At 40.6% G+C, this 72,089-nt stretch overlaps 3 protein-coding genes and 1 long non-coding RNA gene across 4 annotated transcripts; 2 read left to right on the plus strand and 2 right to left on the minus strand.

Annotated features, from left to right (window-relative positions):
* Positions 1 to 1,275: 1,275 nt before the first annotated feature.
* Positions 1,276 to 12,227, minus strand: LOC111223362 (protein argonaute-2). Its single transcript, XM_022747469.1, has 20 exons — positions 12,223 to 12,227; positions 10,886 to 10,930; positions 9,329 to 9,509; positions 9,104 to 9,224; positions 8,781 to 8,962; positions 8,072 to 8,208; positions 7,851 to 7,985; positions 7,433 to 7,520; positions 6,916 to 7,063; positions 6,698 to 6,817; positions 5,637 to 5,759; positions 5,364 to 5,497; positions 4,382 to 4,566; positions 3,852 to 4,011; positions 3,615 to 3,705; positions 2,896 to 3,090; positions 2,528 to 2,662; positions 2,194 to 2,295; positions 1,873 to 2,072; positions 1,276 to 1,748 (listed from the first exon to the last, which is right to left on the minus strand). The coding sequence occupies exons 2-20, from the start codon at positions 10,923 to 10,925 to the stop codon at positions 1,640 to 1,642; spliced, it is 2,586 nt and encodes an 861-aa protein (XP_022603190.1). The 5' UTR covers positions 10,926 to 10,930; positions 12,223 to 12,227; the 3' UTR covers positions 1,276 to 1,639.
* Positions 12,228 to 15,620: 3,393 nt separating this feature from the next.
* dlx5 (distal-less homeobox 5) lies at positions 15,621 to 17,411 on the plus strand. The gene is made up of 3 exons (XM_022747464.1): positions 15,621 to 16,111; positions 16,530 to 16,714; positions 16,935 to 17,411. The coding sequence occupies exons 1-3, from the start codon at positions 15,754 to 15,756 to the stop codon at positions 17,241 to 17,243; spliced, it is 852 nt and encodes a 283-aa protein (XP_022603185.1). The 5' UTR covers positions 15,621 to 15,753; the 3' UTR covers positions 17,244 to 17,411.
* A 4,406-nt stretch (positions 17,412 to 21,817) lies between these two features.
* On the minus strand, positions 21,818 to 23,535 carry dlx6 (distal-less homeobox 6). The gene is made up of 3 exons (XM_022747582.1): positions 23,229 to 23,535; positions 22,317 to 22,510; positions 21,818 to 22,086 (listed from the first exon to the last, which is right to left on the minus strand). Exons 1-3 carry the CDS (start codon positions 23,533 to 23,535, stop codon positions 21,847 to 21,849), a joined length of 741 nt encoding a protein of 246 aa, XP_022603303.1. The 3' UTR covers positions 21,818 to 21,846.
* Positions 23,536 to 61,310: 37,775 nt separating this feature from the next.
* Positions 61,311 to 63,873, plus strand: LOC111223525. The gene is made up of 3 exons (XR_002665177.1): positions 61,311 to 61,446; positions 61,963 to 62,056; positions 63,583 to 63,873. It is a non-coding gene; the product is annotated as an uncharacterized LOC111223525 (long non-coding RNA).
* Positions 63,874 to 72,089: the final 8,216 nt, after the last annotated feature.

Here is a 72,089-nt window from a genome sequence, read left to right on the forward strand (position 1 = left end):
AGAATATTTGCATTTAAAATCTGTATACAAATAGACAGTGTTAATTTAGACTACATTTGGGCCGGTCATTTAAAAAAATTCTTTATAATATTTTCAGCAGCCTCCACTGAAAGCTTATTCAAAATATACCTTATTACCAACATTACTATATATAGTATAAAGACTCACAAAAAGTCATTTGCATAAAACCCAAGCTTTTGTGCGACGACTGCTCCCAGTTCCTGGAGCAAACACTATAATTCAAGAGGTTTTTGTTTAAGGGAATTTCAATCAGTTCAACTCTAAAATGTTGCAGCTTTCACTCCACTGTACCGAATGCCTGAATATCGAGACGCCACACAAATATCGCTGTGACAAAGACACTGCAGAAAACACTATTCTGCTGCTATATACATTAAAAAATAGAAGTAGGATTAATGTGTATAGAGGGAGAAATGAACAATTATCACAAATGCCTAAATGTCTAAAACATGAGTCAGCTACATGCATATTCATTACAAAAAAAAAAAAAAAAATGATTGAAATTAAAATAGACTATAAAAACAGAAGGGAACCAAAGTGATTTCATCAAGTTCCCTTCTATGTTGATTTCTACATCATGTGTCTTTTATCAACACGGCTCAGAGTACATTAGAAAGGAGTCCTTGTTGGGAACCAGTCCCAATATGCTATTTCTCTGCATGGGAATTAGGTTACTGGTGCAACTTTGTCAGTTCAGACTAAAAAGTGAGGCAGAGGAGGATAAAATTGCTGTTTTTAAATTGGAACACTAAAAAGCCCTCATCTGTTGGTTCAAGGGTTGATAACAAATCTGACGCAAAGAATCCTTTAGTAAGTTGTCACCAGATTTGGCATAAAATGGTCACCAATGTAAATCGAGGACAAATACTGAAAACCCAGCCAATGTGGGCCAAATAGTTCATAGTTTTACATAGAAATGACGACAGAAAGGTGGTCTCGAATGGCACTTATCACATAGTGCCCTATGTGAAAATCACACACAACCCCCAATATATTAAGTACTTTTGTCCTTGTTAAAGTACCCATTCTGGTCAGTGCACTTGCTTTGATTGGCTGATAAATAATGTTTGTCAGAGGAGCAAATCATCAGGCATATAAACAGTGAACGGGCCCCCTTGTATTTTTGATGTCTCCTTCTCCCTTCAAGCACCAAGACCATAACAAATAATAAAAACAGGAGAAGGAGGGTGAACAGCTTCTTCTAAATTATAACCCCCCCCCCCCCCCCATGTAAAATGTTACTGTCCACTAGTTTAGAAATGGTAGATTTCATCTATCAGTGTACAAACTTTTCCTTTTCCTCTCATACTTTGCAACATGTTTCCCTACAACAAATACAAATACACACAAATACACAACATGTAAATAAAACCTCTTCTAACTCAATCCCCATGAATGAGGGATTCTTTTGCATCTTAGTCTAATAGCTGGCTTGGTTTGGGGTGGGTTAGGGGCTGAAGTACAATTGTAGACATATGGGTAACTGACAGGTTTGTTAAGTAGGGAGATCACGATGTGAAACCACTGTGATGCTATCTACCGCTGACAGCGAGACAGCGGGGGGGTAGTGTGTTCCATCAGTGCGGTCTCACCCACGCCAACCTGGGGTTGTGTGCTCTCAGGCAAAGTACATGGTACGCAGCGTGTCCTGGTGGATCTGAACAGCCTTGGCCAAGGCCTGGTGGTCACGCCCGTTGCTCTGGCCTGATGTATGACTTCCTTCAGCACTGAAATTACACATTAAAAAAAAAAAAAAAAATGACTTTCACATTAAAAACATTTCAGGGGTTTTTTACCAGAATACATGTAGACGCAAGGTGGCAAACACAGCAAACGGCTTTGAGTGCTTACCTGTCATGCTCTTTGTCCACCAAGTGATAGCGAGCCCGGAAAGCCACCAAATGAGCGTAGTAGGCTGGTGCAGGGATGGAAACTGACCGGGTGCAGCGCACATAGGTGTGGCAAAGCTGGTAGGTGAGAACCTGCAGTTCATCTGAAGAGAAGTGGTTGTCGTCCCAGAGCACATGGTAGTGAGATGGCCTGCTGGTGCCCTGCAAGGAGACATAACGAATGTATTGCTTGTGTTCTCACTATATCTGCAAAATACTTGCAGACATGTGGCCTGTTTAACTTCTTGGTTCAATTACAGTTAATCCTAATCCAACTTTTTACCTGAATTCCAGCGTGACTGCAAAGGTAGAAGTCAAACTCTGATGGGTGAGTGATTTTGGTGTCCACTGTGGTGCCTGCAGGGATGTTGCCGCTCTTCCCAACCTAAAGAAATCCCCACAAAAATAAATGAATAATACATTAACACCTGTAGCAGCTGGCTTGGTATCATCTGTATAGCTCTGGTGCATGCCAAACATTCCTTGAACTGGGTGTTTTAGTTCAGTACCAAGAAAATTACATCAATCTGGCATGAACTCTCTCTCATTTTAAGAGTTAAGTTGGTTATAAAACAAACAAAATTCTAATTCATATCAATGATGAATGCAATACTGACCCTCTCATTTCTGTCCATACAGAACAGTCTTGTGTGGTGTCTCTTTTGCACGACAACGAAGGTGATACCAGGCTGGTAGTCCTTCTCTAGTTTGATGCAGGCCTCACGGATTGCCAGCAGTTCATGCTGAAGAACCTGCATGTATTCAAGTCAAAAATTATTTTACTTTTTTAAAATTATAAATCAAGATTAACAGGTGAAAGGATGCAGAGATGACAAGCATGTACAATTACAAGGACAAAGAAAGCTTCAATAACCCTTACCTCTGCTGGTCCCATCATTTTTTCAAATTAGAATACAGCCTTAAGATAATTTGTCAACATTTTTAGAAGCTTTATATTCTGCACCAGCTGTGATATATGCATCACCTGGTTGAACTGGCCCTCAGAGATGCCATCGCGGTAGTAGATGATCCTTGTGGGCTTGAAGCGGGTGGACTTGTAGAACTGGATGAGAAGCTCCCTCACCATGGTGGCCAAGTCCTGGATGATGTCCTGACGGTGCTGCTGGACCCGGACTGTGGCACAGTATCTGCTGGGATGGGCATCCATACTACCAACAACCTGCAGAGGAGAAGCAAATATCATTTAGTGATAGCTGGAAGGAATGACTCTGGGACTTTATGCAGGTCCTGTGCTTATGAGGTTATATGGCTAATGTGTTAGCAAAAGTTGCCTACTCTCAAATCCAGCAGACTGAGTGGAAACAAATTGACTTTAATTCGACAACAGTGCTTCTGGCCACCTGTCAAATGTCTATTAGTTCAACTTTCAGTATCCTTGTAGCTCTCTGTTGGTCTCCATCAACAGTTAGGACCTCTGCCTGTGTATCTTTGTGCTGGGTAAGTAGCATTGTGTGGATTTTTACTGGAAACTGCTGCCTACAGGGACTGATGGGAGCAGCTGAGACTCAACCACACAGTAAATGTGCAGGCCATTTGACAAACTCAAAGAGCTGCAAGAAGCTGAAGAGTTGCAGAGAGATGTGTAGTCACTCTCCATGATTTTAGGACCATGAGTGACCGCTAACATTAAACCTCATTAAATTATTTTGTTCATGTTGTGTTGTGTGTTGTGATGCTACTTACAGCAGCGATGGAAGGCTTTTTTCCATCTCCTGCAGGCGGATGAGTCACATCTGCACCGAGGAAGATCACTGGCTGCTGGAACACCATCGGCCTGGAACAAATGCACAGACACGGATGACATAAAAAACATATTCTACAGTTTTCAAATGTTCTGCTTAGGGGACATGTACTGTGGGCTTTGGCTTCATCTTTTTACTGTCAGGATTTCAACTAGGGGGTAGTAGTTTCTCCACTAACCTGCCCTGTGGGAGGAGGATGTTATTGACACCGCCCAGCTTCACATTGATCTTCAGACAGAGGTTGGAAAGAGTCTGAGGTGTTGTCTTTTGAACGTTCTTCACCTGTACACACTGTGTGGCCATGCCGAGCACTGTGTCCCCGACACGTTTCACCTCAGCTGCACACATCAGGACAATAAGAACATATCATTTAATGAAACACAGGTACACTGAACAATCACAGCAATTAAGGACTAGAAGGATCTATCGGTGGCAACCTGAAGATGGGTTAATATGGCTGTGTATGTATGGCACAGGATTACAGATGTTTAATTGACAGAGTGAGTTGGGAAGACAATGGGAGAGTAGATTTATCTGGTCCTTATTTCCTTGTGGTTATTTCCTAAAATAGAAGCAGTCACTGAAGCAGCAGCCATGTTCATATTCCGCAAACCAACTGCGAGAGTTTGTGATGTCAATTAGCATGACACTTCTGTTTAAACTGCTTTTTTTAGTTTGTTAAACAAAATGTATGAGAAGACCCCTCACCGTAGACAGGCGTCTTCCCCGGTAGGATGACCACCACCAACTGGAGGCCCTGGTAGGTGTACTTGAGGTGCCTAAACATGGGCTCCACGCTGTCTGCTCCCTGGGCGTACTTACAGAAGCAAGGCTGACCTTGGATGGGCATTCCTGCATCTCTAGAGATCTTCCTCAGCTGATCTGTGAATGCTCTGAGACACATAAGGAACTTCGTTATTCCCAGTTTCATAGATGTTTGGCAGTTCGATTTACATGAGACTCATGTTACAACTGATAATTGAGATCTGAATGAAAAGAAATTAAGGTAAAGGACCCAAATTAAAGAAAAATTAAAAGGAGGTCAAGAACTCAAACAAGTAAAGCAGACACCCAATCCAATACTGTGCCTGCACTACCTTAGGTACCATGTCTCAAGGATTCAATTCTACCAATTAAATGCATCTTTATCTAAATAATTATTTAGAAAATGTTATGAAGAACATAATATTTGGTCTGAGTTGCAGTAAATCTGAAGAGAAAATATAAGACATAGACAAACCAGAGCCCGCCAGTTTTTCTTTGCACTGTACTTGTTAAAGGCAATATGACAAAGCTTATAACAACATACAGTAAAGTACATAAATGCAAATTACAAAGCCTGGCTTATGCATTGCAAGTGCATGGCACAGCTGTACACACTTAACATGCGCTCTTACACCCTTGTACAGCGAAAGACAGAAGACACAAATCAAATAAGACAGCTTCATACTGTTGCTGCGCTGCTGGCTGCAACATCTGAAACTCAAGCTAATACGTGCATTCAGTTAGTAATTTACAAAATCCAATAAGCTCAATGTATCCTTGTGTTTGTGGACTTCTAAAAAAGGTATGCTTCAGGCCCTACACTATGCTCACAACTGTTCTCCACCAGCCCTTAATTATACACTGACTGCCATCAAACCCAACAATATGCTGGAACAGATGCACTCTATATATGTATCTCACTTACTTGAGCAGGAGTTCAGTGCACTGTCTCTGTGGTGCAAAGCAGGCGATGGCCCACACTTTGATCTCAATGCCGGTGTGGAACTGCTTGTTCCTCATGTCCCATACTCCCTGGATAGGTGTGGCTATTGCTTTGTTCTGAAAATTGGAATGACAGCAGCCTTATTAGTGTTAATCAGTGTACAAAAGAGTTATGCAACCGTGTTGCAGTTACATGCATGAAAAGTATATTGACTCCAAGACACCATCAACACATCGGAACCGGTGATCAACATACCCGGCCTCCATACAGAATGGAAGGTGCCTGTAGGACGCGGCCGTTCACTTCCGTCATCTCATCTCTCACCATCACTCCAAATTCACGAACATAAGGGTCAGTGTTGAAGTTGGCACTTCTCATCTGAGAAAGAAAAAAAAAAAACCCCGTGAATTTTGTGTTTCTCAACCTGTCATGTAATCAAAATGCCTGCAAACTGTACAAATATTTCACTTGAGATTTTTTCTCTTGTACATATTTGTACAATTAAATGTTTATAGTTTCTAGAAAAAAATCATTAACTTAAAAACCACCAAGGAATATCACAAATCCTTATTTCAAATTCGTCCTACTTTCTCAGCGTCTTGCAGTGGCAGCGTGTGTGAATCTACATATAGTATATACAGTTCAGCATGATGGACAACTATGGTAGGACTGGAAGGTAGCAGCTCATTTTGACCAGCATCATGAACCCTCTACTCAAGTACCCGATCAGCAAACACCACTGAGCCTGTGCTAAGTGTCAAACTGAAGAACTTGGTAGCACAGGCAGAAACTTTCTTCCAATTTAATTTTTCTTGAATCTCAAGTCCTAAATGATATTGGACCACTGTGTATGCAACAGTTTCAGGAAAGTCAACAAGACTACCAGCAACTGGTTGGTAAGAGTATTTGTTGGCAGTAGCAGCTGTCACGTGTGCATCTTACAGAGTTCTCCAGTGTGGGGAATCATGTGCCAGGGGCCGGCTACAACCATCGATGTGACAAGCTTTTGTTGTTTGGTTTTTTGGTTGGAGTTTCCAGCTCTGGCCTGAACGGGGCAGTGAGCTCTCGACTTCACCGTTATGACACGGTTTGCTACTGGCCCCAGACCATCGGACAAATATTACTGATGAATCCTGGCATGTAGCAGCACAATGTAAATACCTTTGGTGTTTACTGTCTCACATTGTTGCAGAAACAGAGTCAAACTTGTGGAAGTCTTCACAACTAAGGGCCTTTAAAGATTGAGATCCTGATAGTTTTCAGACACACTAACATTTGTGCACCATTCAGTAAACTTTTATCTCACAATGACTCACCAATTTGCTAATCTCGTCCTGACGGTCTGGTGCTGATCGGGCTGTGGCACGGATCATAGTGGATGTTTGATTGTCTGTCAGCTTTTTGATGCAGCGCTGTCCTGCCACTATGTTACACACCTGGAGTGGACACACAAAACAAAACATGTTTTGAAGAAAACCAACTGGGTCACTAGGTAATTGGTAACTGGTAAGGACAAGACGTTGGTGATTATTACCTCCAGAGGTAGGTAGGTGTGCTTCTGCTCCTGTCCCACCTGTAGACATGGGAGGTGGGGGTATCTCAGGATGAGCTTGTACTTGTCTTTGAAGTACTGTGCTACTGTGCATTCAATAGTTTGGCCGTTCTCCTGCTGCAGGGGGAACCTGAGGGAATCAATAAATGCAACCTTCAGTATGCCTGTTAAACATTTTCAGAGAGAATTTTCACACCAGCTTGTCCCAATTTTTAGTGTCACCAAACATCATCAAGTCCAGTCATCTGGAGCAAAAAGTATTTTTTTTAAAACATTAGATAGTACATCTATGATTATTGAAGGATTATCATCCCTTCCTACCCCTGTATTTATTACAATATATGTATTTTACATTTTAAGTAACAACACCTTTCTTGTTGCTGGAGCACAAATATTTTTTCATCCATTTTAAACTGTACGTTTTAGCTTGGTACTTCAACATCAGTAAACCCCACATTCAAATACTGTGACTACAGTAGTGACAGGAGAGCACTCTTACGTTTGGTGGCTGGCGGGTCTTCGGGTCACATTGCACACTCTGTACTTCCTCTTCATCTGCCCGCAGTGAGTGATCTCCACCTTCAGACCTGAACAGAGGAATCACAAAGATTTCAAAAATATCCAGAAACTAAAGGAAAATAAAGCCCAAATTTTGGATGGCTATGTGTTTAAATACTTGGTTTATAACTCCTGATTTGATAAAAAATAAAAACAGAAAGGAAAGGAATAATAAATCTGTAGTTCAAGTGTAAAACTCAATAGACTTCAGAAACTTTAAACTGACCAGTTGAATTGAGAATCAAATTTAAAATCGAAAGATAATTCCCAGCTCTTTTTAACGAATACAATTTACCAAGAAAAACACAACAAATAAAAACAGTCTGAAAATGTATATGTGGCTCCTGAGCTTTACTTACCTTTGATTTCCTTTGTAAATTTCACTCGTTGAGAGTCTGTTAAGGGCTTCTGTTGTTCTTCAATGCTTTTGAAATCAAGGACCTCGCACATGAACTCAATTACAGGCTGGGCTTTGTAGAATGCAGTGGCTGAAACTGCAAACAGAAAAGCCATACGGTGATGAGATTCATAGACACAACTTCATTTCAACAACCTTTCTCCAAAGCAACATGACAATTACCATCAATGTTGAGCATCATTTTCCAGAGGGAAGGCCTGACAGACTGGTGAAAGCCAAACCACACCTCTCTGCCACCACCGAGGGGGTTCGAACATCCCTCTGAGGGAGTGAAGAACGAGCGGCCCACCGGGGTATATCTTTAACAGAATACATGAAACCTGATTAACATGTTCAGAGAAACACAAGCTGTTCAACGAACCGGTTAAAAGAAAAGACACTTACAAAGCATACGATCTGTGATACACGGCACATCACATGCTATGCGAACAAACAATCTCTTCCTATAGTTAGGTAATCATAGTGCGCTCAGAAAATGAATTAAATAAACAACAAGTTGTACAACACTTTTCTATTATGCTGTGTTTATTCCTTTCGGCTAGATTGCCTTTATCAGGGAAGAAGATGAATTTGGCTCCTGTTTATTGGGATGCAACTGGGTAATCACTCATTTTGTGTAACCAGATTTTCACTTAGTTCAGTGAATATGTATCACTTGTGACTCTGTAAGTCTGCACCTCGCATCATGTTGACCGCTTAAGAACAATGGTCAACAATAATGTGAAATATATGCAATTTGTAATTTGTGCTAAGACACGTCATTTGACACATCTACAACAATTATTTGAATTGCAAATGTGGCAGAAATAATAACCCATCAAGACAACGCATCACCCATAAGTGAAACAATGTTTAACAATCAAAGACTCACCTCATAGAGGGCAAATGTCTCATGACCACATCCAAAGCTTGGATGGTCTCAAAAGGGACGCTGGGTAGCCGTCCTGATAGTGCCTCGTGCAGAGCTTGCAGACTAACGCAGGACACCCACTTGATGGATACTTTGAAGCTGCGGTCCTTGCCTTCACCAGGAATGGTCACCTCAAGCTCCACCTGTGTGGAAGACAGGCAAGAAAATAAAAAGACAGAGGCAATGCTGTGATATTTCCAGACTAACATTTTTTAACTGATTTTTATGCATTTTGTCCCAAAGTGGAGATTTCATTGTTGCAGGTCTTCCTATAAAATACATACTTTGTCTCTGCCTATAGGCAAGGGCATGGCAGTATAGAGATTCTTCCTCCCATCATACACTGGTTTTCGATCACCAAAGATCTGTGTTTTAAAGTGCTGGACCATGTGCTCCACAATTTCACTGGAAACAAAAATGAAAAATAAATTACCACAATGCCCAGAACACACCAACCACTGATCTACCATGTGCCAGGGGCTGCTGATCAATAATACGTGTGTGCGTACCGATTGACTCTCCTGGGGCATTTCTCAGGCTTGATGTCGATGTCATAATGGTAGACCTCCAGTTTGGGGATTTCCATCTCAAAGAAGTTGGCCTGGAGCTTGATTGTCCTGCCCATGGTGCCAAAGTCTGGCCGTGAAGGTGGCTTGAACACATATTCTGGCACTGGAGAAGATGGTGGTTCTAAAATGTCGGGAGAAGTTGACGGAAAATGACAACGTGCATAATAAGTATCAGTTTACAGACAGATGACATTTCCCGAGATATTAAAGTCCCAGTAGAATATTTCTAAATCTCATAAATAAGAGGTATGTTCACATCTATAACTGAACAGTGTCACTTTGAGATGAAAAAAAGTATTGTGTGTTTTCAACTCATCACAAAAGACAATAAAAATTTGTCTAGAGTTAACTTTTTTTACATTATCAAGTTTAACAGTGTCAAAAACATTACAAACCATTAACAAAAGAATGAGTAAGGAATTTTGTAATTGGTGCATTCTATGCCAAATCAAAGAGGTAAAAATTGTTTATTTTCTTCTTCTTCTTTTTTTTTTTTTTTAAAAGGTTATATTTAGCACAGATTCTCCAAGATTATCCAACTGTACAATCATTTTGTTGCATGCAGGTTGTGGTGCTGTTGAACTGTACTGTATTATACAGAGAGGTGTTTCTGTTATTTAGGCTCACTGATAAAAATGAGGTGGTGAAAATGGTTGAAACATCTGTCCCCATAAAGCAATACATTTCAACAATACCAGTAACTGCAGCCTCCAAAATGACCATCAAGTTTAATCCACACCTCTCTAAAACTCTTTCAACAAAAACTGAACATTTTATCATCATTAATGTTGTAGTAGACTACATTAGTTAAGCTAGGTGGACCTAATAAACTGCTAACTCAGTATATGTTCCAGATGAATATCTTTTAGTGAGTAATTCCAAAACTCAAACTGTCAGTTAATAAGATATGAGTATTTTCTTAAATCAGAACCAGTCTGTTCTTCCTCATACACCCTGAAGGACTTTTTGAGGTGTCATTCCTTTTTTTTGGATTATCCTGTAGAAGATGTAATAAGCTTTCATCATAGGTCAACATGTTGAACCGAGAAGCTCCATATCTGCATCTTCAGATATTACAGTCAGACTGAAAGAGCACTCTCTCAATTCCCCTCAGTGCCTTATCTTTGTGCCCCAGCCTCTGCTTCATTCAAGCAGAATAACACCCATAAAACCTAATAATATATGGTAGGTATTATTGAATGGCCTTTGGTGTTTATACGTCCACCGCTATTCAGAGCACAAAATGAGGTGCATTTAGAGGAAACTGACTATCCAGAATTACTGTATCTTCTTCAGAATGTCACCTATAGCACCAAATCACCTCTGTCCTATTTTCTGGATGATTTCAGTCATACAGTTAAAATGCACTATGAATGAGTAAATACTGCGATGCCTGAAGGATGTAAAAAACACTCTTTTACATCATGTTGCCATTTACACCGGTCCACTGCTATGACCAGTTTAAAGCTTTATAGCCCAAATAAGGGAAATGCTTACCAGAGCTTAATGACCCAGAGGAACGGGGTCCCTCAAGCATCTCAGCTGCTACAGAGGACAAAAATGACATGTTATGAATGCTCAAAAATCCACTCGCCTGATGTACACTGCATTTAAACATATAAAGTGGTGAAAATATACATCTGAGTCACTTAACAAAAGGACAGAAGTCTAGAATTACAGATTAACAAGTTAACATTACAATTTCTTTGTGTAGCTAGCAGCAAGAAGTGTCAAAGTACACAGTGCTACCATCGTTACTTATACATTTCTATTGCAAACACTTGTTTCATGTCAGTAAGTCTTGCTCTCTTATCACTTCCACAACGCCATCTTCCACAATCAAGGGCGACTTTTTCAAAACTCTTATCAATATGCACACAGAAGCAATCGCGCAAGCTGGCAATCTTACTGTGCTGAAGCCACCCTTTCTCCTGGGAATAGGATAATGCTACTTGTCAATTCATATTTCAGTTCTACAACAACAAAAATGCCTCTTGTAACACATAAAACAACCCCTAACACAATTACTAGATTTGAGAGGAATACAATACAGTGTTGATGTTGTCTATTCTGTTCGTTACTCAGGGCAAAAAGTCAATGATTAAGACAAAATCGAATATGAACAGCAAATGCTACAATATTCCAACATTACCTTCTTATTCAATGAAAGTCAGCTGTTTACACTGTAACTGTACTTAACCTCAGCCAAACTTCGTAGGCATACTTATCTTCAATGTCATTAAGTCCGTATTACATTAAGAGAGCCATTTAGGTTGTCAGGAAATGTATATCGTGGGCAAAAACGATGTAACGTAACCAAATTACCTCATTTAAGTTGGATACTGTTAGCTAAGCATAGCTAAGATTGGTGATTAGATTAGATAGCATGGTCGGCCGCTAAATATTGCTTTAACTCTGTGTTTGTTGTTACACTGCGAGGCACTAAAAACAACGATCTGTTTTTATAATCGTGTGGTTTGTTAAGATAATGTTCGCCAATCGATCCCGCCTCATGAAATTACTTCGGGAAGCTAACTAACAACAAGTTCGGGAAACGAGGTACCGCTGAAGCTAACTTGGCTAATAGCAGCTCGTTGTTGTTGCACGCTAGCTAAGCTTACCTCTTCTACTAATGCCTTCACCTAAGACTGGGACGAGATTGTCTCGATCAAAAGGATTTGTTGACTTTTTGTTGACTAGCTAAACGAAACGGGAGTGGGGTCAGTCTTTCAGCAACGACTTGCTGCAATGTGGCAGTAAAATGCTGCAACTAGTGAGTTCATTTTTGCTAGCTGCATCAATTAGCCGATGCTAATGTTAGCTACAGCACTTACCTCCAGCAGAGGAATACATTTTGTCGACTTTTTAAGCGTGTCGTGGACGTACAGATACTCCACTTTATTTTGGCCAAATTCCACCCAAACTCATACGTGGTCGAAAAGTATTAATATATACAAGAGCGAAGGAGGAAGCCCAGTTCGGAAATAAAGATATTTAGTAAGCCAAGTGGTAAATATTTGGAGTCTCTCATCCTCGGCACGGCCCCATCCCCCCAACACACAAAACAGGAGCAGAGAGAAAAGATAGCACAGAAAAGACCCATGCAGGGCGAGAGGGTTTCCTCCCATTTACTTCCGTCTTTGGTCACCTCCCCAAAAAGCTCGACACTTACGTAAAAGAAGAAATGACAGACACTACATGTAGCCTACAGTTTCTTGTACAAAGTTTTTACATTATAAATAAACTTTTCTGATGTGTTAAATATATAAACCTGTACGCTAGTGTTCTGATTTCAAAATGTTGCACATGAGTTAAACATTGTTGTTTCGCTTCAAAAGACACCAGTGAATTCTTCTATGCACGTGAATAAGAGGGGAACTATCTTGCTGTTTGAACTCTTTAGTGACGTCAGACGCACGCTGCGCGCTTTCAGCTTTGACCCCGATTCAAATCGGTTAACAGCAGTAACGCTAGTTTGTTCGGTTAAATATATTTAAAAATGTGTATATATTGCGCTGTATCATGTGGACAACAATACTGCTCTGGTTTAAGAAAATATGAGCCGTATACGGAGTCGGTAAAAACTTGTCAACAAGCGAGACATCACAGGAAGAAATTTGTGGAGGCGGCGAGGGAAGCATTTCCGGGGCGGCGACAAAGGTAAGCTAACACCTGGGACTAGTTGCTAGTTCAGTTGTTGTTATAAGAAAAGCACAATAATGTGTACATGAGGTAGTTTATTTTTATTTTTATTAATTTTAGTTAATGCACTGTTACTTTTCCTTTCATGAACTTAATAAAGATTTTTTAAAAATAAAATAAAATAAACAGTAATAGTGGCATATGCAAAAGTTTAGGTCAGTACTTAGCAACCCTTTGGCAGATATCACATCCTGCAAACACATTTGTATCAGCTAAGTCTTTCTGTTCTTCAGTTTTCACCCTCTCTTACTGCGAATCACTTCAAGTTCTTAGATGTTTTAGGCTGTCTTGCATGCACATATTTTCAATGATGTTCGACTCAGGCAACTGTGAGGGTCATTCCAAAAGCTTCACCTTGTGTTTCTTGAAGTAACCTACTTCATGGTGGATTTTGAGGCCTGATTTGGATCACTGTCCTGTTGTAGAGCCCAGACTCTTTTCACTTCCACTTTCTTGACTGATTGCAGGACAGAATTAGCCCAGAATTAATCCAGAATTAGTGGAATCTATTCTTTTGTCTATCTGTGCAATGTTTCCAGAGGCACTGACTGACACACAACCCCAACGAATAACATTTCCACCCCAATGCTTAACAGTTGGTAAGATGTTCTTTTCATTGATTGCTGCACTTGTTTTTGCTCCAAACACACCCTTGATGATTGCATCCAAGGGTTTAGTTTCAACTTCATCTGTCCACAGCACTTTTTTCTAAAATGACTCTGGCTTATCCAGATGTTGACTTGCAGACGTCAAACATAAACTGTTGTGCACTCCTTGACTCCTTGGTGCACGGTGGGGATTTTGCTTTGCTTTTCGGCCCAGCAGACATGAAGTTTTATCTCAAGGTTTTCTTGGTCTTACAGAGCTTGTCTTGGTTCCAATTTACATTTATTACCTGCCTTACAAGTCCTAATGCGTCAATTAAGGCCTAACAACTTTGTTTTTTATACAGTTAGAGGGGCGACCAAAGTTGTGCACATGCCACACAACTGTTTTTTTCCATCATTTTTAAGTTAATGACATAAAAAGCATGAGTGGATTAACATTTGAAGAAAGGCTCCTTTTTAGTTGACTGCAGGACATGTATTGATAATTTGTTTTGATTTTTGATTTGAAATGAAGTCAATTTACTTCCTATCACATCAGAATTTAACAAAATATTTAATTTCCTTAGGGGTGCCTAAATTTTTGCATACAACAGTATAATTCTGTGTTTTTATTTTCTAGCTATCTAGTTGTAGTTGTAATATTAGTGTATGGACTGGACAATGAAAGCTTGTGGCTTATTGCAAATGTGTAAATGTAAACTGACTGCAGCTCAGAGAGCATAGGCTGGTCTCCTGCAGTCTTATACTGTACCTTCTTTCCCTGTTCACTGTGAATATAACACTGGATAGTGGATACAGTGTATCCATAATGCAAGATACTGCCAATATGTGATGCATGATATAATGAAATACTGAATACAATGTATCCAGTATTGGTGATTTCTATCCTCACACCCGTTGCCTTAAATCCCTATGGACAGTTTGGTTTGTTCGTTTTATTTATGTTTCATTTGCTTTTGATTTAAATATTTATATTTTAACACTGAGCTCGGATTCATCATCCATTTCTCTTTGTCAAAATACAATATGTCTTTGTGGGTTTGCCCCTGGTGTCGTGAGTTTTAGTATGCAGCTCCTCAGTTTGTCCACTGGTCGGAGCTGTTCACCACTGAATGTGTGGTGGTGAGCATTGATTTTGCACAGCAGCAGGTTTTAAGATAAGATGAATCTTTTAATGACCCTAATGGGAGAGGCTGGTCAATATTGGCATTATTAAACATTACCAATCATAGACGAATTGGCACGTATTGGAAAGTTGTTTTTGTGGGAGGGTGTTGTTAGTTGCTGAATATATTAGGCTATATATGGCACATTAAATATATTGATATGCTGATAATATTTTGCATATACTTGATATGCAACATTCTGTTGGATTTAAGACTATATTTTAAGGAATGGGATGTATCGAATATTTCATCCGGTTTAGCCTTTGTGCCAATTCTAAATAACAACCAATGAGCTCAATGGTCGACCGAAGGTAATTGGGTTTTATGCTTTATTTCTCTTTGAAGTGAAATGATTGTAACATTGAACTTCATGCTAACATTTTCAGGTTATTTTGCCATAAAAGAGTAACGTTGAGTCTGCTTTAATAAAATGCATAAATAAAGAATAATGAAGACAATCGTAATAATCGGTCTTACAGGAGGCCTTGGTAATGAGGTTTTGTCCCTCTAATTCATCCTTCTGAAAATGTCGACTGGCGACACGGCCAACACTTTAATTGCTCCCATTGATTGATAGAATAAAAACACAACAATGCAGCCACATAGCCCGGGTGGTTTCCCCCCTATAAGAAAGCTGGCTGAGTGAATTGGGTGTAGCTGTGTCTGTGTGCGCCTTGGCCAATGGAACCAGATCCTCCCTGCAGTGCGTAAGAGCGCGATTTAGGATTTAACCAAGTCTTTGCTGCGAGGCTGGCTGCAGTCTTCACCAGAGCCCGACGGCCTGAGAGCCTTTCAACAATGCCAGTGTAGTTTTCACACCGCTTTGGAGTCAGACTGCCTCATTCTTTGCTAATTAAATAAAACAAACCCACGCGTTCGCTCTCGAAGTATGACTGGAGTATTCGACCGGAGGATCCCGAGTGTGAAACCCGCAGACTTCCAGAGCTCCTTTCAACTCTCCGCCATGCACCATCCGTCTCAGGAATCTCCTACTTTACCCGAGTCCACCGCCACGGATTCTGGCTACTACAGTCCCGCCGGTGGAGTCTCTCACGGCTACTGCTCGCCCAGCTCCACCTCATATGGGAAGCCTCTCAATGCTTACCAGTACCAGTACCCGGGGGTAAATGCGTCCGCTGGAAATTACTCGACAAAATCCTACACTGATTACAGCTCGTACACGACCCCCGCCTACCACCAGTATGCTGGGACTTACAGCAGAGTGCAAGCCCAGCCGAGTCCACAAGGTACGGGCCCGCAGATTTTTATTATGTTAAGAGCAGATTATTATTTTGTAATCGTGTAAGGTACCTTGTTAAATTAAAAAAAACGTATAGTGTAAATTTTATCCAATTTCATAATTTATCAGTTTTTTACTGAGTCTTCTTCTGCATAAAAAATCCAGTAATGTGGAATCTGACGCTAAAGGAATAAATAAGGACTTTATTGTTATTTGAAACTATGTGATTTAAGGTGATTTTAAACTTGTATACAGAATACATGTGTTTTGCTTTTTTTGCCGGTCTGGAATGAATTTGTTTCATGAAAATGGATTTACTTGGGTTTTAAGGGATATAGATGACCACCTACAAAAAAGATCTTTAAAAGACACTGTAATTTATAATGGGAGCACATACTTATTCTTGTTCTGATTATTTTTGGCAGAAAAAGAGATAAGTGAGCCTGAGGTGAGGATGGTGAACGGCAAGCCGAAGAAAGTGAGAAAGCCCCGGACAATCTACTCCAGCTTCCAGCTGGCCGCCCTGCAGAGGCGGTTTCAGAACACACAGTACCTGGCGCTGCCGGAGAGAGCCGAGCTGGCTGCCTCGCTGGGACTCACGCAAACACAGGTGGGATTTTAGATAGAATTCATTTCCTAATCTGGTTTATCTTTAAAATGCAGGAAACATCGCGTTTAAAATGGTTTAAATGCTTTCTAAACATCCATTTTGGCGAGCATTGGTTTTTGTGCGTCTTTACGCAGCATGCGTCTTTGTTTTTGTTTTGTTTTTTCCTATTGTTTTCGAGTTTGTATATGAGACATTGATAGTCGTGTTTTTTCTTTTCCAGGTCAAAATTTGGTTCCAGAACAGGAGATCAAAAATGAAGAAAATCATGAAAAACGGCGAGCTTCCACCGGAGCACAGCCCCAGCTCCAGCGACCCCATGGCGTGCAACTCTCCACAGTCCCCGGCCGTCTGGGACACACAGGGCCCCTCCAGGCCGCACAGCCTACAGCCACAAAACATCAACACGACGGCTACTAACTTTTTGGAAAACTCGGGGTCATGGTACACCGGCAGCTCCATGACTTCCCACCTGCAGACCCCTAACTCGATACAGCACTCATTGGCTCTTGGAGCGGGGACGTTATATTGAAAAACCCTGTTGTTCATTTCAAACTTTTTTTTCTCCTTCTATGGGACTCGTGTTCAAATTTCAGAGGAATATGCAATGTATTTGATGACAGTCATAGAAGAAAACGTGTAAAATGTGTAAATGTGTGCATGTAATTTATTGCATTTTGGAAGAATATTAAACGTTTAAATGGACAATGGAACTTTGAAACTTCCGGCCTCAGTACAGTCTCTTGTCATTTTAACCCTGTTATTTACACTGAAAATCACGACTCAGACTCACAGACATAAATAACGTTTGTGAATCTCAGGTGACATTTTCAACACAAGGTTGTAAATCACAGCTGCTCAGTGATGACGTGAACTATCTATAGAAAATGTAAATCTAATCTTGGTGGTTTTCATTTGCAATAACAGCCACGATCTCTATTTATTCTGTGATTTTTATTTTTTATTTTTTTTATTAAAGACTTTGTTATTTTAAATCTGCAGATGTTACGCAGACAAACTTAATAGGCCTATTTGTCTTGGGAGATGGGAATGAAAAATATCTTCATGAGCAGACTCAGTTTAATTTACATTTAAATAGTAATGGAGGAAAAGAATAAGAATTTTAGTGCAAACAGACATTAAGCAAAAGAAAATGTTATTGTAAATACAATTCTGAGAAAACATGGCTACTATCACGGTAAGCCTATCATAATAATGACACTTGCTTTAATTGAATTTCGGTGCTCCTTAATTGAACTGTATTGATTTGTGATATAATATTACTATTGTGATATCTTCATTATATCGTTATAGAGACTATTACTGTTTTTGTGAAAGTCAGTAGAGGAACCTTTTCTTGATTTTTTTTTTCTTTTTTTTTTTCTTTTTTTTTTAAATACGATCACATTTTTGGTAATATCATAGGAGTTGAATGATATTATTATAACAATTCATATTTTAAATTAACTCAAATTGTAATTAAAATCCCCCAGTATTTTGCAACCTATTTACTCTGATATTTACCAGTTTGAAATCCTTAAATAATAGGGAATGGCAATAACTATTATTATTGTTGTATTCTCTATTGCCTCTGGTCACCTTTTTATCATTCATATTGTATTTTAGTGGAGAACCTGACTGAGCCTCTCGGTTGCTTCCAGCTGGTCTGGAAAGAAAATGCCTGCGTCTTGCTTCTTGCTTCTTGCAGCAGACAGTCTGCAGTCGCTCTCGCTTTGTGTCCCCTACAATTAGCTGCTTTGAATGGCAGAGAGGAGGCGAGGGGGGCGGCACGGAGATCTGAGACAATCCGCATTCCTGTGGGGGTAGACCGGCTCCAGAGCTCTGCCAGTCCCGGCCGCAGCCCACCTTCCGGGTAAAATAAAAAAAAGAAGAAGAAGAGAAGAAAGAAAGAGAAAGAAAATCCTCCACAGTTTCACCATGTTATTAGCAGGCAGTAATACCAGCGATGCCGCTGCAAACCGCTGAACAAACCGCGCCACTGTGAGAAACATTGGGGGTTTGAAAATTGATCTAATTGAATTTGCCCGGCCATATGCACAAAAATCATATAAGTGAGTTTTTACAAACGAACATGTTGCACTCCCCCCCCCCCCTCCCCCCCGGGTGCCTCCCCCTGTTTCATACATATACACACAAACATACACACACACTAACACACTAAACAATACTGCATCTGACCCACACACTGACCCATGCATGTTACCATTTCCACCTGACACAGAATCCTCTTCCTTTCCTGATTGCAGCCTACTGAATACACTTTACACACACACACACACACACACTGGAGCAAAACACTATAAAAAATGGTCTTCTTGATCTAAAACTCAACACTGCTTGTTGTTGTTTTCAGTCTAATTTCTGCTGGAGACTGAACGTAATTACAATGCGAGCAGGTCATTTGAGAAATTTAGATTTTCACATTGCACGTGCACGCACCCAAGGCGCGGGCACAGTTGCACACATAGACCTCTATATCTCTTTCATACACACACACACCACTACTGTATGTCTCTATCCATCCATCTCTCTCCCTCTCTCTCTCTCTCTCTCTCTCTCTCACACACACACACACACACACGCACTCTCTCTCTCTCTCTCTCTCTCTCACTCACTCACACACACACACACACACACACACACACACACTAGTGGTGCCATTATATCGAGAGCCCCCGTTTATTTCCAACCGAACATTTTCCACTCAGCTAGTTTCCCCCCGTTTTGCAAATCGAGTCTAAATAATGACAGTTAGCTTTACTGGACAGCTTCAACTGTAACACTCCACAATAATTATTCTCCAGGATTAGAGCCTCCATTATCATAATCTGGACATTGACAATTACCTATAATTTGCAAAGATGCGCTTGGTTCTTGATTGCAGAGGGCTTTTTTTTCAAGCTCGCCATCACTAAACAGTGACAGTAATAACAGCTAATTTTGCAGGCAATATATAAGAGCTTACCGGGGTGTGCAAACACTTTCCCACCTGGATTTGCTTATTCAACCACCAGCAGTAAAACCGTGCAGCGCTTTTTTGGTTAGTCTGTGTTAGAGAAGCAGAGCAAGGTAAGGATGAGTCTTATATCTTCTGTCCTGTGACTGTTCCTGGTCTTAGAGGAGGCTGCGACACTCTTGACTGAAAAATAGTCTTCACTAAGTTCTGAGCTTAAGTCAGGGCTGTCAACAGAGAAGTGGAAACATTCTTGCGTTTCCCTAACATCTGATTTCTTTTTTTATTTGTTGGAGAGAATAATGGATGTCTTTACGAGATTTGTTCCGGTTGATGTTTTGGTAATGTGTGAAATCTTGTCAGGTGCTACGGGAGCTTTTTATGTGAGAAGTCTGCTGTAGTGAATCAGCTATAGTGACACATCCCTCCCTCCCTGCATCCCCCCACCCCCATATCTGTCTCTGTCACCCTGTTGCACTTTATCACCATTACATCTATCTATCTATCTATCTATCTATCTATCTATCTATCTATCTATCTATCTATCTATCTATCTATCTATCTATCTATCTATCTATCTATCTATCTATCTATCTCAAACTCATCAGATTTTGCTCATTTTCCATTTGCACAACCTCATGAAACCCGTCAGCTTCTGGAGCTGAATGTGTACAGCATGTGCATTTATGAGCTCTGCTGATGTTTGCTCGACCTGCTGCTGTCGGGCTCCCTGCAGCCCGCAGATCAGGGTGCACATGGCCCAGGAGCAGATAGGCCCCCAGCCTTGGGGGCCCAGGTAGGGCTGAATGCGCCCCAGTGGGACATCCGCGACTTGACAGCTGCATGGAGCTTTTCAGCGTTGTAATTTCAGATAATATCCCGAGCGCTCACTCTCCTCAGCAATTTGTATATGAATAACCGAATAATTTTCCCTTTTGTTCCATCTGTGCTACCTCAAATCCAAATAAAGATGCCTTTTAGTATTAAAAGTGGTAGAAAATTACAGGTAATTATCTTTGACGGTAAAAACGCTGTAATCAGCGGGCTACATCAAAAATTACCCTAATTATGCCTGCATTTATGAGAATGGAAAAAAAGCCTCACTTGGATAAAAACCCACAAATTGTCCCAAATATCTCCTTCATATTGAACGCCACTGCAGCTGGCTGCTTTGTTCAACATCGATCCCGTGGAGCTTGGCATTTAACGCCCTGCATTAGGACGGAGAGACGGGAGAAAACATTTTGTCAATACTTCTAATAATTGAGGGTGAAATGACAAGATAAGCTGGACCTGGAGCAAATGTCTTTCGAGGTGAATGTAGACAGCAGCGGTGCAGGGTAAGTTCATTTCCTCTGGTGTTGAGCGCATTTGATAAATCTATATACTACTGTGGCGTTCTCCATCAGCCACTAAGCGCTGTGGATTTATTTAAGATGTTTACTCTGGTGAAATGGGCTTTTCACTTGAGCACTGTCAGTAACTGATGTTCAGATTGTCTGTTATAAGCTTGTGCACACCAGGGAGACGGGAAATAGGCCTGTTATAATGTGATGTTGGCCCAATATGGAGCATAAAAAGGCCTCGTTTGAAATAATTTTCATATTTGGAAATCATGCAACAGCAGGCGTCTGTTTTGAGTCACGGTTTACTCAATCTGACAAAACATAAAAAGTGTATGTACAACTAAAATCGCAGATTATATTTACAGACAGACAATTTGCTTGGTTTTGCATGTTGAAGAAACAACCAAAAAAAAAAAAGCAGTCAGGAGTCAACCATGGCGACAGGTTCTGGGCGCCACAGCCCACGGAGAGTGTAAGCAGTCTTTGCCCAAAGTGGCTAAAATGTCACTGATAATATTTGGTATATTGACGTTCAGATGTTGACATGAATGAAAGCATAACAGAGATGCGAGCCCACTGAACAGCCATGTACGCTGACAAAAATGGTTAGTTCCCTTGTTGGTGTCATCACGCCGAGGCATGGCTGCGTGTTATCCTTCAGCAGAGAGGTATCGGAAGGGTTTTATGTTTTTTTTTACCTCCTCTCCAGCATCCAGTCTCTGCGCTGACACAAATTGTAGGCTACGTTGGAAACTGCATGGCGGAGATCCGGAGGCCTCCAGACAGCTCACTGACCCTTTTCCTGCCTCATCAGTCTATCTCTGCATTGAATCTTGATGTGGGGAGGAATACCAGTGAGAGTAGCCGGGCATGTAGCTGTTCGCCGGCATGTTTACTCCTTTGGAAGAGGCCGAGACGTCCCATATTGGAGGGATGGTCGGGGAGCGCGGGGATAGGGACATGGAGCCCGGTATAGGGTCGCTCTCGTGCGGGTTGCTGCCTTGCTTGAGCAGCTTCTTGAACTTTGACCTCTTATTCTGGAACCAAATCTTTACCTGTACGGGAGAGGAGAGGGGTGCATGCAGTTAGACACATGCATAATGAGCCTGCATGTAGATGTAGAAAATTGAAGTAGGCTATTAAATCTTTAATACTAGAAATACATTATTATTATAATAATGTTAATAATAATATTTAAAACTGCATTATAATTGATAGAAGAATATAGATGATAAATTCCAGGAAGTGGTGTGAAACTGTAAAGCAGTGCATATTCCTTGCATACCTGGGTTTGTGTCAGTCCTAGAGAGGCAGCCAGCTCGGCGCGCTCCGGTAAAGCGAGGTACTGTGTTTGCTGGAAACGGTGGTTCAGTGCTTGAAGCTGCAAACTGGAATAAATTGTCCGAGGTTTGCGAATCTTTTTGCCTTTCCCATTAAAACGAATTTCCCCATTTTCAATCACCGTCGTTTTCTGCTGCTCTGCAACAAAAACAAGCAATGTTATTATTCAAAACCACAACAGCGAGATTGTGTTCATTTTTTTCTGTGTGTGTGTGTGTGTGTGTGTGTGTGTGTGTGCAAGGGAGACACCGATGTATCAAACAGCTTGAAATATCTGTGAAAGGTGAGGATAAATTCAGAGGCGCCGAATGAAAGTGTCTTAAAAATAAAAATAAAAAAGCTGATAAATGTTGACATCTGACTTTGCCTTCACGCGCCGTGGCAGCCACAATCCTCGTACGCTGTCATATTTAGGATATTGCTGGTAATGACATGTCAATTAAATGCTAATTACAACATTCAAGGCGTGCGGGCTGCCTAATTTCCACGAGTAGTTGGTGAGGATTGCACGGTCGTGATGATCACACCCCGGGCATTAAAACAGGTTTTGTGGGAACCGAGGGGAGTGCTAAACGGGACAGCAATACAGGCTACAGGCTGAGAAGGTAAAAGGCTGGATGTCGAATTATCCGGTGCCATTTACGCACGATTTTTCTTCGATGTAATCGCCCACCTACGTCTGAAAGATCATTCGTCCGAATTTGGAGTGGCCGACTTGGGCATGATACCAACACCGGCAGGAGAGACAGGTTTGATCCCCACTGTGGGCCACTCGCACTAAAAGAAGGTATGCGCTGATGGTGCTGTCATGACGCGGTGCATTTTCCACTCGGCTGGTGAAAAGGGGGTCTCTTACCTGTGCCGTCTAACCTTGTCTGTCCTCCCGTGTTGTTGTGATAGGATGGCAGGTACGGGCTGTGGTGCGGATGGCTCACGTAGGGGTAGGGTAACGACCTGTTGTAGGTGTTGGTCCCGGGGTACGGGGTGTTGTCGTGCTGGTGGTGAGCGTGTGAGCCGGAGTGGAGACAGTGCAGCGGGTAGTGGCCGCTGGCCATCGACGGGGAGCTCTGCTGTGAGTGCGACTGCTGCCCAAACTCCATGAAAGCAGACTTGGACGAGTCCTGAGCGTCCAGACCGTCAGCCATCGTAGTCATGGTCATCATCGAATTTTCTGCCTTGAGAGCACTCACCCCCCTCTCTCTCAAGACCAAATCGTTTTTCTCTCTCTCGCTGTGTTGTTGTCTCTCTCCCCTCTCTCCACCGCGAACAGATATTGTCCTATTAACACCCGAAATTTCCAGAGGCGTCTTTATTTCCCCCCTTGTCCTGTGATATTCTCACTCAAAGTGGCGGAAGGTAGGCATAAGTTAAGGGAGAGATTTTAAGGTGGATTCTGTTAAAATTGAGCCCTTGCTTCCAGACTTGATGCAGACACTACAAGTAAAATGGTTTGTCTCCAAAGGGCAGCGCCTCCCGATTGGTCATCCAACCCAACGTCATCAGTGCTTTGCGCTTCACGGAGACTTGAGCTGGAGTTAACCCACCTTACCAGCTCCCACCACAACTATGGGGGAAATAATATATGGTGGGAAAGACGCCTAATTCCTACAGACAAGCTTCACACGTAAAACCAGCTCTTTTGGAATTGCCGAGTCGATTTTGTTTTGTACCCAAACCCCCAAATTACGCACGACGCGCAACATATAGTGCGCACTTTGATTTAGCCTGATGAGCCAGCAGTGTATATGTCCCTCTTTTTCTCCTCAGCTTTTAACTCCTCCTTTCCTCTGGAATTAATTACATATAGGCTAGGAAAGCATCACACAAACACCCTATTTAAGAATATTAATATCCTATTTAATATTAAATTGATTTCTAAAACAAATACCACCAAATTATTTACAAATTAGCCCCTTTCTACAAAAAGAATCATCTTTACAAGTCGTCTATCGTTGTTTAGGAAGATTAAATATTTTTTCTACAAATGCATAAACATTTACGAATGCTTGTGGAATAATCCCATCCGTATTAAATGTACATTGAAAGACTTTTCTACATTTAGTGGCACTATAAGTATTTACACTAGTGGTGTGATCTGTTTTATGTCAAGGAAACTCCTGAAACAGGTGGCATTGCTTTGGAAATAAGAGAAAATAGGCCCCTAACTCTACAGATTTTTATGTGGAGAAGAGAACTTTTGCATTTATTTTGTACAAAGATTTAAATAACAATTTTTTTTGCAGTGTAGTATTTGCTTTGTTGGCGCCTAATGAGCAGTCCCTCTTCAAGCCCCCCTCTGCTCTGAAAGTAATATATATTATAACTGTTTTTTTCTGGGGCTACTGACCATATGATTAAGGATCCTCAGACAATTCAAAATACAGTACATGTGACACATCAAATAACAATATGCCTGAGGTACAATAGGTTATTTTGCAGAAAGAAGGGTGGATACCGAGATAAACTGACAGTGTCTTTTATCCCTGTTGTAATATGAGGCCTGATAGGGTCCTCAATATATGTAAATTATACAGTTTGCCTCTGAGGGCTGCGATCTTCGATTTGCAAATAAGAATAAAATCTTATTTCCGCTTATAACCACTAATGCAATAGGTATTCAAATCATGTTTTGCACCACTTTCAACACATTTTTTGCCGCAATGTAGCATTCAGTGATTTCACACAAAAAAAGGCGATGAAAAATAATTATGGTTGCAATCAAGTTACTACGAAAACCTATTTGATTAGCGGCCACACTTTACTCAAATTGCAGCTATAAAATTAAGAACAATTCGCCTGTAATGATTATGGACTGGATTTATTTTGGGAGGGTGGAATAAAAGTGGATATAGCATAAATTATCCCCTAATTATACGCCAGTGTCGCCTCAATTATCCTCTTATCAAAAATGGTTGTCTAAATGCAGCGTTTAGTTTCAATTTTCTCCTTTTCTGTAACAAGAACTTGGTACCTTGCTATTATCGTCAGCTACGGTTGTTATTTACTTTGTGGGATTTAAAAAGTGCACAACCCAGCCGGATAATCATTTTACAGCAGCGGACCAAGAGAGGAGCACAGACGCTGGGATGTGAGCCGCAAGACACCCAGACGGATTTGTTGTATTCTTCCAGACTCTCTTAGATTAATCCATTTTTAAGAAAAACCAGAGCACTTCTGTTTCTTCAGGAGGGGGTTCAGGTAAGAGCTTCTTTTGAATCCTCTTTTCTGCTCACTGACATTGTGAAATGATTTTTATGGCCTCTGATAAGTCTGTATATTAGGCGCACAGTGGCCTCGGAGACCTCAGCACACCTTGGTCACCCCTCAGTGATTTAACATAGTGGCCAATTCCCCCTGTCCGTGTTCCACTTGGACACGCAGAAGAGAAACCAGATCCCTACACCTTTTCTAATCGCCTTTGAGTGCTACTACAAAGACATGCATGCTTTGCAGCGATGCTATAGCTGCGTCCCCCCCTCGGGCTGAAACCTCTGGGCTCGATTGAATGAGACATCTTCATTCTTCAGGTTTTGCAGCATCATGTGCGCGCGCGCGTGTGTGTGTGTGTGTGTGTGCCACCGCAGGATTATTAAATTGCGGGATGGCTGCGCGGGTAATGTCACAGGCTTGGTGTCCCGCAGGCGAGTTGGGAGGCTTTTCTAGGCACAATGAGATTAAGTGAAGTGGTGAAAGGACGGATTTGTTTGAACAGAGAGAAAGTGACATACTCGACCTTGCTGCTTTGGAAATGTTTAAGATGTGGCCTATTGCATGCATGCTGACAACCTTGTATAATTGCAAGACACATTAAGCAACAGGGGCCTATATCGGATGTTATCAGGGGACAGAATTTAGAAAATATCATTTTGTTTTTTTTAAAAAGCAAAAACATCAATTTGCATTTGTGCAAAATGTTTTAGAAAATGAGACATTAAACCTTTAGCGCACGTGTCACCTGCTGTGGTTTGGCTCCTGTTGTACTTTGCCCCATTGATCTTGGATTATAGGAGTTCATAGCCTTATTCTGGAGTGAAATTATTTTATATTTCAGTTCGTGGAAATGTCAGTCACAAAATGAACACCGTTCAGCTGCAAATCTAGAAATCACTTTGTCCCTAAGTAGATGATTGACCTTCAGCACAATCAATGGCCGTGGTGGTTTAACAGAAGTGGTCTTTATTTCCAGCTGTCTTATAAACGCTGATGAATGACTCTCTAAAATCACTCCAATACCCAACCGCTGCGGATGTATCAGACCTGGGATTTCCCTGACATCTATTGTCTGGGATGGGGTGCATGAAAACTGAGAATGTTTTACACTACGGCAACCTGGCGTTATTTTATAATTAACACGGTCAGTAGCAGTTTATATGTCTTTAAAGCACCTCCAAGTGAATTGGAAATATCTGTACACACATGGATAGACGGTAGATTTACGCACACATTCTCAGGAGGCCAGTTTAAAAAAATATAACTAGTTCCCTCTCTCCTCCTCTCTCTGAATGTGTGTCACTGGCTATTTTAACACCGCGCGTCTCTTCTTGTCTATCTGGCCACATGTGTTAATCATCCCTGAGCGTTAACACGAAGTTCCAGCAAGGCACACATCATAATTGTAGCGAGAGGCTGTGGCGTTTGCGGTCGGTCCCTCTAACAGCTATTGACTGGCTCGCATGGAAAGCCACCTCCTTGGCTCCTCTAGGGACCCGGTCGGTTGGGGACGCTGAGGCTTGTCACTGCAGACAGAGACCGGGAGGCACTTAAACAACATGTCTCCCTTCTCCACAGCGCAAAAGCCACTGGCGCGTCACAGACAGCCAGGCGTCAACGATTCTCCATCTCTGCCGTGCGAGGGGCGGGAAGTGGCGAAGGGAAGCGCAGATGCATACCACACAGCTGTCAGTGTAACACGGTTCACTGTAACTGGATTCAGAGGGAGCAACCCCCCGCCCCCCTCACACACACACACACACACACACTCACACACACACACACACACACACACCCACACACACACACACACACACACACACACACACACCAACATCAGCCCAAAATGATTACCGATCAGCCTCTAATGCTCCAGTAGAATGTATCTGTGCCCAAATGGTGGCGCGCCGCTTTTACGCACATAAATTGCGCACATCGCACTAATGCAAACCCACTTATGCGAAGCTTTGATGTGTTTTGTAAAAGCCTGCAACTACACCAAGAAAAATTAGTGTGGTTTTTTTCAGAAAGAAAACCATGCGCTCCCAGGCAGGCGACTGTTTACAATAAGTTTTGCATCATAAATTAGGATTGCATTATCTCTCGAGTAAATAGCAAAATTGGCATATGCATGGCCCCAGGTGCAGGGCCTTCAGATAGACCCGGTGTAGCTTGTTGGTAGTGGAGCTAAATGACCACAAATAAGCAAAGGCCTGCACCACTGAGCCTTCACAGCCTCTCAAAGACTAATGGATTTAATTTGGCACGGCTGAAGCTGCACTGGTCGCACTCAGGGCCTGTGTCCCTAATTAAGACTGCTTGTTTCTCTTGTCGCCTTCTCTCTCTACATGTTTAGGTCCACCTGAGTGATTGCATCGCTCGGTTTCCTGCAGTAGCCATGTGGTTTTTATATTTCATCATTTATCTCTGAAATGAAAAGGGGAAACGAAGGGCAGTAATCGTTGAATTTAGTCATTTGGTGAAGTGTAACAGTAGAATATGCATGAAATCCTCCTCAGCAAAATGGCACGGGAATGGGCGCACTCTCCTTGGGTTTTATTATCAATATTGTTAAGACAATGAAGGGAGGACATATTTAGAGAAGGAGATATTTTGTTGGTTATGCTCATATAGGCTACGACCTAGCAAACACAAGTCCGTCTATGATTCTGCATGCTAGGTCAATAAAAAAAAGGAGCTATATCCAAAAAGTTGATGTGAACTTTATGTTAGTGACTAGTGAGTACCAGGGCGAGCATTGGTCCCCCACTTTTTTTTTCTCTCTCGACTTAATACGCGACATTATTAGGTCTGACAGCACAGTGGTCGGTCTTGAAGGAGAGGATTTGGTCGCTAGATGACAGACAGGAAGGCCAGCAATCATGGGCTCTTTTTTTATCAGAATGTACTGTTCGATGCCGTTTATCCCTGATGATAGAAAATTGCTCTGTTGCCAGGACGCTGCCGCCGAAATAGAGGGCAGGAGCAACATTTCCATTTTCCAGTTTGAAAGCCATTGAAATGAATTAGTAAAAATGAAAAAAAGGGGGGAAAATGAGAAAGAATCCCCCGGTAAACAAAGGGGAGCAAACAAAGATACCATTTTCTTTTGCCGAGAATCCACCCTCCTCGTTTTTCCGTTTTTTTTCCCCTTTCTGCAGCAGAGTGAAGGTTTTACTTCAACAGTTGCAAATCACATGCTTGGCTTCTAATGTAGTCCAAGGCTCGGGCCTACTTCAAAGACAATCATTTAGTTCCCAACCTCCTGGAATAATTACAGCGCCTTTTCATCTGTCGTGACAGAGAAAAAGAGAGAGAGACAGAGAAATTAAGAAAGAATACATGGCAATGAGGAGCATGAAGAAAACTCCTGAAATGTTGAACCATTAGGCACAAATGAACAGTAACATGTCAGTGGGGAAGAGATGCATATTGAAGGACAAATTTTAGTTTTATTAGAATTTAGAAAACCTGTAGTGTAAAGGGTTAAATATTTTTTATATGTGTGTAAAATATACTAGTCGTCAAATATTGGACTGTATTTGCTTTTAATATTTGTTATTCTCAAGCATTTTACACCTAAATCATCATTATTATCATAATCATCATTAGCTATTATTGTTATTATTATTATTATTATTATAATTATTATTATTATTATTGGGCTGTTATTCTTGATGTTTGTGTTTCAGCCGTTGTTGCTATAATCATCATCACAATCATCACATTAATCGCATCTCCGGTTCCTTTAAAGAGTTTAAATCCTGTATTTTGTATTATACTGCGATTGGTCTTCAAATAAATCCAGTAAAAACACCATGTTGTTAAATATGAAGAATGAGAACATTATTTAAAAACTATATTAGAGAAATATTACTGTAGGTTTAAAAACAAGCCTAATCTCGGGAAGGAGGAGATTTTAGGCCTCAGCTCTTGCTTTTTCGTTAATTAACAGTGATTTTGGGATTATTTATCAGTGGCACAGATAGATCCTGTGGCGAGGCCATCGTCAGTTACGGGGAGGTGGGTGGGGGGGGGGGGGGTTACTGTCTGTGTCCGAGCAGGCAGGTGGTTTCAAACCTCCCCAGGATCTGAGCGCGCCTCTAGTGCGCGCCACACGCTGCATGGAGCCTGGTAGATAGATGGAGAAATGACACCCGAAGCACTGGATTATGGTCAACCCTTAAGAAAGGATCTCATAAATTGTGGAGGGATATTAAATGTCTCACCACAATTGTGTCAGTCTCTTGTAGGAGCATAATAATAGGTTGTTAGAGTGGCAGCATTAGTAGAAGAATATTACAGGAATAATAATAATTTCGTTTGGAAATTAATTAAAAATGGCTAGATTCTCAATGAGGTCTGGCATCAGTCCAAGCAACCTAAAATTAGCTAATCTTGATTACAGATGCAAGGGACGAAAATGATTATTATTATTATTATTATTATTATTCTAATAAGGAATTGAGAAAGACATTTTCATATAATTTTGTTATTTTTCATATAAAAGCCATAAGAACCAGGCCTGAGTAAACATGTCAGGCACAATCTTAAAGACAATGCTGACAGGGAGACTTAATTGGAGCATATGCAAGGTAAATAAACTAACTCCTAAGCTATTAAAACCTCACTTAGACCTGAGACTGAGGTTCATCTGCAAATACAACCAGATGAACCTCACTAAAGAGAAAAAACACCAGGAAAGAGTACTAAACTCTTTATAAAGTCCTTAAAATGGCACTAGAGAAAATATAGATTGCTGTAGACATAAATGTTTGATCTTGCACAGGATTAAGCTTTGCAGTTCATATGAAAATCAGTGAAATCATACTGAAAAAATCCTGTTGGAGAGAATATTTTGTAGATACATCTCTCATAGGAAAAGACCTACACACACAAAATAAAATCTTGAATGCACACAACAGTACAAACTAATAAAAAAATGTGTGTGTGTGTGCTCCAATGGGAAAGTCCTGGCTCTCATGTAGGAATGAATGCTCCAGTGGAGGAAGTGCTGCACACAATAGCTAACACTGACTGCAAAATAAAAGAGCTTGAAATTTAAGAGCACAGTGTGAACTGAAGTGGAAAAAAGGTGAAGAGAAAGAGAGTCACACCTGGTGAAATATAGCGAGGTGGATGAGCACGTCCTTTTCTCAGACGCTGCTCGGGTTCTCATGAGCTGTGGGTTGCAGGAGGTTGTCAGGTGAGAGCTGTGGACCTTTGTCTGCCGCACCTTAAGACACTCCTACCTGAAACTGCATTTCAGACCGGGCTGGGTTTTGGTTTGGTCTTGTGCTGTGTTAAGTCATTGTCTCGCTCACAGAAAGTTTGAGTAACTGAGTGAATGATGTTTATGGAAGCCCTGATGTTTAACGATGAGTAGGTCTGCCATAAAAAAGTTCACATTCTGAGTCTCCCTGTATTCCTGCTTATTTTGCATCGGAGAAAAAAGAGGAAAGAGATGGTCCTCTTCAGACTGACATTGTCTATTTATAGTAAGGTGCAAGTCTTAGCAAATTACCTGTTTTTGAGAAATGTCTTCTTCAGGGACACATCAGATCACATAGTAAAAAGGTATTATCTGTTTGCCTTGTATGGTAATATTAAAACCCAATGTTGTTGTATTTAGAAAACATATTTTACAAATATTTAACAAGTATATTGTCCTCAAAAACAGTCAAATAATCTATTAGCATTATTTTTATTAGCTGCTTCTGCTTTTGCTGTTGCTGCTATTATCATAATCATCATCATCATCATCATCATCATATTAATTACGTTTCCATCCTTTATTTGGTTTTATACTGCAGCTAATCTTTAAAACAATCCCATACATATACACCAAAACATAGTACAGGCAAAACAAATATATTAGGAAAAGTGAATATGACAGAAATTGTATTATAGGAGTTAAAAAAAAACAAAAAAAACAAGCATACTTTCAGAATGCCCTCATTGCTGAGCACCACAGGCAAATTTAAAATCCCTCAAATAACGTCACAAGACTATACTGTATATAAGCTGCACTGAAAGTATAGGTTGGGTCCACCGTACTGCACGTATAATACAGAGCGAGGGCTTTTAAATTACTTATTTTTAAAATCAGGAAGTCTGTTGTGTAGTCTTACAACTAAAACTGATTATAAAATGATCATCCTTCTTTCAAATGTTCAAAATAACAAAAGCTAACAATTGAAAAGCAAAAGACAAAATCTCATCAATTCAATGGCCTTTCAGATTTTGTGACCTGCAGCATTATGACAAATGTTTATATGAAATGAAAAAGGCTGCATTTATGAATCAACCAACACTCGACCATATTAACGTCACTTGGGCCTTAACGGTTAGCATATTGTGAAATGCTTATAAGCAGCACAGTCCAGGGTGCTCTGAGTTAACAAACCACAGATCACAGATCAGCTTAATGATTTGGCCAGGAGATCATGTCTATAACAAGCCCCATAATATCATAGTTATTAATATGTTGGCTGGAAAGCCCTCCGAGCCTTTATTTTCATTTGCTCTGAACTGTCAAATTCAAGTGGAGAGATTTTTAGGACTTTGTCCATTTTGGTGAATTGAAGGTAGCCAATTATTGTCATCATTGCCCCTGAAAATGCATTACGCCTCACCTGAGGGCTCACTCAATCAAAGAGACTGAAGGGGCGATTAACAGATGACTTCTGACCTTAATCCATCACAAAGTCACCCAAAAGGGCCAGACAGCAATCAGCATCTCTCATTCAGCTTCATGTTGCAAACTTTCTTATTGCTGACATCTAACCTTGGGCATCATAATGGCAATTCTAGGTTTGAGGCCTTGAAGATTGTCTTTCATCATTAGTGTTTGAACATGGATTTGCCACATTTGTTCTAAGTTTGCTCACCCTTGAATATTTTTACTGAGTAAAACAAAGCAATTTCAGGTTGTGAATCTCTTTGCTTGATTTTTTTCATGAAAAAATGTCAATTTCATGATTTAAGTGGTAACACTACAAATCCCCATATTTAGAATTTATTAGCATTATATCAACATTTAACACATTTTTATAACAACTGACAGATATTAGGACAGCTTTAAGTGCTCATTAATGTACAGTATTTGCTAACAATTATAACATCTCCTATGAAGACATATTTTAGATTATAACAACTGTGTTTTACTATATTGTCATTCATTATCTGCTTATACAGCAGCACCCACTGACAGGTGTTTACCAGTACACAGATAAATACTTATATATGCTTACAACTACATTATAATGTAATAATGTGTAATAAACCATTTATTCAATGTTTATAAACTGATCATAATTGCTAAACAGGGGTACTTAGTAACGTATTATTGTTTAAGGATAGTTCAGATGATTTCAAATGGGTTTAATTCAAGAAAATTTAAGAAATTATGAAAACTAGGCACAATATGGCATTTAAAATCAAACCATTACAATATTTCTAGTAAAACTGTTGATATAGCCTACCTGAAACTACTGTATGGCCTGCAGCTTTATTCATTGTGTCTTCTGTGTAGTTTTTTTCATGGCCAGCATTAGCATGAGTGCAGCTTCCTCAGCTGCTCTCATAAATATGAGTCTGGCATCATGTCCTGGTCATTTCCTTTTTTTTTTTTTTTTTTTTTTTTAATTAAAATTGAAATCATAATGTTTTTAATTCCGACAATCAGTAAAAGGCGATTTCTTTTTTTTTTTTTAGAAATTAAATCTAACTGAATAACTTTTTCTCTCTTTGTTTCCCTGTTTTCCCCTCTCTAATATCTCCCCCTGGCTTTTCCATCACACCCACCTTCCTCTCATGCTCTCCATCCCCCCTCCCTGTGCATCATGTCCAGCCAGTGGTCTCCATCCTGTCCCCTTCTCTCCTCTCCATCTCCCTCTTCATACCCACTCTACCCCTCTCTCTCATTCCCCTCAACCTCGCTCCTTTCTCCCTAACCCCACACCTCTCTCCCCCTTTTCCTTCACCCCCCCCAAAATAGGTACGCCTCCACCCCCTCTTGGCAGCTCCATCTCCTCCTCGCCTCCCCCTTGTCTCTCCTGGGTTGGTTTCCACAGCTGTGGTGAGTGAGGGGCAGATGACCGGAGAATTGGCCCCTGGGAGAGCGCTGAGCCATCCTGGTGCTATTAGGCTCGTGGCTAATAATAGGTGTTTCAGACCGGGGGAAGATCAATCAGGGGGAATCATGGGGAATGTTCGGAGCAGCGCTTTTTACACATCGGCCCAGATGGATGAAATTACACTTGTCAGTTTTTAGTTGCATTACTCCCAAATTGGTTGTCTACTCTTTTTTTTTCTCTCTCTCTCTCTCTCCCTCCCCTCCCTCCCTCATGCTCTCTCTCTCCCTCTCACTCTTCTCTCTTTTCTCTCTCTTTGCCCTCATTCATGTGTCAGTGGCCTGCTAAAAGGATTCGGTGGTGAAATCCCTGTCATTTTTGTCTTTTCCTTGTTTAGCCCTCAGCCAGCAACTCTGTTGCCTGCATATATGCACTTAGAAGAAATCAGTGTAAGATCTTGTTTTGTGCCTCAGGCAATTTCCATAACTGACATTCTGTATGTGTTCTGCATGTATAATAAAACTATTTGATGGACTCATTCAGAATAGAGTCGAAACAATAAGTCTATTAATTGTTTTTTTCAAGCTAAAATTCCTTTTGCTTGTTGCCTGATGTGAAGACTTGCAGTTTTTTCTGTTTATATCTTTGTAAATTGAATATCTTTGAGTTGTGGATTGTTGGTCAAACAAAACAAGACATTTATAGATATCACCTTGGACTCTGTGATGGACATTTTTTCACCTTTTTTTCTAATTTCTTGGACTTAAAAGGATTCATAAAGAAAATAATCGGCATAGCCCTAATTCAGAGTGTGAAATAAAGGCTTTCAATTATAATGTGTTGCTAATAATATGTTGATTTACAAAAACCTGCAATGTAACCAAACTGATAAATGTGTTAAGTGCAATAATTATATTGTAAGTGCAGGGAATTCTTGTCTAACTGTAATGTAATTAAATCTGTCAGGTGGAAATGAAACCTTACGGCTGTTTCAAAGCTAAATAAAATCTACCACAAAACACTGTGTCTTTGCTGTTTATTTTAAACATACATTGATTTTTTTTAAAGTGACAGCCTGTGTTTGAACTTGTTACGATTTTTTTTAAAGGAATAAACCTTTTCAGGAGGACAAGAAAACAATGAAATAATGCTAGAGTTTTACATCAAGTATAAATCGAGGCTTTGAGCAGCAGCACAATGCCTCTTTGCTATTTCTACCCTAATACTTGGAACGCCTCTTGTGATTGATCGATTTAGACTAAAAAATTTGAAAATGTTTTACCAACAAGGCAGCTGAGAATATGATAGCGGAGCCAGAGATGTGGTAATTGAATGACCTGAGCTGCAGCGTTTGTGTGCAATTGCAGGGAGAGAGCAAGCTCAGTAACGTGAATGGGGTTTATGCCTGGCAGTGCATGCAAGCCATACAGCATATCATCTAAACCCCCTTAAGCTCCTGATGTGTTACATGATAACTAGCACAGCGTGTCAGTCGGAAAGGTGACTATGGAGGCTGAGAGGGATCATTTTGAGGCAGCCACACAACAGCTATTTGTGTCAGTGATTTCCACTTCTGACTAGGCGCTGACAGACTAAAATGTTTAGTGTTTACAATGCTTTCCTTGCAGCTTGTCCTCACATTAGCAATTTCCCCTTGATATGGCTACCAGCTAAGTCTCCGGCTCAAAGGGGGGTATGGTATTGATATATTAAAGTGCTTGCTTGTGTTACTCCTGTGTAAGACAAGCGCTTACTACACCCTGCCATCAAAACACTAGCGTGACAATCACAGCAGAAGATTGGCTGTGTGCTAAAGTAGCTGCTCTGAATAGCTCACTAGGGAGACATTTCCCCCCACTGGAAATCAATAAAGCCCCCAGATGTTGGGGTCTCCCGGTCCATGGAGCAGCCTGATGCAGAGATGTTCCTCAATGTCTGATTGCACAGGGAAGAAGACTGGAAACAGAAAGGCTTCTTTGACTGAAAGCACGGTGACCATGGGGGAGGGAACCAGGGCCTCTGTGAGAGAGAGTCTCCTTAGCAACGGGAAGAAAATTATCATTGACATCCTGACTTCCCAGCAAAACTCGTCTCAGGGCTTCTGCTGGATATTTCCATGGGCAAGCAAAAAAAAAAAAAAAAGATGTTCAAAAGCTGATATAAAGACACACACTCCCTGCTTGTCTTCCATTTATATTGAAATGAGTTTTTTCTACCTCAGCTCGGCTTGTGTGTAGTGAATACAGAGAGTCCTAATGTATGTATTTTGCTCATTTTACTGTGTCTGGCGTTTCCGCGCCTCTCCTCTGTGACTCTGTGTTTGCCTCCTGCTGTGGTAAACACAACATTGCTATGATAGCACATGCATTTCAGAAAGCTCAAAACACCGCCAAGGAGCCGAAACATTCACTCTCTCTCTCTCGCTCTCTCTCTCGCTCAATCTCTTTCCCCTCTCCCTCTGCCTCCGTCAGTCCTCTCCCTCACTTCCAGCCAAGGTATTCAGCTCCCATGATTGCAAACACGCATAATGACAGCATCTCCCGGGGGCCAGCGGAGGTACCCCACTGATGCTGAGAGACTCTATCCTGTCGTCACATTGCAGGAAATTTGTCGGCAGTGCACATTGGAGCCTGGTGAGCTTTGGCAAGGCACCGCCAGAAGCTGGGCTGGCTGTTTTTTGTTAATAAAATGAAGTGCAAATTGTGCCGGGCTCGTATGCATTGGAACAGCTCACTGCTTCCTCCCATTACGAGGCCAGGGCGAGCGCCATGGAAGCATAAGCGTGAATACATTATAAAGTAATGAGGAAACATCCAGGAGAGGGTCACGGGGGGCGTCAAGCGGCTCCAGAGGCCTTACCAAGAGCTTTCAGTGTGCTCCGTGATGGATTAGTCATTCGCGTTTGAAGAGCGAGCGAGAGGTGGAGTTCAACAATGTTACACATAGCAACAGTTGCTAAGAGTTGCAGCGAGTGAGGCCTATTCAGTTTGTGAATATGTACAGTTGCTGCTGAACAGGAATATAGGTGAATAGAGATAGAGCTGTTTTGTGTATCAATGATGATGATGGTGACATTTCTAACAATACCACATAATATTCATGGGCATGGAAACACTGCTAGGAACCATGGGTAGTGAAGAGGATAATAATGTAAACCATTCATACCATAACAGCATGAGAGCGGTTAAGACAAAATGTCACTGATATTTGGAATTTGAGGCAAATCATGCTTTGTGGATGTCAAAATGACATCCCAGTTCCTGCTACGGCTGCAGCTGGAGCATATCGTTCTGAAGAATCCCTCCAAAAAACAAACCCACACAGCCTGGTACTTGGAAAGCCTAGGGTTGTATACAAAAAAAAATCATGCACATCACTCCGCTCACCAGCAAATCATCCGCCTAACAGGAATTATCAGACCCTATTTTAAACTCTCTTCAATGTGTCACAGAAAATTGTGAATTTGCAGTGACACACTTAACCGACAGAGCCAGCCTTGAGTGTATTATATAGACTCTCCTTGTCAATCATGCATCACACAAACAGGTCACATTCTATACATTCCCGTATGTGGGGTGGGTGGCAGCAAGTAGAAAAGGGGCGTGAGGTGGGGGTGGGGGGCTGGGGGGGCTGGTTTGAGCCCAGTGCTTTAGAGCCACTTTCGGTTTCTCCACGGCATGAACACCCTCCCATTGGCATTCAGTCACTGATGAGCCCGCTGAGCCGCAATGGAGTCGCCTGATGGAACGCCATGGCAACGGCCGACACCTGGCAAGAGTTCATCCCACCTCCTCTTTCTCTCTCTTTCTTTCTCTTTCTCTCCTCCATCATTCCCCTTTCCCTCCCTCTCCTCCCCCCAGATGCTGGAACATATTTCCCTCAGACTGACTGAAAGCCCCTGTGAACAAATAATGGGTGCACGCCAGTCTAAATAAAGTGCGGTTTATGAGTTGCGGTCAGAAACGTCTCCCTCTGCCCCTCTCTCCCTCTCTCTCTCTCTCTCTCTCCCTCTCTCGCTTGCTCTCTTTTTAATGTTTTGCACAAAAAACAGTTGCCAACATTTTTTTCTTTCTTTTTTTTTTCAGGCCACATGGCTGGTTGGTGATTATACAAAGCCATTTTTTCCTTTCTCGCAGTGAGACACATAGTCAAATAAAAGAGAGCGGCTCCACACCAGTAGTCTGCAAACCCATTTCTTAGAATGGAACAAGGCTCCCAAGCCAAAACAAACGTATGTGTCCCTTTGCCATTTTTCAGCCTCAGCTTTTCAATAATATGTTCGACCTTGGCGTTGAATAAATGTGCAGCAAGCTTTAACTCGGCTGTGTTATCAATTAATCAAATTAATAAAGACTGGTGGGAGTTTTGCAAGATCCTTGCAATTGGCTTAGAGGTTGCATAAATGTTCAGGTAAACCATCGTTTTATGGAAACCCCTTAAGTATTAATCATATAAATCAAACTTAATAATAATAGAAGATCTTGTAATGTTGTTTTAGCCTTGTTTGCAATGAAGTCTTTGCAATTATATATCAAGTAAGTCGTTCAACATTTTGCTTATCTTTCCAAGTGTGACCTAAGAAGACTAATATAAATTTTATTTTTTCCACGGAGCAGGAGTCAAAACCTGTTTAGCCTAGCTTAAACTACAGACAGCTAGCTTGGCTCTGTCCAAAGAGAAAATAAGCCTACCGAGAATTTAAACGCTGACTAATGAACATATTCTATCATTGTACATTTAACCTGTAAATAAAATCTGAAATGGGCAATTTGTGGTCTTGGGAGTTATGTGCTGAAGCTTTGCTAACAAATAATGGAGAAAACTAGCAATCTGTGCTAAATGGATAACCATAACACCATGTGTGGAGCAGTTTGATTTTGACACCTCCAGTGGAAAATCTTTGGATAAAGGTAAGGCTGTTTGCTGAGTCTGTAAAACTTAACTACCTCACAGTAGCGTTAGCTTGTTACTAAAGTGAGGCAATGGAGGCACAGCTAATGAACCGAAAACAGACCAGATTTTGCCTGGCAAAATTTACTCGCATGCAGAGGCAAAAGGCAGGTGGGGCAGGAAAATAGCATAAGCACTGGGGTTCTAAATAAACTGCGAGAGTTAGCGTGGCCAGGCTAGCAACACCTTTCCACCAGCAAACAATTATTCAACACACTTTTGTCATTTCCGTATATTAATGTCTCTGAACTCACTGCAGCCAAGCAGCATCGGTCCTTCTCTGACACTTCAAATGCAAATTCATTTGGACTTAATTTTTTTTTTAATTGACAGCTTCAACACAGGCCCTAAACCTGTGCTTGCCGAGAGAATCTGGCACCCTGCGCTATAGCTGGACATGCTCCACAGAATTATACTGGGCAGACAGATAAACCTTTTTGCATTGATGTTCATGTATGGGTTAAATAAACAAAATATATCATGTAAATAAGACACCTTTAGATTTCTTGATAGGCATATATTTTTCCAATTAGGACTGATCCAAGCCAAAGGCTTCACCTGCTTCCGGTCTAGTCACAAGCTAACACACAAACTACCACACAGACGTCATCTTACTCTCAGGGAGAAAGCAAGTAATCTTGAACTATTCTTTTTAGTTGGAAATTTTCATGGTTTTGAAGAATGCTGTGCTATCATATTTATTTGAGAACACTTTTAACTCTGTTTTAGTTCAAGGTATCAAGTAACATGAACGATGCGTCATAAGGTACACCTGATACACCATCATACACAAGACATGACAAGATGAATTCCTGCTCCAGATAATAAAAAAGCAGAGGAAGTAGATGGTAACTGACTATTTTCACTTAGTCCCCTGGTGATTTTGCACATTCATAAATACACTAGCTATCAAGAATTGGTTTAGCAACCTGTGATTAGTGGCTGGTTCAGTGCTATGGTTTGGTGAAGCCCTTAGTCTCAGTTTCCTAAGGTCTGGCAGCATTTACATGCCTCATTTTGTCCCCCTAAAACCAATCTGTGGAGGCCAAGTCATGCCAGTAGAAAAATCAAGATGGCTGCCGCAGTAAAATCTAGGAAAAAGCCTTGAGGTTTTCACAAGGAGACTGGCATGACGGATCACATTTTTAAATGTAACACGTTTACCAGAAATTATGTCTTCAATTTCAACAGCTCCCTCAAAGAGTTACTGACCGGAATGCAGAGCTTTCTTTTCATCTTTCTCTTTCTGCAGTGAAGCATGTGGCCATCATCAAATTATTTATGCTAAATTGCCAGGGCTATAGGAGGTATGAAGTAAAAGTGGAATAGAGAAAACTGTAGAGAACCACTGAATAGTTGCTCATAAAACTGAGACAGAGTAATAATTTTAAATAGTGTAACAGAGCTATGTTTAATTCTTGTAGGTGATCATGCTGCTCTCACCATAATCACACACATGCAAGGAGGAAAATAACGATTTGTAAGTCTATTACAACAGTACTGTACAATCACCGCTTGAACCAAACAACTCTCAGCAAGTAATCCCAGTAACCACAAACTATTATAACATGTACGAAGGTGCATTATCCTTCTTTAAAACTTTGCTAAAGCTATGGTAAACTTGAATGTAACAAAAACAGAACAGTGAATGCTCTGCTTTCAGTCTGTCTGTGACAAATTGTGCTTCATGTGTAATGTAATGTGTGTTGATTATTTAAGTGGTTTTATATAAAGTATACCAGTAGCAGCAGACTAACTCCTTGTTTATGGAGGCTTGAGGAGGTCTGGATAATATCTCAATATTGTGGCACTTGCACAAAAAAAGCCACTCAAGTGTGTCAGAATGATAGACACTTATTCATGTATCAAAATGTCTGAGAAATTTTCAGGTCTGCAAAACTCATTCACAAATTTGGAGTTGGTCTTTCTTTTCTTTACACAGCAGTTCTCCAAGAATGTAAGAATTTAAGCTATAAATCAGGTACAGCTTCATGTCTGCTACAGAGGAGAAGTAGCCATGATTTAAATTCAGGCCTGAGAGGAGCCAGAAGTGTTAATGAGTATTAAAAAGCTCTTCAAGTGTAATCAACTCCATGGACCCTCACTCTGAGTTAATGCCCATCACATGGCCTCTGTTGGCATCCTCAACCCTAACCACAACCCACTCTTCTCCAGGCCAGGTATCATGAAATCTGAACTCTTGAATCAACCAGCTCACACTACAATGTTGTAGGACCATCTCGTAGACATGCACTATGGTGAAAGAAAGAAGATGTAGCTATGGTATGATTGTATTTAGCACAGCAATCTACTCGAGGATAAGCTCAGCTGTGAGAATTCAGCTTAACGTCAAAGTCATTCATTGGGAGAACACGTCTATGGCTATTCATGAATCTTCATCTTTGTGGGCATAATTATTAGGTAGGCTGTCTTTTGTGTAAGTTGGACTATCGCATATTTGTCCATTCACTGGGAAAATGAGTGTAGTTCACAGAAAAGAACAGGCTGGGAGAGATGTGAATGACAGGTGTGAAGTGGCCAAAATACTCCATACACAACCAAAAACAACAGTCTTTGTGTTCGCTGGAGGAAGACAAATAGGTGACAAAGAGCTTGTGCGTGACATGCTACATCAATGTCACATTGAAGGGTCTGAAAAAAGTGGCAGATGTTTGTTTTTCTTTGGACGGACTACTTCTTTCTGGAATTCCACTTTAGGGGGAAAGAAAATGAAAAGTGGATACTCTTGTGTTTTCCATCAGCCAAACAACCATCTCAAGAGAATGAAAAAAAGGAACTTCAATCAAAGTAGTGGCTAGTAGTTGTTCTGGTTTTATAGGAAATGTCCTGTTTAACCCTGTTTCACATGTGGCAGTAATACGGACTGATATGCACTTCTAATTGTCTGTGTGAATGGGAGATTTGGGGGCTGAATGGCCTAGAGGCAGTCAGTAAATTAATGAGGGATTACTGGTTTAATCCCTCATATATTATTTACAGGCAGTACAGGGGGTTAGAGGAGATGGAGGAGTATTCTGGGGAAAGGATGCCTTGCTCAATGGCACGGCATCATTTCCCCAGAATACTCCAAGCGCACATGGGGTGGGTAGAAAATTAACCAGAAACACAGAGCATTTATGAGGAGATCAACAGGAGGAGTTGTTTTGTGACATAAACCACACAAATAGAAAAAGTTATAGGTGGAAAATATTCCCTTGCAGCTAGGAGTGCATAATTAGATTAGCATTTAGCGATCTGGTCAACACCCTATATTTGAATTAGGTGGTGGATAGTTTTATACAAAAACTGCACGGCAAGGAAGAGAAGCCCATTTTATGGTAAGACAACAAACTGAGTTACTGTGTCTTTATGGCTGCGGGCTGCATTAAGTATTTCAGTGTGGGACTTGGTGACAAACTGATTTAAGTGCAGACTGATGGTAAGGTTTTTACTAAATGATATTGAATCCTATACTGACATAGTTCCTTATGTCTAAGTGTGCCTGTTTACATTGTAGTCATCTAATGTCAGGTTATGCTATAACTTAAAAAATCTAGTATACTGTACTGTCTGATATATTGTGATGGCTTATACATGCTAACCTTACTAATATAATTATTTTGTGCTCTTAACCAAACAGCAGAAATTTCTTATATGCTAACCACTTTTTTTTAAGCTAATGCTAATGAAGGATCTTCTGTGCTTTTATTTGTAAGTTGTGCTATTGCTACATAGCCAACGTAAGCAACAGTTGTTTACGTACCAGTCTAGAAGAAATGTGGGGAGTATAGCGTCAAACTTCATTCCTTTACTCGCCAAGAGCTGACCCCAGTGTTAGAGAATAACCCTTTTGTTTTGCTACTCTTTCTATGTCTTCTTTTCTTCTACTGTAGTTAGCATGCTAAACAGCTAGCCCCGGCTCTGTTAGCCCGTCTCGTCACTTTTCGATAGTCCAGCCTTCATTGCGGATGTAGCGCTGCTCAGAGGGAGTAATATAACATCTCATCTTGTAAACGAAATGATGAGACTGGTAAGTAAACAGCAGTTAATGCTAACGTTGGGTATGTAGCAATAACAAAATTTACAAATAGCTCCTGTGCTGCCCCTACGATGGTTTGGGATATAGCAGGTCATTTTTTAGTATTTGCAAGAGCTAACTTTGTGTGGACTAGCTACTAGCCACTGTTTCTCACCAGAAATCCATTTGTCATGTTACCTAACCATGACAACTGTCTATTAGTGTACATAATAATAATAATGATAATAACTTTATTTATAATGCACTTTTCAAAACAGAGTTACAAAGTGCTGTACATAGGCTACATAAAAACAAAACAAAACAATAAAAGACAGAGAGGCAAAGTGTATTAGTGAGGCAAGTTTAACTGGGAGAATTACAAATATGTACATTAAAACAATAAAATCAATAAAACAGATAAAAGAAGATCAAATCAAAAATAAAGTAGTACCTTTTCACAACCATCAGACGTCTATCAATGTGGTGTAACAGATTGTAAGACTGTAGACTGTAAATGTGAAAACTGTCTATACTGTGGCCTGACAACCACACACCAACAAACAACCTCCTTGAAGAAATAAATATGCCTAGGGGAATATATAATTTCAGCGCATATTGATACCAAAGTTCTTTTCCCTTGTAAAGTACATCAACACCTACTGGGTGTGACTAATATTCATCACAACAACAGTTACAGTTACACTAACTCATGTTACCTCAGGGATTTATTAGCTTTCAGTGCAAAATTAAACAAGTCTGCTTTTACATAGCCACCTTAAAATGGCCATCGTAAATTATCACACATTAACAGACGCTTCTGGTGTGTAACAGTGTTGTACCGCTGCTGAAAGAGGAATCATGAACAGCAAGCACCAGAGGACAAACATTGCTCTGTGCACTTGATTACGACAAATAAATAGTACTGGGAGAGGGATACATCTTCCCTGAGAGTGTATATGGAGCAAAGCACCAGGATGTATTTATGAATCAGAGCAAAGAAACTTGAAATGTCAATCTCTCCATGAGCAGCAGGGTAGCAGTGGTTAGTTACAGAACGTTTTCTGACTCACTCATTCAAACTTTGTTTTACAGCGCTGACACGCACTCATGACAAGCAGCTAAAATGCTGCCTCATAAATATCGCCTTCGTTTTTATGCCTGCTTTGAGGTAGCTCTAATTAACCAGGCACTACACGCACTACCCAGTGACATATGTCCCAGCCCAAGCCAAAAATAACACTACCCTGAGGGAGGACGGAGGACGAAGGAGGAGAAGGTGAGTGCTTTGTTGTGTGTCTAAGTTGCATGCGTAGGTATCTGTGTTTCATCCTGCATGTGTCTGTGTGTTTGTGCTTGTGTGTGGAAAAAAAAAATGTTCCAAGGGCCACAGTCTCTCAGATTTTCAATTCAAGTGTGGCTGCACATTTGCATTAAGAGTGCAGGCCTGGGTCTCTGGTGGGATCTCCCAGAGGAGTGCTTCAGAGGCTGAGGCCCCGGGCGTTGAGAAGAACCTGCTTCCATGTGAGCGAGGCTGGGGCGCAGCTACCTTTGAGCAGCTGGAGGAGGAGAGAAAGGAAAAGAGAGATGGTGAGAGGAAGCATTGCGGTGATAAATGAAATGAAATAATTCAGCATATACAGTATCAGCCAGTTCATATTCCATCCATACTCATGGAAGCCTGGTCATAGAGGGCAGAGGAGGGCTGAGCAGGTCCCATGAACTCAAATGACTGTGCAGCAAGGTGAGTAAACAAGCACTAAGATATCAGGCTTTTTGCATTGTTGAGTCTGCACATAAAGAGCAGTGTGTATTTTGTCTACTCATCTGTAACAACCTTTTTGCCAAATGGTTGTGTGCTCTGTGTCTTCTCTTCAACCATTTTAGGTTTTAGTCATCTGTCTTTCTTGTCCTGGTTGACTTAACCTCAAAGCAGACTTAACCATATACGCAAGGCAAATGTAACAGGTACATATGAAAAATTTAGCATTTTTGTAACCTTGCGATGCAGCTGGATTTCTCACAAGTGAGAATCCACTCTGCCAGGCTCCAAGCTTGAGGCTGAACCACAATGCTTCAGACCAGTCAGCATCCTATAAGGGAGGAACTATGGCAGATACGAAGAAGTGACTGTTTTGATATTCGTAGTTGTGCAATTTATGCACAAATGTTCCTTACAAAGGCGGCAGGAATCGTCTATGCTTTCAAAGCTCGTCAGACTGCGACTTGTTGATGTGTTGTGTTTCCTCTTTGACCCTCTCCTACTACGTCATATGATAGACATTTAGTTCATCCAATCACCTGCCAAGTATTTTTTTGTAAAAGCATCTTCCTTTTTCCAAACAGTTTCCAGCAAAGCCTTCCCAGATTGTTCTGTTACAGAACATCTGGCACATGAGGTTAACATTACTGGGCTCCAGGTACATTTTGATTGTTACACCTTTGTGGTCAAAAATTTTTAATACAAAGAGAAACAACTGACCTTGTGTGATGTTTAAAGTGTCCTGTTGACATTGTTCTGTATCTCTTTTCATAAGATTCTTGAGGAAAATGCTTTCTGGGCCAACTCTGCTTCCCTGGACATTGCTCTCTTAAGGTTAGTAGTAGAAGTTGAAATTTGATTTGATATTAAAACTGCATTCATTGATTTTTTTGGCTACTACAATGCAACAAGCTGTGAACACAACACTGACATGTTACACCTTGTTTAAATTAAATGGCAAATGTTTTAGCAAACAGTTACCGCTTTACACATGAAGAAGACAGAAAGCAGTGTTGACATTTATCTGGGAGTTGTGTCTCTGGCCACGTGATTAATTCATGTCCATTACCCTCCTCTTAGTTCTGTTTTCAGTCTCCACTGACCCCAACTAAAAGAAATATCTGTCTCTATGGTGGCTAAATGATCTGCTATGTTCATCAGCCGGTCCCTAATTTGTCTACCTTGCTTATTAGAGCGTTTTATGTGAAAACAGAAGCTAGACTGAAGCTAAACGGTAAACTTGTGGGCGATAAAACCAAAACAATGAGATGAAAGACACTGAAAAACTCTGAAGAGTTGAGAGAAGCTGCAGAGTTGTTTAATAACTCTCTTTCCATCTGTCACCATAAGCAACACCTTTCCTATAACAGGTTTTTTGTTAATATAAAAATACTGATTGGTGCTACTTAACTAGCAGCTGCGGCTAACGTGTTTTTCAGGTTTTATGTAAGTACGGTGTTCAATAAATTTGACAGCAATGACAGAAAACTTTATTGAAAAATGGTTGAAATATAGACTTCATAACTTCAAGTGTACCCAATTCCCACAACTCATTGCAACTCTGCTCTGTTTAAATTAATATGGCACTGCACTACAGAATCCAAACCCACGCATCTACCACTAACCCAAGAGCCAAGAGTTGAGGAGCTGGTCCTTTTAATCCAAGAGTGATAATTAGTTGCTTCAAGCCTCAATACAAAAGTGTGGTTTCAAGAAACAGCTGTTTCTTATACATTTTCAACCCAAAAAAAAAAATCAGCATTTGCTCCCACTGTATATGTGCCCCTTAATGTTCACTAAGAGCCAAAGCCTAAGATCCAAAACATAAACCGCTTCTTCGTAGCCAAGAGCTAATTGATATTTTTCCACAAACAGCATCCAGTAAAGTTCTCTAATGGCCTTAAATCTTAATCATTGCAGTTGCTCTAGACTAGACATGACATCATGGCAACAGGTAGCCCAGTTTGTTCCACGGGTCTTTAATCATCAAGATTGCCATCATAATGGCTGAGTGGGCCACTGGTTCACAAAAGAAGGCCTCTCTGTGTGGAGGAGTCAGATAAGGTATGTCTGTGCTTCAAACAGCCTGGAAACAGAAGGGAGGAGAACAGTGTTTCCTTTATTTTGATCATCTTGGATGAGATGATGCTCAAAACTGTTTATTTATTATTACATTATTATATATACATTATGTTAATTATGAATCCCTGGACGTTACAATAATCAACAAAAATGGAAATTAACAACAGAATTTCATACCAAAAATTAAGACATTTTCTAAATATGGTGCAATGGAATTGACTAAACAACCACAGATGGCTCTCAGATTTTGGACTCCCAAGACAATCAACATTTATAGATTCAAACCATCACCAATAACCAGACCCCTGCCAAAACACAATCAGCTCCCTGTCAACACATTCACTACACTCCTTCCTCTTTTCTCTCTCCTCCTCCCTTCTCTTCTCCTTAGCCCTGCACGTTGGATGCCTCGGTGTCAGCCACACCAGTTATTCCCCTAATCCTAAACAGATTGGCTTCCGCCACAGAAGAAAACCCTCAGTCTGGCCGTCTCCTCGGCGCTTGCTCCGCAGAAACCCCATTAATCGGCAGCACATGGCGATAGGTTATGGAATGGATTATGGGCCTTGCAACGTATGTGGTCCGCTGGCTGCTCCGATGGTTACATGGTGGCTTTCAGGGACACACTCCCTAACGAGGAGACAGAATTGATCGGCGCTGTTCTCACTTTTACAGCCTCCCCAACCAAAGGGGGAGGGGGACAGTTGTCAGTCATTCCTAATAGTTGCTCCCCTCAACAGCGGAGTCAATGGCTTTCTCCCTGATGTGAACACTGCATAGAAACTCATGCGGCGGGCTGAACGTGTAATTATCAAACTTGGAGCTGCTTATTAAGATGAGAAAGAGGACAGGGCGATTGTGTTTCTTTTATTTTTTGTTTCTCGGCACAATGGAGTAAGTGGAGGTCTGTGAAATCATGGCGAGGAAGAAGGATCCGAGAGGAGGAGGACAAGAAAGGGAGAGGGAGGGGGCAGAGAGAGAGACATGGGGAGAACGAGATAAAGGAGAAAGAGACAATCAAATACACACACACACGCTCAAGCATGTACACACACACACACGCACACACACTAGTCACAGAATATAATAGTGAGGTGGTCTTTTTTTCCACTGCTGTGCCAGTAGGTAGTATGTGCGAACAAGTGTGTGTGTGTGTGTGTGTTGTGTACACCTCTTAGGGGGTGGGTGAGGTCTCAGAAACACAGCTGCAAGGCCTGCTCTGCCTCTGTCATTTGTACAGCACTAGTCTGCCAAGGGTGAAAAGTGACCAAAATTATCCAAGAATCTAGTGTGTGTGTGTGTGTGTGTGTGTGTGTGTGTGTGTGTGTGTGTGTGTGCGTGCCGTGTGTGTAACTGGAGGGGGGGGGGGGGGCTGTCCTAATTCAGGAGGAAAGGGTGAAAATTACACCTCTGCACACATGTCCAAAAGAGTGGATCATACTCCGGGTGGTTGCAAAGCCTTCTGAAAAGAGAGAACAGTAGAGAAGAGAGTGTGTGAGAGTGTAGGTGTGTGTGTGTGCGTGCGTGCGTGCGTGCGTGAGTGCGTGTGTGTGTGGGGGGGGTTGTGCCATGGATTGGACAGTGTCAGTTTATTCATTTGTTTGCTTGCCAACATGATAGTACTGATTCTGGCCTAATGTTTAACATTTTAAAAAGTGTATGAATTCCATTAAGATAACAAGGTGACATATTCCAAGTCTATCTCCTACAAAAGATGTTTATATATGAACTGATTTGCTTTGCCAAATTAGACGAAGCACAGGAATTTGGCAACAGAGACCTGCATCCACGTCCTGCCTTTCGTTTCTAAACATAGGCACCCTTAACTGCACCCTTAAGTGGTTAAGGGTGCCCAAACATAACCATAAAAACCTCAGTCTTGCTTTAGTTGCCAGGAGTAGGGTAAAGAAATGAAACACGTTGACAGTGAATGTTTCGCAGATATGATCAGAATATACATTTAGACCAGTGCTGGCATTGCAGTGAACAGGCTACTCTGTCTAGAGTAGAATCACAGAATAAATATGAAATAAGCAGCATGTGATTTATTTAGATTTAAATTGTTTTAATGTGATTACTTTTTCATTCATGGAAGGGATCGAGGCCTTGATGTTTTTGATGTTAATTTCGTCTCTGTGTAGTAAAGATACTGGTCAGGGGCAAGTCAGCATGGTGCAGGAGCTGGAGGTGTATGGAGGAGGTTGGCCTCGGCTGAAAGAAGAGAAATGTGTCTCCCACTATTTACATGCGATGTCCAGCTAGCTAGCCACTGCTAAAGCTAAATTTAGGTGTTGCCTGGTTTTTGTTCCGTACGTGAAGCTTCAGCGGTCACAGGGGCTACGCACAGAGTTAATGTCTTCAAAATGCAGACTGTCTTCTTGTCACGCTGTAATGCCATAATGTTTTCCATTTCTACATGTGTTACATACAGAAGGTGTGATGTGTGTGTTTGGAGGCTTTGGAGTTATTTAAAGGCATCATTGGTGGAGCTGAGCAGTAATCGAAAGTTATGTAACAAGTAATGCAAGTCATTGCACTTTTGCTGATGAGTAATTAGTAAAACATTGTAATTATATTTTAAATGCATAATAAGTAATCAACTAATGACTTCATTTTCAAGTAACCTAACCGACACTGTCCACATACATTTAGTTGAGAACTATAATTCACTGAATGAGACTTGGTTCTAGGCATACACTTGGTGTATGTGCAAGCACACGTGACTGGCCATTATGTGTGTGTGCTGTGTTGTGTGTGTGTGTGTGTGTGTGTGTGTGTGTGTGTGTGTGTGTGTAGGTCTATGTCTGTGCATGTAAGAGTGGAAACAATAGGACTGGTTCATAGACGCCACTCCAAGCGGCCCAAGGCCAGAAAGACGTCGGCCCAACAACAGCTCATACAGACGACTCCCTGGCTTCACGCCCATTATCTTCCTCCAACCAGCCAGCCAGAGATATTCTGTCTTCTCTGGCATTTTACAAGAGCTAATGAATAGACTCAGTAGCAGAAGTTGAGGCTGCATAAAAGGCCGTCCTGGGTGTAACCCAATTTGGAGAGAACTGTCTACTTACTCACTAAATAGTTAAGAAGTAATGTGTCCTCACACCTTTTGGACAGTATATCTTAGAATCACAAAGATATTGTCATGCTTGATAAAGATGGTTTCAGAAATCATAATACTTGATATGATAGACACCTCTTTGCAGACGATAGTCCCTTTGTATTTTAAAATAATGCACTTTTCTGTCACTTTGAAAGAAAGATGAACAGGTCAAAATTTGACAGATGAACAAGCAAAGGTTTCAGAATAAAAGCTCTGAAGTTCCTATCCTTTTTGCCCTTTAGTGTCAAGCAATCAGCCACGATTAAGGCTGCTGTAGTTTTAAAATTCCTATAATTTTATTACATCCCAGAATCAGCTAGATTTTATTTCATTAGAGCCAGGGGATCACCTCTTCACACTGTTGCAGTGTACAGTGTGCATTGTTACTGTTTTTTTCAATACTTATTATTCTCAGCTGTGGATGTTCACATAATGGAAGAGAAGAGGTGTTTCACTGAACAGGTCAACTCAAAGTTACATCATTGTAAACTCTTTATCGTCTCTTCACAGAGTTAAAAGCGTTTAAAAAGTGCGCACTTTAACTACATGAGAGGATTTTTGGGAAACTACTATAAAATACCTGCATGCACACGGGTGTGTTTGTGTGTGGTGGGAAAATTGATTCTGCAGCTTTACGTGTGAAAGAAACTGCAGCAATAAAATGCCACTGAATTAGCTTTAGCCTTTTAGGCATGTGGTATTCTTTGAAGTTAGTGGCTACTAATACTTTTTTTGCATGAAAAGGGGAAATTTACTGGTGTAAAATGTTTAGTTGACAGCTGCAGACAAGCATTTTGATTTTGATTAAATAACTCACTCTGAACTAAAAGACCAGGTTCTCCATCATATTTTTAGGCAGGTGGGTGGGTGCCATTAACTTTGCTAGTAATGAACTATAATCTTATGTTAAAATTACTCCAACACAATCTGAACCTTTAGAAAAAATCTCATTTTGCTTTGCAATGATGGTGGAAGTGATCCAGTATAACCATGAGCTGCCCCGTGTTTCCCCTTTGCGTGTGTCAAGATCTGAGAACCTCCCACACAATCCCAGACTGCCTTGCTCTTGATCAAAGGTACAGTTTGTTATTCAGAGAGCCTGAAAACTATGATAAAGGGGCTCCTGTTACAATTAGTGGGAAGTTGCACCACTAAACCCCCTCACCCTCATCTTGTAGATGGGTTTGTCAGAAGATTGTGGACATGAGAGCACCGTTGCTGACGTCTGTTTGACAGGAATGATGGCGCCTTGACCTTTGGCTTTTTTGTCTAAGCCATGATGACCCTGCATGTATTTTGTTGAGACATGACTGAGCATGATCTGAGGTAGATGCTTGGCTGATACGACCATACAGAACACCATTAGTATTCAATTAATTGTAACCAAAGTTGATCACACATATTCTCCTGTCTAAACTTTAGCAGATTGTCGGACTCTTTAAATCAGCAGCTGCAGTTTCGGAACCTCATATCCCATAGGCACGCATGCATGGGAACGTGTCCTTTTTCCCCTGCAGTCCCCCCTCCTTGCATCCCCCCATCCACTTCCTGCTATCTCCAGGGCCAATCTAAAGCTGCGCTATTATGAGTCCTGTACTCGGTGTGTTGGCGGCCGATTTAGAACATCAACACCATCAATCAACCCGCCGATGGGGCCAACCAGCTGGCTGAACCGTCCTGTCCCAGTGCCGGACAATTTGTCATCCAACGAGGCCAAGTTGCGTTCATGTAACTACACCCAAACCTTTCGTCTCTTTGTCTCTCCCCCTTTGCAAAAAACCTCTTTTGATGACTCTTTGACTCACCCTTGCAACTACTTCCTTGAAGCCTCGACGTCTCCACTCACAACAGCCTCTTTACTAAAAAGTTTACAGTTGTTTTCTCTCTGTCCTTCCATATGAGGATAATTGAACTACTTTTGACAGGCATGGGACATGGCTCACTTTTGTTTTTCTTGAGTGATACTTTGGGTTCTGTTTGCAAGAGTAGCACCTTGTTTTATTCACTGTTTTGGCCATTACTTTGGCTGGAAAAATAAGCTGTGCATTGCGCCATTACAAATGTTTCCCCTTTTGCTTTATGTGTTTCGCTGGGGTGGGTCATTACCCACCAAAATATGTGGCCAACAAATAAACAAACAAATAAACATACAATGGAGAAACCATGAGTCATAGTTCTATAAAACATTGGATATGGCTATCCTGCTCACATTAACTACGCAAATATTTGATTTTATGTATGCTTCCTGTATACTTGAGCGATAATAATAGAGTAGGACAGACTTTATATGTCCATAAAAGTCATAGACACGGTCGATAAAACGGAAGGCTTTTCCCAAACTAATAAAACAGAGGCAAGATTTATCTTTCAAATTCATGTCATCTCATAATATGCAAAAAGACAGACATTGCAGCTTTTTCACTTAAATTACTTTTCATTATTTTGTAAATCCTAACTGGAGACCTGAATTACTGTGGCTAAAGATATGACAAATGCCTTTTATAAATTCCCTGTAACAATGATGTCATGGATTCCTCATCACCCCATAGCTCATAACACACATACACACAGTTGCAGACACACACTTCCCTTCTTAATTGCTCAATGTTCACTGCTTTGCTTTATTTCTTCATTGCTCTCACTCTCCAGGCCAGCTGAGAGGCCCCTGGGGGCACTGTGGGGGCCTTAGAGTTGTCCAAACACCCCAAATGAAGGTCTGGGGAAGTTCCTTGCTCTTTTGTCTCTGTCGTCTCTGCCAGGGGAACAAGTGCAGCACAGTGCGCAGACTTGGGAGTGTGTCTGCTGGGGTCATGATGTGGCTGCTTGGCGGTCCCTCGCAGTCACGCTACCATTTCTCCTCTTAGCACCCCACTGCCCTGGACGGCCAGACAGTGGGCCCCAGCTGCACAACTGGCTGCCCTTTACCAGTTCAATCAGCCAAGGTCACCAACAATCAACCAGTGATGATGCACATCTGTGTGTGTCTGTGTGTGCAGGCGGGAAGGTATTGAGCAGCATGGCTTCTCTGAATTCTTTAAGTAAAATGGTCATGTATCTCCCCCTTCACACACACACACACACACACACACACACACATAATAATAATAACAAAATCATGTAGCTGCAGTTTGGGCACGAGTTGTGTTAAATTTAGATGATCAGCGCTCAAGTGTGTGCAAGAGATTAACAAGAGTCTGCAGCAAATCACAGTCGACACTTCCAAATTTTGGAGTGAAAATGATTTCTGCTAAACAGAAACATACCCCAAAAAACTGGGCGGCTTTTTACATGGTCGCACGCAACTTTATTTGCCTGTAAATAATTTTCCAACATCCCATTCAAGAATTGGAGCGTTTGATTTCGGTTTTATGAGAGCATGTTTTACAAATGCTACACGGGCCAAGAGAAACTGTACCTGGCAGTCACACTGAAAAAGGCTTTCCTCACCTTCTCTCAGTATTAATGAGCCCAGAAACAGCTCGCATTCAAAGCCAAAATAGATTACACACAGTGTGAGGCAGCTGCCAAACATATTGCATGACAAACATTAATGCAAATACTGCTGAAAAGATACTGGAGTGAATTGCGTCTCATTAAACAGAGACTGGTTATAACAATTAATGTTTAAAAATATTTCTGTCAATATGATTGAATGAAAATGCAAGCAGAAAATTTATGGCAACATTACAAAAGCATTTCTGGCATTGTGAGCGATGTGATATTTCGGTATTTAATCATGTACTTCCAGTTGCAACTTGTGTGGCGTTCTTTGGATACCTAGAAGAAGAATGTGTTTAGGGGCATGGGGGAGCGATTGGGGTGAAATTATAACAAGCATGAATTTACCCTTGGCTTTGGCCTTTCTTTGAAAAGTCTTAATGACAAATCACCACTTTCCCTTTCACCTCCTAGTGTTTCATCTGGGCTCTACACAGGGTGCTCTGCCCCGATACTGCAGCGCCACATCATTGGCTGAGCCATTTAAACCTCGCCCATGGCCATATACTCAAGAAAACATTTTTGGTTTTATGCCTGCCTGGACTTCAGTGCTAAACTGACTTTTTACTGTTACCGCTGGCTGTTACAGCAATTTGAAAATGCAGACTGGCAAAGTGTGTGGGAACTGTGGTGTTTTGTTGTGGTGGGAGGACACAATCTGGCTTAAATGTTAAATCATACGTGTCTTTAACAGTTGTTCCCTTGTCTAAATTCAGTGTATGTGACCAAGTATGTGACTATGCATGTGGGATGTATTGTGGCCTTACTCTATGCTTAATTTAAGATCTTTCTTTTTTTTTTCTGTTTCCCCCCTGAATCTTGTGAAATTGATAATGAACACACACACTGTGAATTTTTAGTGAAAAAAAATAATTGAAGGAGAAGAAACAATTAAGAAACAGTAATGACTTTACCAAAAGGGGGGGGGGGGTTCAAGCCTAGTGTTGCATATCTTCCTCTCTGTTTCATCATTAGCTTCCTCAATACAAAAACAATACCTGTGAAGGAAATTTAATCTGATACCAAGGGGGTAAAGTTAACAAGGACTGAAAAATCTTAATTAAAAATGTAGACTTCACAGTGTCCTTTCTTGTGGACAAAGCTAGATTGTTAACATACAAATTCAAAAAAAAACAAACAGTTGATGTTTGCCTGGTTGTTTTGATAAAGTGCTAATAATTACATCTCTTTACCTGACCAGGCTCAACAAACACACGACCCTTGACTTTAGTGCAAAGGAAAGGATTGTGTCTCATTCACAACATGAAACCACAGTCAGACCCCGAGACCCGACTGATGGCTGAGGGATGCCAAAGCTAAATCCAAGTCCAGGTGACCACCAGCGGTCCCTGTCTGCAGCCTCGTTTTGAGGGTCTAACTACTTAATAAGTGGCTGTCCCAGGTTTCCTGGACATAGTCCAGACCCACAGAGGCCCCCACGAACGGACGCCCAAAAGCATAAGGAGAGCTTCATTTATCAATCAGACCAATCACAGACTTTTCCGGGACTAGGGATGGCCACATGTTGGGGATTAGGTGCAGGGAATTCAGCACAACTAAATTGTGCGGAGTTAGCCAGCTAGAGATTATAGCAAATCAACAATGAAAAGAGTTGGATTGTGTTACAGTTGCAGATGGATCAATGTGCTGTTGGTATCACCTGTCAGTGTAAAATCAAACTATGGAACTTTCTCTAAACAGTGGCCACAAATGACAATAGAGGCTAATTCAAAATGATAAACAATTTAACATTTGAACTACTATTCAACATTTAGCTAAAATGCTTAGCTATATTAACAATAGCATAGAGGAACAGAGAATAGTCATTAAGTCAGCAATATTAGCAATATAATATTGCTAATATTAGCCAACATAAGCTACTGGTCATACCAGACCACGTGAGGCTGTAACAGCAAAATCCCTCAGTGTATTAAATTGAGTAATGGTACATTTTATTGCTTATGGGGACAGCCTAGCAAAAGAGAAAAAGCAAAAATGACCAGTGTCCATAGGCATGTATGCAGATTGATGTATCCGCCTTAAATCCAAACTTATTTTGCAATTAAAGATGATCAAACGTGCAGATCGACACATAATGCACAATTCCCACGCCACATCCACAGCATCGCAACTCAAATGTCTGAGTGGTGTGACATCACTGCGCTACAAATAAGATTCATCTGAAAGTTAGAGTAGATAATTATTGTTACCCAGCCAGCACACGAGCTGCGAGCTGTGCAATTGATTTAGAGGCTGGCGGAGAGGGGTGAGCCATCACCATCACCTCTGGCATGTTGTGTCACTCCTGCTCATTTCCATCTCTGCACACAGATGACAGATGAGGCTCTGACAGGTGTCAGAGAAGAGCAGAGCAGGTCTTGTCACTCATTCACTGAATCCCCCACTGTGTGGGACACGCACACTTTGACATACCATAACTATAACTGGAGAGAGAGAGGGAGGTGTGTCTGTTTCTGTACGAGATAGATAGAGAAATAGAAAATGACTAGGGTGAGGGAGAGGGAGAAAAATGGGAGAAAAGACAGATGTGGGTAATGAGATAGATATGGACGCAACAAACTATATAATGATCCTCTTAAAGTAGACAAAAACATTGAAGGAGTGTATAAAGTCTGGATGGGGGAAGACGTATTTGTTGGGTGCACTGGCACTGGCGGACGACTAAAGACTTTTCAAAGCAAAAAGGTTAGAAATCCAGGTAGCCAGCATTTCTCACTGGACATGTCACATGTGTCATCTCTCACAAAGCCCCTTTGTAGCGCTGATCTTGGGACGTATCACAGTACAATAGATGCACTTTAGGCTTAAATCAGCAAAGGCTCAATAAGCAGATGGCGAGAGAACATGTATCACTTTACTTTCATATCTAGCTTCCTAAATGATAAGAACTGTATCATTATTATTTTTCTACAAAAAATGATTAATGAACTAAAACAATTGTGAGGGAAATTATAAATCATAGAGCACTATAATTTCAATATACTTATATACATGTGTGTAATATTTTATATCTGTGGATTTCCTCGCTTAATTCATCTGTAATTCATTTGCAGCAGTCAATGAAAATATGTTTCAATTCACCATGCACCATTGGCAAAGAAATTAACTATGATTTTACACAGAGGACAGCTTAAGCTAATGACTTAGTGTCAGCATGAGGATAGACTTTGCAGATAATGGGTACTTCCAATAAGAGTGCTTTTCACAGAGGGGGTTATCACCTATGGTAAGAGTGTGTGAGTGCTTTTCACGTACAGTATAGGTCCATGGCATTGGACCATGGACACAGAGGTAGTGCACTATTAGCACACTTTACTGGAAATAAATTAGCATGTAATTTTATGATTTTATTAAATGATATTTTGGGGGTCTAAAAGTACACCTGCTGTAATTGTGATTGAAAGTGTTTTGAGCGGTGGGATTATCATGCATTTATGCAAAGAAATTAAAAATCGAATGCAGTTTACGTGGCCTGTAAGTGGAATTTGTACCACAATCATAGTTGGTTAGAAAATTCAACTGTCTAGGCAAAGAAATATTACAAATATTGTAAATAATATTCAGTTTATTCCAGGTCTATAGACAGTCTAGATCCGCCAATAGAGGTGTCATTGTTCCTCAACTCTAGATTTCAACTAGGGGCTCAGGCAAAATGGAGCTAGACCCCCCATATTTCATTTCTCCCTCGCTGATAGCATTTATCAGCAGTGTCCTGATAAAAACAAAATATGCAACTTAAGCCTGAGCAGGGCTAAGCCGCCGAGGTGGACAGGATTACCTGGAGGCTAGCCGGGACAGGCATCAGATTGTACTGTCATAAAGGGCCATTAGCCTCTTGGCAAACTGTACCTCAAGCCCAAGATGACAGAGCTTTTCAAGACGGACAGGGAGGAAAATATGAAACTTAAATTCGTCATGACAGACATCTATGAGACCCCAAAGAAAAATGGATCTGTAAAGCAAAACAAACAGAGAAGGAATCTTTCTTTTTTTCATTTTGAAATTTACTTCATGCCTACAGGATTTAAAGTTTTCGCAAGAAATGATCAATATTCACTGTTCTCTATACTGGTGTAAGGATTCATATGAAAAGAGAGACGGGGTTTCCACACAACACACAATGGAGTAGACTTACTGAATGGCTGGGATTAAATTTAATACAGCATCTTGACAGACATATCCTGGAAGCATATCACTCTGTCTGCAGATTTCCTAGGAGCAAAGCTTACATGTTTTTTCTTGGATTTGACTCATTAATTGGATGGTTAAGTCCCCTTAATCCATGATGATCACTCTCTTGTATGTCTTATGGCATTTTCTTTAAGCTCATGTATCTCGTTACCTTGCAGCCTTAATACCTCACAGCTCTGAGAAGAAAATTAAACTCAAACCAAACTTTCTAAGGTATACACATGCTCAGTTTTGAGTGGCATCATAGGAAGGCTCAATTTTAAAGCAGGAAAAATGATAATGAAAAGTATAATTGCAGGGGGGTGGGGGTTGACAAAGTGTCCGCAGGTAACCTATGGCAAGTATACAGCTAGACAACACAGCAGACAGCCAACTGTCTTCCTATGCACTGTCACTTTCTCTGACATGTGGGAGAAGAGGTCTTGTCTCTTATCTTTGGGAGGTGATCTGGATTGTTTGGTGACACACACACACACACACACACACACACTTCTCTCTTCTCTCTCAAATCTCCACCCATTTCCATCCATTTACCTCTCGCAGCGCACCGCCTGAAGGCCATATCATGACCCGGGCCTGTTTTAAAGAGCCATGCGGTTGTGGAAGGGGAGGGGGGGTGGCAGACTGTCAGACTGGCTGGGCAGGCTTCGGTTGGAGTCGTCCTCTGTGTCCACTGTCTGTCTCTTTTGGTGCACTTACAGCGGCTGCCAGCCTGTCCTTTTCCCAGAGGGCTTTGTGAAAGGACAGAAATGTGATGCGGCTTCTCAGACACAAGTTGTAGTGGAGTCTGTCTGCGTGAGCCATGTTGTATCTCCCGTCTATGAGCCCACCCACCCCCCCACCCCACCCCTAGCCCCCGCCACCTCCTCCTACTTTCCCTGAGCAGGGAGACTCCAGGCGCCAGACTCAGTGTAACTGCAGCCTCAGGTATGCTGGGTGGACATTGCAGCGACTTCCCAGGGCTTCACCTACACCTGAGACTGAGTGATGCGGCGACAGACCATCATTCATAAACCAATCTCTCCATAAGTGAAGACGTGAATGAAATTGCCTCTCCTCCTGCCATTATAGCTTATAGCCTAATTAACTTTGATGACGCCCAACACTTCAATGTTATAGTATCTTTAACCCTTTAATGGTCTTCTCTACCATTTTTTAGAGCATATTTTAAGTTGTGACATCTTGTTGAAAAATTGGTTGTCACTTAACCTGACTGATCGTCACTAGCACCCTGTTGAAGTGTATTAGACCAAGGAATCCATACCTTTCCATGTGGTTTCCTTTACAGAGTGCTGTAAATGCATGTCTCAAGAAAAGTCAATCAGATTTTTTACATTTTTTTAATAACATGCTCAACCAATTGGTAGAGATGTCCATAAATGCTAACGATATCATAGCTAACGATTGATACAACCTTTTCTGATTATAAACTCTTTCCAGTATGATAAATCTTAAAGTCATTCCATTGAAGTTACATCATATATACACTACCAGTCAAATGTTTTAAAACACCTCCATTTTTCCAGCTGTTATTTAAATTTACATAATTCAGTGTCTCACTGTTTCTGAAATTAAAGCATAGAACAAATAAATAATTGGAGATTTTAATAATAAGGAATTATGAAATCTTGTTAAATTATTTTTTTTTTCTAAACGCACTTATGGCATTCTAATTACAATTTAAATCAAATATTGTTCAGAAAGTTCATCCCAACACTGTTGCAGAAGTTCCCACAAATGTGCTGCACTTATAGTTTGCTTTGCTTTCACCTTCTCCAGTTCATCCCAACCCAGCTCCATGGGGCTGAAGTCTGGAGACTGTGCTGGTCTTTCATCAGGTGAAGCCATTGTGGAGTTCTGTTCTTCTAATGTTTTGGCCCATTATCTTACTGTAGGATGAACCCCTGACCAAAAAGTTTGCCTTCTCTTGGTACTTGTCTTTTTCTCACCATCCTTTTAGCAATATACAGTACTGCTTCCTGCAGTAAAGTATGGTCCTAATGATCCCTTTTGACTGACAGATAGTTTGTAAGTCTTCAACAAAAGCTGGGGCACCTGAATTGTTTGGATTTACATTCAAAGCTTCATTTACTTCCATTGCTGCAGGAAAGGTGTAAATTAACCAATTGGCTTTTTTTCAGTTTTTAATTACCTAAATTTTTTTTTCTTTTTTTGACCTTGGGCAGTTTACTGCTTATGTTTGTACCATTTAAGGTTATTCACTGGATTTGAACTGCTGAAATATCAATAAAAACTGGAAAATGGTGGTGTTATATAACTTTTCACTGGTAGCAAATACAGTAGTATTATATAAACAGATAGATAAATATATCTAAAACTATATATATATAGATATTCAGTATTTATAGAGGAGACAATAAAAGATAATGGTGGTACACACCAAAAATGTTTATAAGTCTGGCTCTGAGAGCAATTTATTACTAAAAGCAATTATATGATAGGTACTCTGTCAATTGTGGGGTGATACAAAAATATCCAGAATGTCACCTCTGCCTTCATCCATTACTTCTAATGAAAACAGTATTTTCAGTCTTTTTAATTAGTGGATTTTTTTTCCAATGTGTGCGCAGGATCTTCTCCTTTAGTTAAATCCCATGTCTTTCTAACTGGAATGAGGCCATTTAAACACAGTGGCATTTACTTCCTGCAGCCTCTCTCCCTGTCTAGTTCCCCTTCCCTGCAAATGTTGTGGCATTGTCATGTGTAAAGGCTTAGGATGATTACAAAATAATTTGAAAATAGAATAAGTACGCACAGCCTAAGTTGAGGTTTGCTCCATCTGTCAACATATGACAGCTGCAGAGCAATTTTCATTGTGGTACGAGTGGTTTTGTGGTAAATGTGCGCTCTCATTTATCTAAAATACATCCTAAGCTGTGGCTAACGCTTCATTATTGGAGCAGGCCACATGGGTTACAATGTGCATTTGTTCCTATATGAAAAATCTTTGCCGAAATGTGACTGACTTGAGTGCATATGTTTTGAGGAAAGAGAGGGCTGCACAAGGCTTTTGTGGTGTGTCTGGGAGAGAGAGAGAAACATAGAGGTAAAAATTCAGAGAAAAAGAGTGTTCTGTTTTCCAAAATATTTGCAAGTATTTTCTAAGCATTGCTCCACCTTTTCAATGTCAAACCACTGTTATTGAAAACCATCCATGCTGAAAACAGGGAAACAAACAGATGCTTCACATTAGCCTTAGCTATATCTATGAGGCACTATACTGATGAAGGGTCTGGCCAGCATACTTTTTTTTTTAAATGTCTTCATCTACAACAAAGAGGTACAACAACAGTCATAGAAATACACAAACTTTTCACAAGGCAAGGGACTTCAGGGGATATTTAGTCCATTTATTATAGTTAATTTTAAAGTGCACATCAAACAGACATCACTAAGGCTTCTGGATGTCCAGAATTATTTTAACTAAAGATAAGACTGACTGATACTTAGTCCTAAATGCCAAAGAATTTTATTTACAATTGAGTCACTTTGTCTATGAAACATAAGAATAGTAATACCTAACATTGTTATGTTGTAGGACTTACAGGGAGCAAGTCAGGAACATTAGTTATTTTGGACTCAGAACTTTAAATAAGGAAGCTTTTATAACTTGTAAAAGATAGGCTATGGAAAATTAGAGGTATATGTCCCAAGCTCATTTGAATAATCATATATTCATACCAACCAAGTTCGACAACTGCAATGCCCTGTTTAAAAACTTTAATATTTTATCCAGCTTGATGATTGCTGCATGTGCCTGTCTGATAGTGTCTGTGTCAGTATTGTCTGGGCGGTGAATGTGGGTTCTTTACTCTATTTGCACATTTGTACTTTACTCTATCTAAGTGCACATGCATTTTAATGTAGACCACACTAAGCTGAATTGTAATGAAAAGTGCCACATAGACAAAATTGCCTTACCTCCACTTGCTGTGAAGCGTGGTGATTACTGCGCTGTCCTGCGCAGTGAACGCAGTCTCTACCCGCTTGAACCGCTTCGACGTCCGCGCTATTCCTGCGTATGAGAGCCGTTCATTCACAAACAGCAACACAGCGACAGGACAGCAAACATGTCAGACAAGAAGCAGACCGTGGACCTTGGTTTACTGGAGGAGGATGATGAGTTTGAAGAATTCCCAGCCGAGGGTAAGTAATACACGTATTAATTAAAGTCATATTGCCCTTGTTTTCTTCTTAGCGAACGTCAATAACTGTTGGATGTTTCGGTACCAGGGCCCTGCAGCAGTGACTCAGCTAGCAAGGCCATGTTAGCGTTAGCATTAGCTAGCAAAGTTGCTAGTGACACGCCACAGCTATCTGATTTAGCTGGCTAAATTAGTTAACTCATCGAGCTCATTGTCATTTAATGTGTTAGCAATTGTGTTTTATATATTTCACAGCTACTTCTAAGCATATTTTACAGCGTATGTAGTTTGGTTCTTTTACTAACGTTTGCTAGCTATCTAGCCTACCGGTAATGTAGCTTCAAGCCAACAAGCTAAAGTGTTATCCACTCAGGTAAACAGTTTGAGAAGACTTCCACACCTTGAGTTTGAGATTCAACTGACTTAATTGTCTGCTTCAGTCTAAGATTATAAAAATAATTTCTTTGCTTTGTACTTTAATGTTGCTGATTATTTGATTCCATTGTATAATCCCCAGATTGGACGGGGCTGGATGAAGATGAAGATGCTCATGTTTGGGAAGACAACTGGGATGATGACAACGTAGAAGATGACTTCTCAAATCAGCTGAGGTAAATAGAAAATACCTGAATCAGCAATTTGTAGCTACACCCCACCCCCTGTACCCTGTTAGTGTATTCAGCACGTAGCTGGTTTGGATTATAACAATAAATACTCTAATTACCTTAATTATTTATGTCAATCTTGGTTGTGAGATGACTTTCTTATGCCATTCACACTGGCCAAATAGCTGTACATAAAATACACAAAATGAGACTCACTGCTCAAAGTGGTTATGTGGATGTAATTACAGAGACATTGAGACTCTTTCCTTTCAACTGGTTGTACTACTGTTTAGGAATAACTATACATCATGTCTTTTTTTCAATATTTTACAGTGCCATTAGCTACTCTTGATTAATTTGTTTATACAATATTTTCTGTGTCCTGTCTCAGTACTGAGGGGACATAGTTGGATTTGTCACACTTTAGTTTTTCTTAAAATAAGTCTTATTAACAAACGGGTGTGTGAATAAAAAAGCAAGCATTGGAGGAATAATACAGTCCCAGTATATAGTTTCAGGTAATGTTAAATCACTTTTCCTTCGGTTTGGAGAGGTATTTTCCAAAGAACTACACTAAGAGATCACCTCACTGATCTGTTGTGCTCAGGCCTGTAAGCAAACTATTGTCTAGAAGTAATTTGGATTTTTTTTTTTTTTTTACTGTCATAGGAGTTGTATTGATAGAATATAAACATAATGTTATCATTTGGTAATCCATTTCTTTTTTTCTAATATTTTCAGCAGTAGTCAGTGTGTCAACAGCTACAATTATGACTCATATTTTATAAGATCTTGAAATATACTCCAAATGCAACTGAGAATTGAATTACCAGTGCATAGCATAGCATGTCTATTTAAAGATGTAGGAAAGTGTTCTCTAATATACAACTCCAACCGTAGAACATGGACTCTATACAGCATCTTTAAATGTGGAAGTTATAGTATCCAATGTTCCATTTGGTTTTCTTTGTTTTTTTGCATTATTTTTCTTTTCTTTTGTTTTGTTTGTTTGTAACATTTTGCTATTAACACCTTGAAAAAACAAAAGTAGCCAGATGTTAGACAAATACAGTGACCAGTGTCAAAGGGTGACATAATCTTAAATTTAGCAGCGTCAATAGAATTGTGCATTATACATCAATTTTATCATCACAGGATCTTTTCTGCTTCAAAGGTTTACTCTCACACTTATTGAATAATCAATAACTTGATAGATAAGTGGCTGGTCTGTTTTTATTTGAGTACACTTTAGACAGTAATATGCTATTGTTTTATTTAGGTCAATTATGACAGCTATGCTATTAAGTTGTTTCTTAAAGATATCATTATTGTTAAAGGGCACAGCTGCTATATATATATATATATATATATTATCAAATCCATAGCTACATGCATCATGCAATAGTTATATATTTTTTCACTCCCGTCTCTTAATGGTTCTCACAATCAATAGAGGGTACTTATGCCTCAACCACCCACCTGTAATCATGTCTACTGACTTGATCTTTCTATTTTCCTTTTCCTCCCTATAGAGCAGAGCTGGAAAAACATGGTTACAAAATGGAGACGTCGTAGCGGCTGTCAAGGCCTTTCAGTATGCGATGACATTGGATATGGACATTAATATTTGAACATGACTGGTTGACCACACACCACCGAAAGAGATTTGAGGATGTTCATTTGTTTCTTTTTTTGTAAGAAATATTGATAAAAGTAAAGTGTTTGGAGAAAATAGTTCCTTTGAGTGTTTTTACTGACTAACTATACTGCAAATGTAGACAATGACATTTACAGATAATAAATTTCCTGTTGTTTATGAACTACATTAGTGTTTTGTGTGTAATCCACCGTGATAATACTGAGACTGATCTACAGAGTGGCTCTAGTCATCTCACCTGGAGAAACAGGCTTGCATTTCTTCTTTAGTAATCATAGGGACATTGCTGAAATTCATTGAGCTGTGATGTTGAATTAATATACAATAATTGCCTTCATACCTCCAATTCATGCAGCAGAACCACTGGCTAAATTTAACTGATGCTTTAATGGTCATTACCAGAGATCCAGCCATTGTCCTTCTGTTTCACCTACTCCTTAGACTGCTCTTATTCTTTGATACATAAACTAAACCCAAAACATGGAAGTTATTCGTTTTTTTATGGAAGAAGATTCAGGGTTTAGCTAAAATATCTACAATTTAAAGTCTGTGTAAAGAGCTGTTGATCTCCACAGAAGCATATCTTCCAAGTCAACATGGCCTTCCTGTAACTGACAGCTTATTTCCCTCTGACACATTGTACGTTTACTTGAGAGTATGTGAATTTTGCATATTACTCTATTCCAAGTGCTAACAGAATTTATCTGAGATATTCATGATCATTCTGTAGCAACAATACTTTTATGTATGTATGTATTTTATTGAAACTGTCAGATGTGAGAGAGAAAGAAAATGTACATAAGCTATGCGCGCTTCACGCACACACAATGCAAACAAGTGTGTGTGAGTGTTTGTGATGCATGCTACACACATACAGAGGCAGTTCCTCTGCACTGTGCTGTATAACATCCCCCCTTCCCTCTCAGCCCCACAGCGCTGGGCCAAGTCCCTGAAGGAGAGATTATCCACTGCCGTGTTTGTCAGAGGCAGGGAGGGGGTCTCAGCATGGGGTCTCCCAGCCTGCCTTGCCTGGACCTGCCCCTACTGCCAGCCAGGCCCTTCTCTTCCGCTTGGCACAGCGGGGACTCTGGTACTGAACCAGAGGCCAATTTATCCCAGCCACACTCCCCCGGCAAAATGATTTCTCTCAGTGTTTTGTCGACTCTCAGTCCCAGGGTCCTAATGAGGTGAAATGGATGCTAGTAAGACCAAGGCTACAAGAGCAGTTTTCAGCCCGAAAACAACATCTATCTTTCGTGTGTGGAAGTCGAAAAGTTACCTGAATACATTTACTCAAGTACAGTATTTTTGTGCAATTTTTGTATTTGAGTATTTCCATTTTGTGCAACTTTTACACATTTGAGATGAAAATCTTTTAGTGGACTATATCCAATTTATGTAGTTCTATATACAAAACACATGATTTTTCACAAGATTTTTAACTTGTTCTTCAAAAGAAATCAAGAATTACTGACATGCTTTTTGCACTTGCTTTAAGAATATTAGACTTCAATGGCTCAAATTATTGGACAATAATAACTTTTTGCAGTGAAAAATATTTTCAAACAGTTCTCTTTTGATATTACAAGCTAAGCCAAGTACTGTTTCTTTGTCCTTTCATATTACTTCCTGCTTCGATCTGCTACAGATATAACCTGTAAAAAAAAAATTAAGAAATAAAGTAATAAAATTTGAGTGCACTATGAGGCTGATCATTAAGTTTAGAATATTTTTCCACAACTACCTTTTGCCTGGGGTGGCCATTCTTTCTAGCTTTTGAACTTTTCCCTTGTGGTGCTGATTTACCAGCATTATTTGCCGTTCTGCATCCAGTTTATATTTGGAAACAGTTGTTCTGCACTTCAAAGCGTTACACTCAGATTTTGGCATTAAAAGCTGGAAAAGGTAGAAGTGGAAATCTGTTTGCTCAGGTCAAGCGTTTAAATGTTGGCAACTGAAAGCATGCTGACAAGTCTGTCGTTCTCTTCTGGGAAAATACACGATCCCTGTTTACTACTAGTTATTATCCCAATCAGCTCCATATCACAGCCCAACAGCTCTCCTGAGTGCTCATCCCATATTGTGTTTGAAAGACAAGGCCCCAGCTCCCACTGATATATATGCCAATAAAGAAAATAAACATTTTATTGGCATGTACTGTAGAAATAAAGCAAGGTCACATGTTCACCAAGTGAACTCGTAGAGCTGTGACTCATACATATGGGCTACTCAGATCTGTTTATGCCCTTGAAACTAAGGGCCCTGGGCCAGATGATTATTCTAAGGGTTGGGAAGTCAGTGAAGTGAGAGAATCGTTAAGTGAGAGCAACAGAGGAGGACCTGTGACCATTTTGTTTGTGCTGAGAGCGTAAGATTGGTCCCTTGTGTTTGACGCTGCGAGGGCCTTGATAGGCCCTCAATATTCAACCTCACACAGATTTGCGGGCTTTTCAGTGTCTGTGTACAAGTTCTTCTTCGAACCAATTTCATCATGACTTTAATTTGTGTGAGCATTTTTGTTGTTCTGTTATGACCCACATGATTCATCCTGACATGTATTGACTGACTTAGGGAGAACTGAATAAAAATCTGCTAAATTAGTAGATTAGTTTTGACATCATTCGAAGGCTGCATTTAAAATCTTTTAAACAGTGGATTACCTTTTAAAAGAACGGCCCAGTTTCCTTTTGTAAGAGATGGACAGTTTGGGCTTCATCAAGAAATCCAAAGCACCTGATTATTTTCTGGATCAGTCTAATTGGGAACTACCGAGTGTAGCAAATTCTGTAAACTGATTGTTGTCTTTCTGAAAGCACAGATTCCTGGAAAAGCATTTTCTTATTTGCAAATCGTTTTCTCTTGGCCCACGCAGTTGTGAGACCACATGACTTCATGCAGCAGAGCAGTCAATGGAACTGTGGAAAGCACTATTTCATAATACTTCATGTTGGGAGATGGCAGATCCATTGTTCTCAAGGCCCACGAGCCTGTGGGCGAGAGTCCCTGCTGTGTCTACACTGAAGAAACACACCAGCCTCCCAGGCTATATTTTCCTCTCTTTTCTCCAGACACTGGAGGCTACTGTGACCATATTTCTCCCCACTGGTGCAGGCCCTACTCTCTCTGCTTCTCCACTCTCCAATCCCTTCACCGCCAAGCCCGGGTGAGGACGAAGCTGCCGCTGCACAGCTAGGAAGCATGCAGCTGCTACTATAATAGCCCTAATTGCACGTTTCTTTTGTTGGGCTGAAATTAGCGGTGGGGCTACAATACTACTACTACAACCCCCAAAAACCTCCAAGTAAAGATGGAGGGGAGAGAGTTAAAAAAAAAAAAAAAAAAGACACTCAGGGGTGCGTTCACCAGTGAGACTGCCAAGCCACTGTCGAATGGCCCACACCTGCACGCTCGCACCCCCGCTAAAGTAAACACAGATAATAAGGTATAATTACTTTAGAAAATAATAACGAGGAGCAACCCTCCAGACCCCCCTACTCCCACTGACAAAGGGCTGCCTGTTTATTGTGGGAGGTGAAACAGCCCCAAAGGACGCTGGCGAGTGCCCTATCAAAAGACCTGAGGGCCCTACTGAGGGTCCCTTATAGGACAGCCATCAGTGTCAAGGAGGACTGGGGCTTTTATGTCTCTTCTACCCTAACTGCCTCAATTAACCAGTATGGATTGACCACAGGGTACTTTTTCAACTCCATTCATTCTCATCAAAATGATCCTGTGTTGTCTTGAATGGTTTCCCTCCTCTCTATGGGATCAGAGGAAACCCATCAAAAATTATACCAACAATGTCTTGTGCAACGTAAAATAAAGGTTCAAACCTCTATATATGTATATAACAAAGACACAAATGTGGGAATATACTGTACACATGCAGTTGTGTACAATATGTGTTATGATCGCACAAAGGGGCCATTTTTATGGAAGGACTGTAATAATGCATAGATAGTTTGTGTGTTTTCCATGCTCATAGATGTTCTCTTAGGAAAGCTGCATGAAAATATAGCAAACAGGCTATTCGATAGGATTATAATGTTGGTTTGAGTCAGAAGATAAAACATTCAATACTGTCACCCAGTCGTTGCTATCTTTACATCAAGGACCACAATGACAATAAGTCTTACGTCATTAAAGGAAAAGTTCAATATTTTCACAAGGAGAGTTGGATTAGAATATTAATATCGCTAGCATATCTGTCTGAAGCTAGCGCCAGCTGATGGTTAGCTTAGCTTAGCATAAAGACAGGACAAAGGACAACCAGTGGAGACTCTAGGCTGGCACATAACATAATGATGCATTGTAGGGTTTTTTTTTCCTCACACCAGTTTTTGCATGAATTAAATATGTTAATTGGCAGTTTTGGCAGAGCTCCTCCTTAGGTTCCAATATTCGTGCTAAACTTAGCAAACTTATACAGAAAATAAGCGTTATTCCCAAGAACAAAAGCTATTCCTTTAACTACCTTTCTATAGTTGTATGATTTAGGCTGCATTCAGACAGACATTTGCTCTGTGTTAAAACATGCTGTGTCACTGCAGATTCAGCACACATCATTCATATCTCAAGCCACAAAAATATAATTCCCTTTTAATCCAAAAAATGCATAAGTTGACACATTATTACTTTGATCTTTAGAAAAGTAAAGATGTATCCACACTATGAGGTAACCATCAAGCTCCATACTTTGACCCAAAATTTCATACATGTGGTTGAGGGGAACATAAATAGCTAAAATGGAAATATTTTACTCCACCTAGTTACACATATAACTAACAGATACAATATCTGGATTATATTTCATGCTTTCCTCTGCAAGCCCTCTGTGTTTTTATGAGAGTCATCACAGCTCAGCTGAAAATGAGGATAAACTCATCCAAGCATGTGAACATGACACTGGATAGTTCACACAGTATGGGATCACGCAGCGGCCTCACTGTCACTTAAACCTGTCCAGATTTTAACCTGATCTGACATGTTGGCACACAGAAAGAAACAGATGGGTATGTTTCAGTTTACTGCTATCCCTGGTGCTTGAGTCACTATGAAAACACAAGACTCTGGTTTGATGTCAGGAGGGATTATGAGTGCCCTGTTTCAGCCGTGAAGTTTATGATATGATCCAAGTTGCAGGTCTTTGACAGATAAATGTATAATTTCACAAATGTGAGAAATGGAGCACAGAGAATGTATATAGTACCCTACAAAGCCAAGACCAGAATTTTACTTATTTACTTAATTATTATAATTATGATTTTTTTTTTTGGGAAAAAAACAGAATGTACAACAAAAGTAACACCAGATGAACCAATACTGCCAAAAGATAACTAGCCTAGCTTAGCAGAGTAGCAGTGACTGCATTCTTGCTAGCTACAAAGTTACAGCTAGCAGGTGAGATAGCCTTAGGAAAAAATATTTTACCCACATTTTTGTATTTTCTGTAATTGAAAAATTTGATGCTCCAACATTACAGTACAGGAGTTTTTATTTTTACTTCACATAAACAAACAAACAAACAAAATCTAACCAATATGGGAAAAACAAAAACACGAGGAAAACTAGTAGTAAACTAGGTAATTAGAGTAAATTTGCAGCCTCTGACTCCTTTGAAATTCACATGAATTGAGGTGGTTAAGCTACATTTAAATGATATATTAAATGTATTACATATTCATTTATTAAACTATTTATTAGTTTAAATGATCAAACTGAGATGCTATTTTTGTAGATGTGTTTTCTGATTGCTCAAACTTAGAGTCTAGTATCAAAAATGGTTTGTAAGGTGTGTGGCAATCATAGGTATTAAAATTAAGGTTTTAAAAGTTGTTACACAGCATGGGTGATTACCCATGTATTTACAGCTCTTTGGTTTTTCAGGGAAGAAAAGGTAGGAGTTAGGTGATCAGCATTTGTGAAATATGACACATACTCCAGCAAAACCAGTACTGCTTTATTCATCAACGAACCACCAAATTCAATCACAAACCTGGCTGATAGTGGCCTACACTGTGAAACAGCACACATGACTGAAGTAGAAACTCTCACTGAGTAAATGTTTTGCATTGATTTAACACAAGTCTTGCTGGAGTCCAGTACTTTTACCAACACAAAGGGGAGATAATAGCTGCTGTGATTAAGGGTCTAATGTAAAGTGAATCAGTGTTGCATGTGAGTCATCCTCATGCCATCATTAAACCACAATGTGCAACCGAGCCAAATGGCCCTGCGAGGATGGCAGCGTGTTTTTAACTGTGACGTCTGGCAACAACACCCCCTGCGGCGTTTCCTTCCCGTATGCCCATGATACCTGGCAATTAGGGAGTTTGTTTTCTATTTTTACTCCTGATTTTTAGCCCTCATCCCCTCCCAAACCTCCAATATTTGAACACAGTGGATCAGCCATCCACCTGTCCTGCTGCACTTAAAAGCATTGGACAGTGAAGGAAGAGAAATTAACAGGGGGGACAATTTAGACACCGGAGAGGCTTTTTTCCGCCAGAGCAATAAAGCACACTTGATGTTATTATCATCTCTGGTGAATTATCAGGCCTCTGATAATTGTAATTAATCAATCATCAGGCTCACTCATGCACTCCCATGAAACCCAGCATCACTGTAGATCAACCTGAGCAGTGTTGACCTATGAGAAATCAATGTGCAGCCATGATTCAAGGCAATAGCTAGAGCTTCTTTCACTTGGATCAAGTAATTAGAGCATGCTTAATTACACACCACAGTATCTGCATCATAACTACACGAGGGAGGGAAACAATTGCAGGAAAAAGTCCATTAAAAACCTTTAGCATTGCACAATCCAATTCAAGTGAACATGAAAAGGTTGCAGGACAAATTCATCCCCTCAATTCGCATCGATCATTTTCACCACATTCAACCAAAAACCTCACCACTTCACTGTGTGGCTGGGGTTCAAAACAATAGCATATGTTTAAAAAGAGAGTACAATGACAGACAAACTCATAAAATAGGACATAACATTCTTTCCCTCTCTCTTTTACTGTCTTTGCCTTTCATCACTCTTTCTTGCTCACACACACACAAGCCTGGAAAGGCTGGGTGGGAGGCCTTGGCCCAGACACAGTCAACTGGTCCCAGTCCCAACAAGGAAACAATTAATCATGTGTGAGCGGCTGTCTGAGTGTCTGCTCTCTGGACAACAACAACACTCAGCCATTTATCTCCCCTCAAGGCAGGACAGCCAGCCAGCACACCACACAGGCATGCACTCTCACATCCTCACACAGAACAAAAATGGACAGACTCAGATACACTCAAATGTTCAAGAATGCACACATGTAAAATGTAAAAAAAAAAAACTTTCACTTAGTACAGCAGATGTGAATGATATTTGGGACACACACAAACACACACACACACACACACACACACACACACACACACACACACACACACACACACACACACACACACACACACACACACACACACACACACAGGTGCTTGCTGTTTTGTCATCCTAATCAGATAGATGTCAGCACTTCCTAATGGTCATGTTGACATCTACAGGAGCTACATATTGCTGGCTCACTAGAAATCTCTGAGATCAAAGACAGACTAAAACAACTCAACTTTGTTTCATAATTCATGTGAGAGCGATGCTTTTACCTTGGTTGCCTTTGATAATTCAAAGTCTATTTGCTGTTCAGTTGGCAAAAACAGAATGGAAGGACTGGGTTATTTTTCTTGCGCTCTTCTGAGATGATGGCGCAAAGTTGATTTGACAGTCATTTCATTTCAGGAAATTTAGTCCTCTCTAGTTTAACTCTTGGTCTTCCGATGTGGCAAGGCAGGTTAGGAGTGAGCTAAAACAGGCGAGACTTGGTAAAATGAAATAGGAAATTTGTCGTTTATTCCTCATTGCTGCATCTACCTCAGACAGGGGGTGGTTTATGAGTGTGGGTGTGCGTGCACGTGTGGGTAAGCACACGGAGTATCTGAAAATTTGTGTCGGTTTGGAAGTGTGTATCCGTGCTCGTGAATTGGTGTAATTGCGTGTGCATCTGTATATGTGTTAGTGCATGTCCAGTGTGGTGAAAAAAGGGGCTCCTAAACTTCAAGTGGAGCAAACAAAGAGGCCGGTGTGTGTTTCAGGATGGGGCATCTGGATGGCATCACGAGAGCCTGGCAGATTGGTAGTGACACAGGTTACTCCCGAGGTCCCTGGTGAGAAACATTTCACCGCAGTCTGCAATGGAAAAGACGCTTTGAAGCGCTACTGCAAAAAAGGGGAATAAACGCATCAGAATTCCAATGTTTTCATGCAGCCAATCTTTTTTTATTGCATCATCATCACATCAAATCCTTATTGTTATACTGTATATGAAGTAGTTATAT

Source organism: Seriola dumerili, unplaced genomic scaffold (genome assembly GCF_002260705.1).
Source record: "Seriola dumerili isolate Sdu_G_001 unplaced genomic scaffold, Sdu_1.0 BDQW01000110.1, whole genome shotgun sequence".
NCBI classification, from domain to species: Eukaryota; Metazoa; Chordata; class Actinopteri; order Carangiformes; family Carangidae; genus Seriola; species Seriola dumerili.

Coding starts and splice junctions, on each gene's coding strand:
- dlx5 (XM_022747464.1), top strand. CDS start 15,754: ATGACTGGAGTATTCGACCGGAGGATCCCGAGTGTGAAACCCGCAGAC. Junction 16,112..16,529: donor AGCCCAGCCGAGTCCACAAG/GTACGGGCCCGC, acceptor TATTTTTGGCAG/AAAAAGAGATAAGTGAGCCT. Junction 16,715..16,934: donor TGGGACTCACGCAAACACAG/GTGGGATTTTAG, acceptor TTTCTTTTCCAG/GTCAAAATTTGGTTCCAGAA.
- dlx6 (XM_022747582.1), bottom strand. CDS start 23,535: ATGATGACCATGACTACGATGGCTGACGGTCTGGACGCTCAGGACTCG. Junction 22,511..23,228: donor GACAAGGTTAGACGGCACAG/GTAAGAGACCCC, acceptor TTTTTGTTGCAG/AGCAGCAGAAAACGACGGTG. Junction 22,087..22,316: donor TAGGACTGACACAAACCCAG/GTATGCAAGGAA, acceptor TCTCCCGTACAG/GTAAAGATTTGGTTCCAGAA.
- LOC111223362 (XM_022747469.1), bottom strand. CDS start 10,925: ATGCTTGAGGGACCCCGTTCCTCTGGGTCATTAAGCTCTG. Junction 7,986..8,071: donor AATGATGCTCAACATTGATG/GTAATTGTCATG, acceptor TTCTGTTTGCAG/TTTCAGCCACTGCATTCTAC. Junction 5,498..5,636: donor CCATTCTGTATGGAGGCCGG/GTATGTTGATCA, acceptor TCCAATTTTCAG/AACAAAGCAATAGCCACACC.